A 57,596-nucleotide genomic window follows, 5' to 3' on the forward strand; every position below is an offset into this window, starting at 1 on the left:
GAGGTATAGGGATCTCCTATCTCCCTATTTATTTGTCTTAGCAATAAAGGCACTTAGCTTTTTTCTCAAAAAGGATGAGATAAGGTGGTTTCATCTTTGGTATTAAGGGGGGAGGGAAAGGTGGCAAAGGGTTGATGGAATCTCATCTTTTAATAACAACATTCCCATCTTCTATGATGTATGCCAACAACAACTAATATATTTACATTAGACTCTCATGTGGTTTGAGACGGTTTCTAGGTTGAAAACTAATATAAAGAAAAGTGTTTTAATTCTAGTAAGACGGTCTCTAATGTGGAGGAATTAGATTCTCTATTAGGTTGTAGGATGGGTGAGCTCCTCATCATCTACTTGGGTCTTTTGTTGGAACCTCCTTAAAATTTTCGATGATTTAGGATGTGGTATAAGAGAGATTCTACAAAAGCTTGCTTTGTGGAAGTGGCAATATCCATCAAATGGTGGAAGGCTTATATTGAGTAGCACTCTATCTATTGCCAATATATTTTATGTCCTTATTTGTCATTTAAAAAAATGTGAGCTTGAAACTTTAGAAGATCCAAAGGTACTTCCTTTATGGTATGGAGCCCTTGAGAAAAAAAAAACTTCATTTTACAAGATGGTTGATTGCTTGCATAGACAAGAAGAAAGGAGGGTTTAGCATTAGAGACTAGCAGTGCAACTTAGGTGGGTTCAACCCAACCCAATTTTGGACAAGCTTATGCAATGCTTTTTGCATTTTGGTTAAGCTTGGGCAAAAAAAAAAATTTAACCCAAATTTAATTTAGGTTAGGACATCGTGCAACATGAGCCCAACTTGAACCCAAACTAAGTATAATAATAATATTTATATATTTATAATTTATATTATTTTTATATAATAATATTCTATTCAAGTCCTTTCAAATGATAATTTAAATATATTAAATATTATTTTATTTTCTTATAAAGATAATAATTTTTTATTATCTTAAAATGATGTATTATTTGGTATTCAAAATTTTGGAATAAATGTATAAAATATAAAGTTAAAAAAGTTATTACAAATGGGTTCAACTCCATCCACCTCGAATTTGTCTCATAGAACCCAAACAATTGTCTAACCTAAGGCAAATCCCTATCAACCCAAGTCTAACCTAAACTTAACCTAAGCTTGGAAAAATAAGGATGGATTGTGCTTGGGTTAAAGGTCAGGTTGGGTTTGGGCTGCAAACTACCCAAGTCGCAACCCTATTAAAGATTTATTTGTCCTTGGCAAGGCTTTGCTTGGCATATGTTTTTAGGTTTGCCTTTCAAAGGGAACCTCTATGGACCCGAGTTATAGTGGAGTAGTTTAGGGAACAAGCAAGTGGTTGAGTATAGGGATGGATTGTGGAAATGAATAGGGAGATGATAGTATTTAAAAGTAAAGCCAATTTTGTTATGGTAAGAGTGAAGTTCTGAAATGGTATTTAACATGGGAATCTCCATTGAGTCTCTCTTTCCCTTTTTCTTTGCAATTTCCAACTCAACTAATGCTTAGGTCGAGAATGTTTGAGAACATTTAGGTGAGGGAGGGCATTAGAGACCTTTTTATCTAAATGTGTCCATGACCAAGGAAAGGATAGGGTTAAGGGTTTCTCATGAAGCTGATAGAGAAATTAGTAATGAGAAATGTAAAGGATAAATTGATCTAAAAGGAATTGAAGGATGGGAAAATCTTATTTTAAGTCAAAGTATGGTAAGGGATTTTCTATGGAAATGATTTCAAATTCATAGGTCTCAAAAAAGTTAGGCTTTTTTGCATGGAAAGTTGTCTTATAAAGGATTTTGACTATGGATCAGTTAAAAAAGGGATCGGAATTTGGCAAATCATTCCAATCCTTACAAAGATGAAGAAGAATCAATTGATCACAATCTTTTTATTGAACAAAAACACGGACCTCATGGTATTTCTTATTAATTTTTTTCTAGAGTGAAGAGAGTATTGCCTTCTTTGATAAGAGAGACTTTTTAAGCTGGCATGAGAGATTGTAGGAAATAAGCGTAAGAAGGTTTAAAGCGTAGCTCCTTTGTACCTATTTTGGAACATTATGAAAGAAAGGAATCACAAATTTGAAAATGTAGATTAGTCAAACCAGGCTCTCAAGATATAATTCCCAAGCACACTCTAGCCATAGGTTAGAAATCTAATAGATGAGGATTTCATGTCTTTACTAGATTCAATTGATTAGTTTGATTCAAGTTAAAGGGAGGGAAGTTTTTTATATCTCTTTCTCTTTTCTTACTATCGCCTGAACACCCTTTGCATACCCAATTATGTACTTCAGTGAGCCCCTTTTGCAAGGCGTTGTTAATAATTTTTGTTGTGCTAATTAGAAAAAATTTATGTATTGATTGAACATAGACCTAATCACAATATGTACTATGAATACAATAGAACAAAATTTTCATGTAGAATGATATGCATCACCATTATAGATCAAATCTTTGATGTACCTTAGAAGAGCATATATACAAAATACATTATGCATATCATACTAGCATATTTAACTATTTCTACTTTTTACTATTTTTAAAGAAAATCAAATTTGATTTTCCTTTTTTCTTGGAAAGGTTATTGTATATTTTTCTAAGAGGTACTCTAAGGTTCAAAATGAGTGACAAGTAAGGCTTACTACATTCTTATATTATGGAACTTTGTGAACAAATTGCAAGGAGTCATTCCCCCAAGTGATCAATGACTAGAGGCAAGTTCATTTAGGAAATCCAACAAGCCTAATAAGGTTGGTTTGGGTTCACTTATATCCAAGAACCTATGAAAGCCTCCACTTTCCTTTATATCCTAAAGCTTAATATGCTCAAGAGAAGTTACTCTATGGACAGTCAAATTAGAATGATCTACATTATATTCAATTGAAAGCAAGAAAGAATCAATTTGAGACGCAAATTCAGCCCCAGGGCACCTGCTCCATAAATCCTCAAGAGGGATGTTCATGAAACTAAATTGCAAGACCTAGTATCTTAAAAATAAAAAATAAAAATAAAATCTTGTTGCTAAAGAAATCCTCAAGCAACTTCTCTCATTAGAAATTCAACAATGTTAAAGACGACTCTAATACATCATAGATTATTCAACATCCTTTTAATAATAGCATTCAACTCCTCCCACAGGGCCATCCCCTTCGAACTAACCCACAGACACTCGAATGGGATGTTGCTTCCTTAGCTCCCTTCTAAGCTTGAAGGGGTGTTTGCAAAAAAGGGGTGGCCTAGTCAAAATTCAAAGATTAGGTTTTACTAGCTTCAGTGGAACACCTATTGCTAACAATTGCTAATTAAGATATAAAGTTTATTGTTAGGCTTTAGCCCAAACCAGCTTGATATATTTAGTTCACTCCTTTCTTAACAGCTTAAGCTTTTGGAATAAATCAATAACTTCAGATGGTATGAAAGCCTTGTTTTACAAGAGGTCATGAGTTCAAACCTCATTACTTAAGCCCATGTGTAAGCGTACAGAAGGTTGCCTATCAAGCTGGGTGTTTTACAAGAAGTTTTATCATAAATTGGCTTTATATACATAGTTAGTTCATTACCTAACAGCTTAAACTTTTGGGTTAAACTTAATAGCTGAACAGTTTTGTTTTAAAAAGCAGTGAATTTTTTTTACCAAATGAAAACACTTATGACTCGACTTCAAAGCATCAGCAGTTTTTGGTAGCTTAGACTTATTCCCAAATATATTCTTCCACCTAATAAAGGAACAATAATCTTGCACCTAGTACAATATTGGAGAATATTAGTTATGATTCAAGAAAGCAACCAAATTGCTGAAAATTGTTGGAGATAAGGTTATATACTTCAACAGAAAAATTAATAATATGGGAGACCAAGACATACCATAAATGACAAATTTGTTTGCTCAATTGCTATGGAAAATGAAACTCAATCATTAATCATTCATTTAAACATAGCTGAGGCATCCACAAATCATAATGTAAAAAAATTACGCAGCATACCTTGATAAAGTCATTCCATACAGAATCATTTGCAATGATCATCTTCCATTTTTCATCCCATCTGAATCCAGGATGAGAAAGGAGTTCCTTCAAAACCCCATAATGTTTCTTCCATGTTCTAAGCCGATTTCTAATATGGTCTTTTGTCAAGTCAGGCCCAAAATTTTCATTTAAAACTGTTGCAGCTGTGTTATATGCCTCTAGCTGTAAAATGTTATCTATTTTATACCCCATTTTCACCTGTTCTACAAGAACTTTACCAAGGCAACAGTCCATTTCTTCTGTCCACCTCAAGTTTTTTGCCTGCTTCTCATCACTCCGGATCTCAGACATGATGACAGAGTCCAAATCCTCCTTGTCAGCTGTCAAGTCTAAATAAATTCCATCATCATTCTCAGAACAGCTTCCTATTGCTTGATCATTGCCAAGGATGATACACAAGTCATCATAATTTTCAATGAGCTTTGCATGGAAAAGCCTAGCATCAGGCGTGCCCGTAGATAACATGGGCTTATAAATCAAATAGACATATCAACAGCAGAATTTTATACCAACCTAATCAAGTGCATAATCATAATGTATTACTGACTCCAGAATTAATCAGCATCAACAGAACACAAAAAAACAAAATTATTTTGGGAAACTCAGTCGAAAAAACAAAATTCAGCAAGAACTATGGAAATGATTCACAAAGAATCAATCGAGTTTGAACTATCTGTAAATAAGATTAGCTTCTACCTCATCTGATTAAGTACTCTAAAAGATGAAAGTTGCAATCAATTTGTGATCTCTTCAAGGTACCTTAAAGTAGTCATTCCACACAGAATCATCTGCAACAACCATCTTCTGCACCTCATCCCATTCAAATCCTTTCTGAGCAAGAAGCACCTTCAAAACCCCGTACTGCTTCTTCAATGTCTTTAGCCGACTCCTAATATGTTTTGTTAAGCTTTTTTACTCGCTCTACGAGTGTCTTGGTGAAGCAATGATCCACGACACTTGTCCATGTCACTTGTTCATGTCATGTATTTTACCTTCTCTTTGGCATTGAAACTCCAAGCCTGGTACACTTTACGATACATTCCTGACAATTGATTGAAGCAGCAAAATCACATTCCGATTAGTAGATGATAAGGGTACAACCCAGTGTAAATAAGGTCAATAGTTCTGATGGTACAGCTTAATAAATTTAAAGCAGCTTGGGAAACCAAAGCTTCAGTTCAAAGGTACAGTCAACTGGTTTTTAAAAGGGAACTAAGCAAGGGCCAGGGTTGAGTTAAATGCCATGCATTTCACCAAACCTTTTCTTCCCCCCGTTTTTTGGAGGTTGTTTTGTGTTTTACAGAACAAATTTTAGGTATTTGTATAGAAGACAGGCTCCACCAAAAGAAATTTCACCTTCACAAACAGATCCTCAGTTCTAATCAGTAAATTATATGCTAAACTAGTAACTCAGACATGAATTCTTACCCCTAAACACATGAGACAGATGCTCATAGTTAATAGGAGCAGTAACAACATATCTGATGGGTGAAAAAATCATGAAGACATCAATACAATGTTTTTGCAAAACAAACAGCAAAAAAGAAAGATGATTCCATATCAAAGAAACAACTATTCTGATATGTTCTTGCCCCTATTCCATCCATTCTTATAAAGAACCAAGTAGAGTGATCCAAACCCATGAGTTAATAGAACAAACAACCAAAACAAGATCTGCTTCATCATTTGGTAGGATTAGATTAAAATTGCAGTGGAAATTAATGAAAAAGCACAAAAATAAATAAATAAATAAATAAATAAGCTCTTGATGAATGACCAAAAATTCCCTGGGCAAATTAACAAAGACCAAAAGCAAAATGGATGAAGATCAAGCTGAGATATAAAGAGCAGGGAATCAGAATCCTTTACTTTTACAAGAATATTAACTACAGAAGTAAAAACAGAGAATTTACCAGCTGAAGAATTTGTTGATGAAAAATCCTGTAACGCTTTCTAAAACCCAGAAATGCAATGCATCAAAATGTAAACCATTATATATATATATATATATATATACATACACGTATGTATGTATGTATATTGATGCATTCCATTACAGGGGATGTATAAGGCTTACTCAAAAAATAATAATTACAATAATAAAAATAAAATAAATAAAAAGATATAAAAATAAAAAATAAAAAGCAAAGAAAAGAATAAGAAGAAGAAGACCCATTACAACTTAAGAACAACAGAACAATAATGAAATCTATAAAGAATAGTCTTACTTATTATTGCTCAAGTAAAGGGTTTCGTAAAAACGGTTTTCAGCTAAAATATTGACCTATTAAACTATCAAAGATTCTTCTATTTTGTTCTTTCAAAACACAGCAGAATAAGCATAACAGGGTTTTCATACTTTCTTTTTCCCCTTATGAACAAACCTTTTCTGCTAATTAATCAACACATCCTTAAATGACTCAAGAACCCGAGGAATTCAAAAATGCTGAAAACAATAAAGACCACAAAACTCTAAGCCATCCACAATGGAAATCTGAAATGATTGATAGATTCCTTCTCTTGCTTACACAAAGAACACCAATTGGATAACATCCTATCTTTTTGCCGAAGATGGTCCAGAGTAAGAATCTTATCTTAAATTGCTTCCCAAACAAGGAAACTAACTTGGATGGGCAAGTGATTCTTAAACTCTTCCATACAATCCAACTCAGTGTCTTACAGTAGGATTTCAAAGAGAATCTTCCATCTTTAGATAGCTCACACACCCTCTCATATAGGTTCTCTATTTACTGCAATGGAGAAAAGATCTGAAAAAACTATCTCTAAACCAAGATTCTTCACATCAACTATTGTACCAAAATTGAGTTTTGAGGGCCTATCACTATCGAAAATACAGATCAAATTATAAAAATCCTCCCAATCCTTTTTAATAACTTTCTGAGGACCTGAACCAATTGCCCTCTCCCCATTCAAGAACCCAACCAGCTCGTTTCTTACCAAACTTCCCCATCAAGGCATTCCTCCATAACTTTCTCTATCTGCAGCAAACCACTTTAGCCACTTTTCCAACAGATATTTTTCATGTTTGATTTAAATAGAGATCATTAATTTTTCTAGTTTGTCTTTTGATCATCTCATTGATCATATTTGAAGCATCTAGCCAATCTCTCCCTCCAATATGTGATACTTGCTTTTAGCATTTTGTTTATGAAATTATTTCCTAGCTTTATTTCAACCATGAACCCTGTTAAAATCTCAAGTACATCATGTTCACAAGCAGACCAAGCCAACCATGGTACTATTAAAGTTTGACTTCTTCAATGATCTTAGATATTAGCCTTGAGCTTATAACAACTAGCTTAGAGGTGAGGTCAAATAAGCTTTGATCAAACCAAATTTGAGAGCTCACAGGTCAACATCTACTCAGCTCATTTGTAGCCTTAGGCAACATAGAGTACTAGGAACAGTTACCCTTGCCGAATTTGTCAGCACCTATCTAGAAAGTGAAGTTTTATTGAAATGTGAACAACAAGAAAAAACAAAGTTTATAAAAACAACTGCATAAGCAGCCATGTTAAACATAAAAACAAATCCAAAGAATTTTCTGGAATCAAAATGCCACTAGTTTGTATTTCCATCACCAAAGCATGGATTGATCATGGCCCCAAACCCTACCTGGTCCACAAAAAGGAAAAAAACAGATGCCCATATTTCTAAGAAAAGGGTTTGAGACCAAGAATTAAACTTACTCAGATGCTACCAAAAGCACAATGCACACAGTGGAATCTTCAATTTCCAAACGACATCCAAACATAACCCAACAACAACTTTCTCCAAAAGCTACATAAGACACAACGATGTCATCTGAGTTACACATTCCAGAACCATGTTGATTCACTATTATTCAATGCACACAATCTCTAACATTTTTCCCCTTAGCCTCTCGTTGGTTCCTGGGAAACCAGAAAAAAAAAAAAAAAGGAAGAAGAAGAAGAAGGAGAAGGAGAAGAAGTCATAACTGAATTACCTGTTTCAGCGACGAATGACCGGGTGATGATCGGCCGGCAATGGCTACGTGGCTGCCGACGGTGGTGCTTTTGTGGCTCCTTTGCAATAATTCCCTACTTGTTCTCCGTTGTGAAATTTTGTAAAAATAAATATATTAAGAAAAAAATATTTAACCCAATATTATGTGTGTGTTTACTTAATATTTAGACTGAACCCAGCGAATTTTTTATACACAAATGTGGTTTTTTAAAAAAAAAAATCTCAAAAATCAGATATTTATAAATGTATTTCCAAAAATATAATATAAAAAATATTCAAAAATGATTTAAATAGAAATTTATAAATTATGCTTCTACTAAAATCTTATTTTAAAAAGATAATTTTACTTTATAATTATAAAATATGTCCATACTAAAATTTCATTTTTGTCGTAAAATAAAATAATATGAAGAAGAAAAGATGAGAAGATGAGAGAATAGTTTAATTGTTAGCTCTTTCTTCGTTAATTCATAAACATTTATTTATAGGCAAAGCAATAATACCAATATAGTAAAAGTACAAATATGGTAATAGTGTTGTCATCCACAAATTATGATAAATATTTATAACATTCCTTAGATGACAATCACTCTTAGAAAATGTTTCATTAAAACCTTATGGGAAAAACTCTAGTGAAAAAAAAAAGTATAATATTTTTTTGGACTATTACGATTGTCTCGATAAAAACCTCATTAGTAAAACCCAGTGGGACAAAACCTAGAAGAAAAGGAAAAAAAATATTGTAGTGATATTCTTATCAATTTGCTCTCCCTCGTGTTGACATGATTATATGTTCTCTAATAGGTTAGCATGGAGATCTTTGAGTTGATGTATTCTAATGAGCTTCTTGAGTATCGTAATTGAAAATGTCTTTGTGAATAGGTTTGATAGCAATTTCACCACTCTTTTAGAGCAAATGAATATCAAAGAACTTGGATGATATATGTTTAATTCTATCACCCTTATTGCATCCTTCTTTAATCTATTCAATGCATACAACATTATCTTAATATAATATTTCAAATTATTTTTAATGGAAAATAGTTTGCATGACTCTTGAATATATTAGATTATAGATCTCAACCACACATATTCTTAACTTGTTTCTTGCTTCATGAATTAAAGAAGTAACTGCCATTGTCTATTTCAATAGAATCATTAGGAAGATGACAAATTAGTATATGAGCTAGTAGCAAATACTTACTCCTTTCCATTGGACTCCAATGTCTTCGAGTTGATGCAAAACTATATCTTTTTAGTAAATTAGTAAAAAATGATTTATTTGATTTTATACAATTTACCAAATACATCAATCCCCCAATTACACTGAGATGGTGCTTTTAGACCAAATTGTTCTTTATTATCCTCTTTAAAATGAAACAAGTCCTTGTTCACTTCAAGTGAATAAGCAACCATTTGGGACTTTGTGAGTATGATTTATCTATATGAAAGTGTTTCGAGACTTTATTTATATATGTTGACTAATTAACATACATTTTATTTGGAAAATACTCAATTTGCAGGTTGAGACAAAAATTTGTTTTTCCAAAATCTTTCACTTCAAAATTACTTTTCAAATAATCAACTATTCTTATGAGCTCTTTAAGAGTTCCAACAAGATTCAAATATTCCACATATACTATAACAATTGAAAATTCAATTATTGATTTCTTAATTAATATGCGTAGGCAAATAAGATAATACACATATCCAAACCTTTTAACATTGCCATACAAACTAAATATCTAAATGTGGTTGTGTCCATCATAGGAGAATATGTTTCCTTGCAGTCAATAATAAGTCTTTATATAAAACCTTGAGTTATGAGTCATGATTTATATCTTGTGATTTCATTTTTCTTATTACACTTACTTATAAACACTCACTTATATTCAATAAGCTTGAGGCGTCAGGTTCAAATACTTCTCATTTTTCCAATGAATCTAATTCTGTCTTAATAAATTCTTTCTATTTTGGTCAGTCTTTTCCATGTTGGCATTCTTCTATAGTCTTTGGTTCATATCATTTCTTGTGATGTTGATGGTCACTTAGAAAAGAATACATTTTCTATAATAAAATAATTTCAATTCTTTTTTTTTTCCTAAATGAAAATAACTAATTGAGATCTCATCATTATTAGGTAGTTGTAGATTTTCAGGGGTTAATTGTATAATATGTCTCTTATGGGGTTACCTATTCAATATTGTTGAGAACCTTGGATTACTTCAGTTTCATACCTTGGATCTCATAGGGTGCATGCATTTATCCTTAAGGCTCTCTAAATCTAAAACAATAGAAAATAATGGCTTTAAAAACCATTATAAAATAAAGATCTAAAGAATAAATGTTCATACCTAAATCTGGATGTTCCCAAATTAATTTCTCGCGGTGAAGAACATGCCTAGAAAAACTAGAGAATCTCTCCTCATACTACTACCCACATGCGCATCACGTGCGATTCCAGTGCACATGGCCTATGCACATCATGTGCGATTCCCATGCATGTGGCTTATATGCATCTCGTGCAGCCTATGTGATTCCAATATGCTTCTCGTACACTTATGTGATTCCACACGATGACTCTTCTTTGTGTCTAGGCATTAAGATAGTGGAGATCTCAAAGGTTATAAAGCTTCTTCCATTCTCCAAGTGGTTTGAGTTGAAAGAAATTGAATAGAATGTCAATGTAGAAAATAGGGCCTTGGAAAATGGGATCTTTCTTGTAGAAAGTCTTTTATCTGTCTACTAAATTGGGTTGCTCTTTCAAGTGGATTTCTTGCTCAATTAATTGACTTGTCTTCCAACTCTTTAGCAAGAGACTTTTGTAGGAAGTTTGTCTCATCCAAAAGTTCTTTGTATTTACATGTGGTTTTTATGTATGAATAAAAATATTATTAAAATCAAATATAGTTACACATGTTTATGAAGTAGTCATTTGTTTTAAAAAATTATAAATGATGCACATAATTTTCAAAATGAAATATTTTTTTAATTTAAATGAAGTGTGAATCTAAAGATTATTTATATATTTACAATATCAAGATAATTGAAAAAAACACTTAATTTAAAATAAAAAAAACACTTCCAAACATGTTTTTTGTTTTACTTGTTCTAAAAACATTTTTATATTAACTCAATCAAATATGTATTTGTTGTTTTTTAGAACAAAAATTATCTTCTAGAATTCAATTTCCAAATGCAATTTTGTTTTTAAAAACACAAAAAACCATTTACAAAAATTATTTCACAGGACAATTTTCAAAAACACCAACCAAACTGGACTTAGGTGTCTTCTCAAGTTTTAAAGCACATTTTGTTGGTTTTTTTTTTTTTTTTTTTTGTCTTGGTTATTATTCTTTATTTATTTTTACCATAAATAATGAGTTCATGTGAGTGATTTGCATTTTTTTCTTTTTCTTTTTTTTCACATATAAGAGTTAAATTAATTCATAATGATCTTAAAGGTAATAAAATGTAATAATTTTTATAGGTTGTGTGAAACAAGCCTAATTAATTGGTAAAAACACTTAAGAGATGAGTGAATTAGGCTATTAAAAACTTTTTGATAAATGAATGATTTAAAAATAATAAAACAAGCAATTAATAGTGCAAGTAATTAAAAAGTAAAGAGAAAAGAAATGCAAATGATTTTATAGTAGTTTAGTAACTCACATACATCCACTCTTCTCAATCTTCTATCCAAGTGAGTGTTCCACTAACCAATGCTTCAACTTAAACTTTCAATATTTTACATTGGCATTTACGGCTTCAATGGGCACTACAATCTTGTTAAGTTCTCAACTATCTTAAAGTCTCAATTGCTCAAAATAGAATAAGAATATGAGGATTTAATGCTCTCAATTTGTGGCTCAATACAAAGAATTAAAATTATTTCAAAGGTTATACTAAAGGATTTACAAGTGAAGGATTTAATGCACTTGCATGAAGAGCTTTGTATGAAAGAAAATAGTTGAGGATAGAGATTGAAGAAATGGACGAAGATGTGGGTGTGTGATAGGTATAGGAAGAATGAAGGTTAGATAATGAGAGAAATGTTACGTAGGGGGCTATGAAAGGTGGAATACTGGTGAGATGAAGTGAGTTTGAGATGTTCGGTGGGTGAGAATATATGCATGAGGATATGAGATATGGGTATGAAAGTGATAGGAAGATGTGGGCATGAAACGGGTGTGGGCACGGAATGGGCATAATGTGGCCATGAATGGCCATGCAAAGGTGAGAAGAAATGGGTACATGGTGTGGTGTAGAGAGAGGAAATGTGGTGATGGGTATGTGAAAGTTTAGAGAGAAAAACGGGTTTGGGGATGTGGTTAAATGGGTATATATATATGGGAGGTATGAGATGTGAGTGTGAAGATGAGCATGATGGGCATGAGGGTGGCCATGTGCATGGGATGGGGTGAAGTGTAGCTACGGGCATGGAGGTTAATATGGCCATGCAAAGGTGAAAATAAATGGGTATATGGTGTGGTGTAGAGAAAGAAAAGGTGGTGATGGGTATGTGGAGGTTTAGAGAGAGAAACGAGTTTGGAGATGTGGTTAAATGGGTATATGCATGGGGGGTATGAGATGTGAGTGTGAAGATGGGCATGATGGGCATGAGGATGGCCATGTGCATGGGATGGGGTGAAGTGTAGCTACGGGTACGGAGGTTAACATGGCCATGCAAAGGTGAATGAATGAGTTTGAAGGGCATTTGAAGAAAAAATGGGTATGTGACGTGGAGTAGAGAGAGAAAAGGTGGTGAGAAAGAAAGTGAGTAAGTTGGGTATTGGAGGGTGATGATATGCATGGGGGGTATGAAATATGGGTATGATGTGGCCATGCATGGCCATGCAAAGGTGGGAAGAAATGGAGTACATGGAGTGTTGTAAAGAGAGAAAAAGTGGTGATGGGTATGTGAAGGTTTAAAAAGAGAAACGGGTTTGGGGATGTGGTTAAATGGGTATATGTATGAGAGGTATGCGATGTGAGTGTGAAGATGGGCATGATGGGCATGAGGGTGGCCATGTGCATGGGATGGGGTGAAGTGTAGCTACAGGTATGGAGGTTAACATGGCCATGCAAAGGTGAAGGGAATGAGTTTGAAGGGCATTTGAAGAAAAAATGGGTATGTGGTGTGGTGTAGAGAGAGAAAATGTGGTGAGAAAGAAAGTGAGTAAGTTGGGTATTGGAGGGTGATGATATGTATGGGGGGTATGAAATATGGGAGATATGAGATGTGAGTGTGAAGATGGGCATGATGGGCATGAGGGTGGCCATGTGCATGGGATGGAGTGAAGTGTAGCTACAGGTATGGAGGTTAACATGGCCATGCAAAGGTGAAGGGAATGAGTTTGAAGGACATTTGAAGAAAAAATGGGTATGTGGTGTGGTGTAGAGAGAGAAAATGTGGTGAGAAAGAAAGTGAGTAAGTTGGGTATTGGAGGGTGATGATATGCATGAGGGGTATGAAATATGGGTATGATGTGGCCATGCATGGCCATGCAAAGGTAGGAAGAAATGGAGTACATGGCGTGGTGTAAAGAGAGAAAAAGTGGTGAGAAAGAAAGTGAATAAGTTGGGTATTGGAGGATGATGATATACATGGGTATTATGGAGGATGTGGAGGCTCATGAGATGGATAACGGGATGAAGTAGAAAGTAGTGGATATGAGGGTATAAGAAATAGCTAGCCGTGGATACTATGGGCATGAAGATTGATAGAATGGGTATGAAGGTAAAGAGAAAGGAGATTGGAGATGGCCATGTGTATAAGACTTCAAGAACGTGGAAAGCAATAGAGATGAAATGAAAGTGGTTCAGATGGATGGTGGGGTAGGCACGTGAAGGGTACGTGATGTGGAAGGGTAAATGGGTGTGAAGGTTGAAAATAGAGTGAGATAGAAGTGGTCATGCGCATGGGGCTCCATCCATGTGAATGAGAAGTGAATAACGGGTTTGATGGGTGTGCATGAGGGGTATGGGATGTCATTGATGGAATGATATGGGTATGGTATAGGATAGGGAAGTGGTGGAATGAGGGTAGCCACACGCGTGAAGATTAGTGTTAGATGGAATCATCATGAATGGTGTGAAAAATGGGTATGAGAAAGTTGAAGGGTGGCCATGCACACGAAGCTTCTTGTGCATGGGAAAATTGAAATCAAATAAGTGGGGACTGAATGGTGGTGAGGGCAATGGCAGGCGGTGAATATGATGTAATAGAGGCGTTGGAGATAGTGAGCAAATGGGAAACAAACAAGGGTATGGATGGACGGTTTTGGCTGGCCATGCACGCATGAAAGGTGGACCCATCAACGTTGAGCAGAGAGCAGTAACAACCTCAATAGTTACTTATGTACACTGCCCATTTCATCCCATGGCCAGCTAATGCAGTGGAGGTGGGAGTGCCAAGTCCCATTGAATAATAGGGCACTAGATCAACAAGGACAAACAGAAACCAACAAGTGTAACATGCAGGATATCAACAGCGCAACACCTATACCTAATGGCAAGTTTCACTGGGGATTCTTTACCGAAGTCTCTAGCCCTAGCTGACATGAACTGGGTTGACCCAGTCCATCCGCAGGTTTAGTTAGTGAGCCATGAATCTCTTTTGTTTTCTCGACAACCAAACAGATGAAACTGAGGAGAAAAATACCATGCCGAACCCACTTACCCTCATATTCTTATTGCATTCTTAATGACTCCCACAACACCAATTTGACACATGTCTCGAATAACATAACGACCAAATAGGGAATGCTTAGAGAAAAACCTCCACCACCATGGGTTTGACGGGAATCATCTTAACAAACTCTGCATTACCACTCATTAAGGACTTTGGGAACTTTCTTTGTTCATCTTCAAATTCCATTCAGTCTATCCCCCCTGGAAGCAATCTCGTAATGAAACCGTCATCACCCCATGTCTTGCTCTTCCATTGGCATCCCCTGTGAGCATCCTCCGACACAGAACTTACCCATTTTTGCCCTCCCGAAATCTCAATCCATATGTAGCATTTGTGAAAAGTTACCAAGAAACTAAAAAAGATGAGTAAAAACAAATGGTGAAAGAAACACATAAAATGGAAGAAAATAAAAATGAAAAAAAAAAAAAAAAAAAACCCAATGAAGCCACATCTCGAGGTCACTTAATGGGCTCAAAACAGGTGGGATAAACAGGAAGTTTTCAATTTAACTATCAAACATTAAACCCAAAGAAGAATCCAGTCGTTCACAAGAGAAAAGATCAAGAATATGAGAGATAACAAAACAAAGCAAGTATATGCAGATCATCATGTTTAACCAAAACAACCCTGTGGCCCTTGACGTCCACAGCAAAGAATAAACGATACCCAAGGATCAACAGAGAATGAAGTAGAATATTAAGAAACGGAAATATATTAAGTTAGAAGCGGCCTCACCTAGTAATCCACATCTCAAACTTCCTCTGTTTCTCCTTCTTCAACTATCTCTCCAAACTACTCTCTCAAAAATCTTCGATTATCTCCCACAAAAAAAAAATATATCCTCTGTCTCTCCTTTGGCTTGCTTCACTTCCTTCTCTAACTCTTGAGAACACCCCCCAAAATCTCTCACCTTCCTTGCAAAAAAAAAAAAAAAACTGAATACACTTCCCTATTTTCTGTCTTCTCCTGCAAGCCACTACTCGCTTCACTATGCATCACTCAGGGAAAATGCCATCCTCAACCACCACCATGGCCATGGTCACATCCTTCACCACACGTCCCATGCTGCTCGTTTGTCTCCAAAAAGAGGTCCCCCCCCTCCCCCCTCCCCCCCCCCCCCCCCCCCCTCCTCCTCCTTCAAAAAAATGAAAAAAATCAACTCTCCCAAGTGGTCCCAAAACAAAAAGAAAAGCTATTCGTTTTTTAAGGGGTCCACACAAATGTTTTCAAATAACATTCTATTCTCACAACCACCACTATTTATTTAAATTCCATCATCATTATCATTAATGGATACTTTTCTTTGAATATTGTCATTTTCCCACACTTGTTATGAGATAAATATTGGATCGAAATGAGGGAGCATGCTACTGAATCCTAGGTATGATGGAAATACATGTCAATTTAAAATTTTACATTTCAAAGTGTTTCATAACATACTTTAAATTTGGATATTCTCAAATCATTTTCCAAGTTGATGAAGAGTATCTCAAAGACTAAAGTGTTGTTTGTTTTTTTTTTACTTAATTTTAAATAGAACTTTAATGCTTAATAGTGTTAAACATTAGGTTCTTTGTTTTTGTAGTATTTTATTTTTATTAAGTATTAAAAAGTAAGGAAAAAACCAACATGTTACTTTTTCCATTTAGAAAAAGTCAAATATTTTGGCTTTTTCTATTTAGCATAAAGTTTATAATAAGTCATGAAAAAGTAGAAAAACAAACAACCTAAAGTATGAAAACAAATTACTTTTAGCAAAAATCTAAAATAAAAAAAAAAATCTTCTAAGTTGATATTTGATTTTTAAATTCTTTTGCTAAAAGTAACTTGCTTTCATATTTCAGATAATTTGTTTTTTTTTATTAACTTATGCTTATTTTATAATTTTTTTTACTGAATAAAAAAAATTAAAATATTTAGTTTTTTCTAAATGCTAAAAGTGAACCTCTATAATTAAAATGAACCTGTTGGTTTGTTTTTTGTTACTTCTTAATACTTGATAAAAATAAAATATTTAAAAAAAAAATTACTTGACACTATTAAGCACTATTTAGTTTTAAGTTCTATTTAAAATTAAGTAAGAAAAACAAACATTACCTAAGTCTTTTCTACTTGATGACTCTACCTTTGGATCTTGGCTCAAATAGAAGTGTTAACTTCTCTTTCACCTTGAGATGATGGAAGCTAAGGTTTTCTAACCTTAAACCTTGAGAGGATTTATGTAGACCGCTAGTGGGCTTAAGTGACTAGAGTCCATCATATGGACTTAACTCATTTAATCTAGCCCACTGGGTTTCATTTAATTAATCAACCCATTAGATGAGCTTCAAAGAATTAAATTGTCCATGTAGAAACCATAAGCCACTTAATTATAAACACTAATACTTATGTATAAGCATCCTCATGTTTATGCTTAAGCACCCTTACGTACACATACTATTAATAAAAAAATTATCTCAAATCATAAACATCCTAACGCACACATACAATAAATAAAAATTTCCTCTCAAATCATGTGTCATCAAAGAATGTGCTCAAGTAGAGGTCAATGGGGCTCATAAGAAAATATCGACTCTCTTATAATCAAATTCTAGAATTGACCTAATGGTTCAGTATCCCTTGGAAATAAAATTAATTAATCACCAAGCAATTAATTTCTTAAGTCTATGATCTATCATATGCAAGTTCCCCATGAACTAATTTTCATTTGCCAATATGATTACCTTTCTAATTCTTGAGTTTTAGATTCACCTATATCATAATCAACTAACATGTTCTTATCTTTAAAGAACTAATGTTAAATTCTATTGAATGAATTACTATGACCATAGATTTTATTATCATAAATACTTTGAATCATCCAATGACACATATTGTCTTAACCCTTGAGATATTATGGTGTCTCTATTGAGAATATTTATTACTACATGTTTAAACTATTGATCATCCGATTTATAGGGGTATAATCACATTAAGATCTCACATGTAGGTTATAAAGTCACTAATGACCCAAGCTCTAGTAGAATACTCTCTCAAGGTTGAAAACTCATGTAACATGGTAATTGGGAGAAATTATAAAGATCATATAACTATTTAGTTATGACTTTTCATAGGTCCTCTTTAATGTGTAACCATTCTAGTATACTCAAATCAAAAATTTTATTAAAGTTTCGAGAGGGGGAAAAGGGTATCTTATTCATATCTAAAATTTATATATTTAAGTCAATCGTTAAAGCCATCACTTGTAAGAAAAGAAATATTCCTATTATGGAAAAATAAATTATAGATGAAAGACAATTTTCTTACTATATCCAAGTTTCTCCACAAGTTGTATTGATTGATAAAAGGAAAAAAATTAACCATGGAGAAGGGAATTCTTTAAATGAAATTCGAATATTTAGCTTAAAGTAGTCAAATTGAATATTGTCACATTAAGGACCCTAAAATAAATTAGAATTAAATATTTATCTTTATAGATATGAAAATATGGTCATCCATTTACAACTCAAATATTAAAATACAATCCATTTAGTTGATAGCACTCGCCAAATTAGGTTATGGATATCAATTCAAGAGGAACAACATACAATGATCTAATACATCATGGATTATAATTTATGTTTCATATGATTATCATAGATTGCTGAGTGTAATTAATCTTCTTTATTGGAACAAAGGTTAATTATAAAATTTTGGTGATTCTATGAGAGCCAATTATTCTATGGTTCTTATCCCCACATGAATTATCTCCGAATGGTAAAAATCTAATAAAATAATACTCTTTGGATGAAAAGAAATTATTATATGTTATTGATCTATTAATAAATAAATAATTTATTAATTTATTGATAAAATAGAGCATTATGTTTCTAAGTACTTGTACATGCATGACGTAAAAATTCAAAAACAATAGATGTTGTCAAAAGTTAATATCTTTAAAGATAAAAAAAAGTTTTAAATATGAAATATTTTTTAAAAAAAAATTATATTTTGCTTTAGAGCCTCAATAATTTATATTTTAAAAAATGTTATTTTAAATATAAAATAAGATTATTAATTCAACACACTAACCTGATTTGGGACCAGAAGAATTTTTTTTATTTAAATAAGGTTATTAATTTGTTAAATATTTATTTATCAAAGTTTTAATGTATTAAGTTTGAGACAATATTTTGAAAATCAAATTAGACTAACCAGTGACTATGTGGCCTTTCTTAGCCCCAGGATGAAAATTTCTTTTTTTTTTTTCGGAGAAATTTCGTGTTTTGGAGGTGGGCGAAACGAAAAAGGAGGGTGAAATGTCGACGAGAGAAATTTCTGTCAATTTCGACAATTTTCGGCGAAATTTTGGTAAGAGGAGTAATTTCGACGATTTTTTCAAAAAATCGCCATCGGCTAGAATATTTTAGAGGAAAATCGGTTTGTTTCGAATTATTTCACCGATTTTTCGCCAATTTTTTGAAAAAATCGGCGCCTTGCATCTGCTGCTGATCTGACGACTCCCAGCTTCCCCGCGTTGATCTGACGGTCCAGATTTGGTCCGAGCTCCAACTGTCATTTTATGTGCATCTGATGGTCCAAATTGAAGTTGGATGTGATCCAACGACTAGAATTGAACCCCAACAGCTATGTGATGATCCAATGGTTAGATTTCGCCCAGATTTCGATCCAACTACCAATTTTGTTTTCCAACGGTAAAATGAGATTCCAACAACTTTTTTGGCCCAAGTTTTTTCTATAAATAGTTCATTTTTCACCAATTTCATCCACATTCCATATTTGATCTCTCATTGTTCCCAAGGTTACTCATTTTGTTTTTAAGGTATGTTTGTTTTAAATTTTTATTCTTTTGTATTGAAGTGTAATTAATTAGTATATTATTTAAATCTTTATTTATTTTCTTTTCAATTGTCATGAATTAGTACATCAATGTTTTTTTTCTTTTCATTTGTAATTAATTAGTACATTTGAATTAATTAGTACATTTTTCAAATCTTGAATGAATTAGTAGATTTTCATATAATTAATTTAGTTTAGTTAATTTATTAACTTAATTAACAATATTAGTAGCTTCCCAATTTTTTTCAATTTTTTTTTATCTTTTCATTCGTAATTAATTAGTACATTTTTTAAATCTTAAATGAATTAGTAGATTTTCATATAATTAATTTAGTTTAGTTAATTTATTAACTTAATTAACAATATTAGTAGCTTCCCAATTTTTTCAATTTTTTATATATTTTCATTCGTAATTAATTAGCACATTTTTAAAATCTTGAATGAATTAGTAGATTTTTATAGAATTAATTTAGTTTAGTTAATTTATTAACTTAATTAACAATATTAGTAGCTTCCCAATTTTTTCAATTTTTTTTATATTTTCATTCGTAATTAATTAGTACATTTTTTAAATCTTGAATGAATTAGTAGATTTTCATATAATTAATTGTAATTAATTAGTACATTTGCAATAAGTTTGATTGACATGATTACTATATTTGCAATAAGTTTATTTTTATTTACTTGTTTAATTTAAATTTTTATTCAATTGTAATGAAATAGTATATGTTCAATAGAGTTGCAATGGCTAGTGGAAGTGGAAGTGGAGGTGGAGGTAGAGGTGGAGATGGAGGTGGTGGGAATGGCACATTCGGCCGAGATTTAGTTTGGAAGTATTGTTCACCATTAGAGGGAAACCGAAATGGGACAATTTGTAATTTTTGTGGGCTAGTAATGAAGAGTGGAGGCATTAGTCGATTCAAGTATCATTTAGCGCATAGAGACCCGAATAACAATACCAAAAAGTGTCTTTCAGTGCCACTCGAAGTGAAATAAGAGATACAAGAAATGTTACATGAAAAAGTAAAGCAAAAGCAAAGAAAACTGTAGATATTAAAGAGATCAGAGATCAATTACGTGGCACTATAGGGGCTAGGCATACAGATGTCATGGACGAGGATAATGATGATGATGAAGATGAAGATGAAGAAGTGTACATGTATCCAGCAAATATGGACCTGGATGAGCGGGATGCTTATTGAGAAACGGTTCGTGCATCGAAGGCAACAAAATGGGAGCAACAACAACATGAAAATCTTGTAGGAAGCAAGTGTAAAACAAGGGAGTCGTCATGAACTAGTGGTGCACCGATAATGCGGAAAATCTCAAAGTATGTGACATTCAGACCCATCACCGCCTATTGCACCATCACTCTACAAGTCTTCTAAGGTAAAGTAAAAAAATATTAAAGATATGTTAAAGGGTGGTTCAATTAAAGAAATGATGGGACGCTTAATAAGCAAATTCTTCATTTATGATAGCGTCGCACCCAATAAAGCAAACTCTCACCACTTCAAGAATATGATTATTATGCACAACAAGCAGGTAATTTTTAAGTTCTCAAATTTTATATTGTTTCATACCTTCAGTAGGTGTTGTCTTTTGTGTCATGTTTTAAATATTTCTTACATATGATTTGTAGGAATGGGAATCGAACCTCTATCTCCATATGAAATAAAGAATAAGTACTTGGAAATGGAGCACAAAGATATGGAAGATTATGTGAACTAGCAAAGAGAAAAATGGAAGATATATAGTTGCACCATAATGTCAGATGGATGGACAGGGCCCACGAGATTAAGCATAATTAATTTCATGGCTTATTCAAAAGGGAGTACGATGTTCCTCAAGTCAGTCGATGCATCCAACAATATTAAAGACCACAAATACATATACAAGCTATTGAAGAATGTTATCAAAGAAGTCAAGGTAGATACTGTGGTCCAAATTGTCACAGATAACGGGCCAACGTTCGTGAAAGCAGGGAAGCTGTTGATGAAAAAGTTTAACTTATATTGGACCCCATGTGCGGCACACTGCATCGACTTAATGCTTGAAGACATTGGGAAAAGACATAGTACTGCAGAGGTAATATGCAATGTCCGCAAGATAACTAACTTCATTTACAATCATTGTTGGTTACTTGTAGAAATGAGAAAGTACTATGGTGGAGACATTGTTCGACCAGGAGCTACAAGGTTTGCTACAAACTATATTGCCCTTGAAAGTCTTCTTTTAAAAAGGGTTGATTTGAAGAAATTGTTTATGAGTGATGAATGGGCACTACACAAGCTTAGTCGGACAAACATTGGACGAGATATAGAGAAACTAATGTTTGATCATCCGTATTAGGATAGAATGAAACATGTTGTTTCATACTTTGAACCACTATACGTGGTGCTTCGAATCATTGATTCAGAAGTTGTTCCAACAATGCCGTTTGTGTATGAGCTTATGCAAGTGATGAAAGAAAATCTCAATCGTCAACAAGTTGGTGATTGGATCTTCAAAATACTCAAAGATCGTTGGGAGAAAACACTAAAACATCCACTTCATGCAACAGGTACTTAATTTTCATCAATTGTTACTTTGATTTTATTTCATTTTCTCTTACACAATACTAAATCTACATAATTTTATTGTAGCATACTTCTTGAATCCAAGGTTTCAATATAGGCGTGAAGTTGGTAGTGATCCATATTTAATTCAATCAGTCCATGAAGTATTTGCTAAATTAGACCCAAATGTTGAATCGGTTAGTCAATTTGGAAATGAGGTAAATAAGAAACTCTTATTTTACTAAAATCTCTTATTTCATTCATCATTTTATTTGAACATTTACTAACAAATATGATATTAACAATTTAAATTATGAATGCATAGCTTGTGTTTTTTCGAGATGCAAAGAGAGGATTCAGTGATCGAGCGGCGGTTGCATCAAGGTCAACCATGGTTCCCAGTAAGTACTATTTCTTAATAGAGAAAAAAAATTGATTATCATTTTTGTAAATTCATCACGTAAGTATTTATATAATTATGAATTCCCTTGCAGCTGAATGGTGGTTCATGTATGAGAACCAAACACCTACATTGAGAAATTTGGCCATTAAAGTTCTCTCACAAACTGCGTCATCTTCTGTTTGTGAGAGAAATTGGAGCACATTTGCTTTAATCCACACAAAGCAACGCAATCGTTTGGCTTACTCCATACTACAACAATTAGTTTTCTATTACTATAATATGAAGCTAAAGTTATGCGATATGGAGGCAGAAAATGATCGAGTTGTTGAGAAAGATTACCTTGATCTTCTTGACATTTCAGCCGAGATGGGTGAAGAAGAAGAGAATCAGTTATTCCAATGGGTCAAGCCTATACACTTAGATGATGAAGTTGGTAATCCTGATCCACAAATTGCTACTCATGCTCGAGAATTTGGAGTTGATGTTGAACGTGTGTTATCTGAAGAAGTTCACAGTGAAAGTTTTAGAAAAGATACTGAGGATTCATTTCAAGTGGCATTGAATTCCCACCAAGAGTTGACTCCACAAGTATTGGCCAAAGTAGTAGACCTAGTGTTGCTGGTACTTCTGCTTCTAGTTACGATGGTTCAAGAGGTAGAACTGATGATGGAAGTGATCACATAGGAGGAGATATTGGGGAACGCCAACAAAGATATATGCATGACATGTTAGAATTTTTAACCAATATTATTGAGGCTCAATGAGTTGGTACCAATATTGTCTCCAACAGCAAAACGTTGTTCCTTCATCTACCAATTCCATTGAACCACATCGATCCTCATTTTGGTACTAAAGGGTCATTACAATGTAATATGTACAAATTATTGATATTTAATGAAATCAAGTCTTTCATGAAGCTTCATAATGAGTGTACAATTACAAAATTCACATTTCTTATCGACTGACATGAAATAATTACATTTAATATTGCAAATTATATCATACATATATCAAATTCTTCAACAAAACAACTTTAAATAGACAATTTTCTATTATATTTCTAATTACATTTCTATGAGGTTTTTCTTACATTTCCATGAGTTTTGATCAAATTTTGACATACCGAAATTTTTCTCCAAAATATACGCCGATATTTCTCCGATATATCCGTAAAATCAAGTTACCGATATATTCGTGATTACCGATATTTTCATCATTGTCCTAACCATTGTGAAATTAGAGTTGTAGAGAACTGGTGACCAAAGCAATTAGACCGACTAATTGTCTAGAGGCATCCATTCTAATGCATTATCTAATTAACTTGGCAATAATTAATTATTAATTATATCTAAAAATGAAAGAATTTAAGATAAATTTATCGAGATTCATTTGTAATATGATAAATATAAAAATAAATATTAGTAAAACCACCTAATAATTTTTAAAATAGTAGAATGATAGAATCTATGGCTAATTGCATTAAAAAAATTCACTATTTGATAAGTATTATACTTACTAATTAATAAAATTAGAAATATTAATACATTTAAATTGCACATTTATCAATATTTAATCTATTGATTTTTAATAAATAAACGATGAAACATGTTTAAAAGATTTCATTATTTTCATATAAATATTTTTACTTTTTATAATTATTTTTTATATTTTAATAATATATCAAATATAGATTTATGATATCATAAATGAAGCATAGTTGAACTTTTTATTCGACTTGAATCGTCAACCGAAAACTTTTTGGAAGAAATAGGTTGAAAGGAGGACCATTTGAGAAATAGGGTAGGATTTTACTATTTAGGTAAGAGAGGGGATGGAATGAAATGGGATTTAGGGCTTGAAGGTTGGTGTATTGGATTGAGAGTTAGGATAGGTCATGTTAGGTTTTAGGTTTTGTTGGATGGATTGAGATCATTTACTTGGACTCTACATAGGAATTATTTTTAAAAATAGTTTTTTTTTCTTTAAAACAAAATCACAAATAATATAATATTTTCAGATAATATCTTTTAATTATTTTTACTTGTTTTATACTGTTGTTTTAAAAAATAATTATACAAATATGTAGAATTATTAAATATAAAACGTTAAATATAAAATTTATTTTTAAAAGATATTTAAAAATATTAAAAATAGATTAAAAACATTTTAGATTTTCAAACATACCTTTGTTTTACAAAAATCGGAGAACAAGTTTCAAAAACTATTTTTAAAAATTATTTTAAAAAATAATTGCATAACAGGTTTTTCTTGTTTTATATTTTTTCTATTTATAATTTTCTTCTTATTATTTATATTCAATTTTAAAAAACAAAATAAAATCAAACATAACCATAATAAGACAAGAAGAAACTATTGTTGGACTATTTAGAGTAGTAGGTAAGGGGGATATTTTGGCCCTTCTAGACATACTATACCTCAAACATCAAATGGTTTTTTTTTTCCCAAAATATTATAAATTGAAGTGAGCTTTAATTAGAGTAGATGATCCATGCTAAATTTTCATTTTTCTTGAAGGCAAGAGTCAAGAGAAGTCCATGATCGATAAGGTCCAAATCTTAGTCTTGGGTGCATTTAATTAATAGGAGTAACATGTTGGAGACCAAAACATAACAAATATGTAGAGGGGGGAGGAGGGGCGATGGCTGGCACACACACTCAACTACTCAAGAGTCAGAAGGGCAAGAAGAGTCATAGGACAAGGAGTAGCTGGCAGGTCACATGGTCTCACCTGGTCTTTTCTGTCTAATGTGGATGTAACAACAAATCTCTCTTATTTGATTCTTCCATTAATAATCATACCCATCCAATTCAATTCTCAAAAATGTCTCTCCTCCTCATTCCTATAAGATAAGATTCATTACATCTTGACTACAATACCCTCCTCTCTCTCTCTCTCTCTCTCTCTCTCTCTCTCCTTTCAACCCCCATAAAAAAATATTTACAAATTAACATATTACATTTGAAAGTTATTAAATCTTAGATGTAGTTGCTGAAAATTAAGTAAATAAACAATAAAATTAGTATTAATAATTTTTATTATGAAAAATGCCGATAAAAATAAAGGAGACAAAATCTTTTCAGTCACTTAGTCTGGTTGATTCCAATGAAGGATATAGGGGGACAAGATTATATTTATAAACCAATAAACTTTAAGGTTACATCTGATTCCTGAAAAATATTAAGGAAAATAGTGTTCTAATGTTTGGTTTTAATTAAAATTAGTTAAAAATTTATATATTTTGAAATTATTTAATATTTATATGACTAAGGAAAATAAGTGAAATAAAATTTAAAAAATTAAAAAAATAATTTATTAACTTTAAATATATTTTTTATTTTCCTACATTTTTTATTTTCTTTAACTTTTCTTCTCTATTTTATTTTCTTTACATTTTCTCTCAAATTTTTTAGAATCAAACCTAAAAAAAAAAAAAAGAAGAAAAAAAAAAAACTCTACAGACATAAAGAATAAGAAACTAATGGCAATATTGGACAAAAATGGCTTTATTTCCTCCTTTCTCATTTTGGAAAATTAAAATAAAAGATATTCATTAAAATACTATATTCCTAAAAGTGTTTACCATTTACTTTTAACACCTTTGGTTAAAAAGTAATAACCCTAATTAATTTAACATTAATAATAATAATACCAATAATAATAATAATTTATTATATTTACTACCTTGTATCACCATTATTTTTATTTTTATAATATTTTTATATGGGTATTTAAATTGAATTAGTTTTAAAATAATAAATATTTTATTATTAATTGATTAACTCTCAATTAATATTTTTGCAATATATATAATGTAGAATTAATATAAATTAAAAAAAATTAAATAGTATATTTCGTCGTATCTTATCTTGAACCAAATATGGGATAAGGTGTATTATTTCATTTGCAATGTTACCTTTGATTTGATAGATAAGACATACATATCCTAATATATCATTTCCAACATATTCTAAAATATCATTTTTAATGAAATACGAACATCCTTTACAATAAATTTGTATTTCATATAAATCATATCTAAAACCAAAATTAAATAGTAGTATATTTTGTCGCCCATGGTATCTCATCGTGAACCAAATATGAGATAAGGTGTATTATTTCATTTTCTATTTTATATTTTAACTAAATATAATCTTAGGTTACATTTGATTTGATAGATAAGATGCACATGTTCTAATATATCATTTCCAACATATTCTAAAATATCATTTTTAGCGAGATATGCACATCCTACTATTTTATGTCTAATGATGTGTGACCATATAAAAATGAATAATATTGAAAATATATTTTCTTTCTATTTGTTAAAATTTTAAAAAATGTGATGTTTCATATTTCTTATTTTTACATTTAAAAATAGAAAACATTAATTTTAATATATTTATTTGAAAGAAAAAATGTTAAAACAGAAATAGGCAAGTTGTTGTCATATAAAAATGAATAATGTTGAGAATATATCTTTTATTTTTATTTATTAAAATTAAAAAATATGATGTTTCATAGACTATGTATCATCATATAAAATGAATAATGTCGGAAATTTTTAAATGTGGCGCTTTGATATTTCTTATTTTTACTTTTACAAATAAAAAATATCATATAAAAATATAGAAATTTTATTTAAAAAGTAGGTAGATAATTTATAAATTTCCATTTTAGATGGTATTTTGTATCTAATGATGTGTGACCATATAAAAATGAATAATATTGAAAATACATTTTCTTTCTATTTGTTAAAATTTTACAAAATGTGATGTTTCATATTTCTTATTTTTGTTTTTTAAAAATGGAAAATATTAGCGTTAATATATTTATTAAAAAAAGAAAAAAATTAAAGAGGAAATAAACAATGTATCGTCATATAAAAATGAAAATGTCTGATAATATCTTTTCTTTAATTAAAAATGAAAAAAAATGTGATGTTTCATATTTCTTATTTTTACATTTAAAAATAGAAAACATTAATTTTAATATATTTATTAAAAAGAAAAAATGTTAAAATGGAAATAGGCGAGTTGTTGTCATATAAAATTGAATAATGTTGAGAATATATCTTTTATTTTTATTTATTAAAATTAAAAAATATGATGTTTTGTAGATGATGTGTTGTTTTATAGACAATGTAACGTTTGATATTTCTTATTTTTGCTTTTACAAATAAAAAATATCATATAAAAATATAGAAATTTTATTTAAAAAGTAGGTAGATAATTTATAAATTTCCATTTTAGATGGTATTTTGTATTTTTATTTTCTAGAAAATTAGGCAGGAAAAAAGGAAAGTATGAAAATATCAATTTGGTATTAAATACAACCCAAAATTTTCTTATTGGGAGATATTTCTTATTTGGTACACCATTAACTTTTTATTTCTTTTTTTTTTTAGGTGGAAATTTTCGGTATTTAGTAACACCTTTCTTTAATTTTTCCAAAAAAAAAAAGAAAAAAAGAAAGAAAAGAACAAAGGGCAGTGATGTAATTCACAGTAAGGGTATTTTGGTCTCAAAATTGGTAGATTTTTTAAAAACCAAACAGCGGTTGTAACATCCATATCACACACCATCTTCACCGTCCAAACCGTACCATCCGACGGCATCTAACGGCGTCAATAAAAAATGAGAGGGAAGCAACAGTGACCGTCAGATCTCATCCCCTCCTTATATATACCGTTTCCACTGCTCTCACTTCACTCTCAACCGGAACCGTCGGCACTCTCTGTGAATTCCCTTGCCGTCTGTTGGTTTTCGGAGAACTTCTTCTCTCATTTTCCTGGTCTTTCCGTTTGTTTCCAGTAAAAACTAGAGAAAATGAGGGAAATCCTCCACGTGCAGGGCGGACAATGCGGGAACCAGATCGGATCCAAGTTCTGGGAGGTGGTCTGCGACGAGCACGGTATAGATCCGACTGGAAGGTACACTGGAAACTCAGATCTGCAACTGGAGCGGGTGAATGTGTACTACAATGAGGCTTCGTGTGGGAGATTTGTTCCTAGGGCTGTGCTCATGGATCTGGAGCCTGGGACTATGGACAGTGTGAGGACTGGTCCTTATGGCCAGATCTTCAGGCCTGATAATTTCGTTTTTGGGCAATCCGGTGCCGGAAATAACTGGGCGAAGGGGCATTACACTGAGGGTGCGGAGCTGATCGATTCGGTTCTCGATGTTGTGCGGAAGGAGGCTGAGAATTGTGACTGTCTTCAAGGTATTACCGTTTTCTCATAGAAGCTCAGTTGGTGGTGAAAGTAGTTGGATGTTGTCTTTCCATGTGAATTTTTACTGATTTTGATTGCAAGAGTAGGACTTTAGAACTCAATTTCAGGCTGCATAATGGGTGGAGTGTTTTAATTCAATGCTTTATGTTTGTTTGGCTGATGGGATGGATTTGAGGCTTTGGAATTAAGTCTGGAATTTGGATGAATTGAAGACAACTTAATCCGAAGCCAATCCGTTAATTTGAGAAATTCAAATCCTACTCAAATTTGCGTTGGGTCCTAGGCAACTCAACTTGAATTCAGACGTTTAATTGAAAGGCTCCCGTTCGCTGGGTTGGGATTAGTTTGATCCGATGGAATGAGGACATAAGTTCCAAATCTATGGTTGGATTACTTTATGCTTCGCTTGGATCTCAAAAAGTATGAGGGGAGGGAAATGGAAATGATATCCATATTCGTTCTTTTTTTCTCAACCTGTTTTCAGACTTTTTAAGATTCAATTGGAGCTTTAAAGTCCAGTAGATTTGCAAGTTAATTTGAATATATAGTGTTTCAACCCACAAAAGCATTCCATCATTCCTTATCAAGTGCAAGATTTTGGAATTTTATAGATCTGAATTTCCAATTTAAATTCAACCATTTGCAATCAATTTCACAGGATCTTTTCTTAAAATAATGTTACCTTCTTTCTGTTTTCTAGAAAATTTGGTGAATTATTTTGTTTGTATCTAATTCATGCTGAGTGGGTTTTACAAGATGTGAATGTACAGTTCTTTGATTCTTTGTCTTTTCTCTTAGTAACTGTATTTGTAATTTGTTCATTTGTAGGTTTCCAAGTGTGCCACTCACTTGGTGGAGGCACTGGTTCTGGAATGGGAACTTTGCTGATTTCAAAGATCAGGGAAGAATACCCTGATAGAATGATGCTTACTTTCTCTGTGTTCCCATCACCCAAGGTTTCAGATACAGTGGTGGAGCCATATAATGCCACCCTCTCTGTTCATCAGCTTGTTGAAAATGCAGATGAGTGTATGGTTCTTGACAACGAGGCTTTGTATGACATCTGCTTCAGAACCCTCAAGCTAACCACTCCTAGCTGTAAGTTTATCATTCCTTTCTACTTCCGGCTATGATGGTCAATTAAACTAGACATTCAAATCGTTTAGATGAGTAGTTATGCAGACCCAGGTGATTTTGAGATGAAAACTTGTGGATATCATTTTTTATTGTATGTCTATTTATTGCTTGTCTTTATGCATTGTAATATTGGGATTATTTTGTGACTGATCCTTCCAACCAATAAAGTTGTTTTGTGACTTATGACATCGCTTTGATTCTCAAGTATGGTGTTCAATAAATGTTTTTTATCAAGAGGAACAAAAATTGTTAATGATATAATGAAATTTAGATAGCAATATTGATTGACTTCTAAGAGTGGCATGAGACCATCACATGCTCCTATCAGTGCACATTCGGTCAGAGATTTGATACTTGGAGGTAATGTGGTTGAAGCACTCACCCTTCTTTGTGTCTAAGACTGAATGACTGTCTAGGGTTTCAGACTCAAGTGGATTAATCCATTACTCCAATAGCATGACTACTCTCACACTGCAATAAGGTGAACAGAACTTGCAATAATCCACTAAGCTATTGTACTCGTCAATTACGTAACTGTACTCATCAGTTGTATTACTTTAGAGTAGAGCCAGCACAAAGAATATTCTAGACAGACAATTGTTAATTTTTTAATTTTTATTATTTCTGTCATCTTTTAGTGTAACAGGAAGATGCTTCTTCTCATGATGCTTTTAATGCAGAGATATGATGTTAATCAGTCTTTTCTTTTACAACTACTTCTCTGCCATGTTCTATAAAGATATATGCTGACTAACTTTTATGTTACATTTATTATTATTACAGTTGGTGATCTGAACCATTTGATCTCTGCAACCATGAGTGGGGTTACTTGCTGCCTCAGGTTCCCAGGTCAGCTCAATTCTGACCTCCGGAAACTTGCAGTGAACCTCATTCCCTTCCCCCGTCTACACTTCTTCATGGTTGGGTTTGCTCCTCTCACCTCTCGTGGGTCTCAGCAGTATCGTGCACTAACAGTCCCCGAGCTCACCCAGCAGATGTGGGATGCCAAGAACATGATGTGTGCTGCAGACCCACGTCATGGCCGCTACCTCACTGCCTCAGCTATGTTCAGGGGCAAGATGAGCACCAAAGAAGTGGATGAACAAATGATCAATGTCCAGAACAAGAACTCTTCATACTTTGTTGAATGGATACCCAACAATGTTAAATCAAGTGTTTGTGACATTCCACCTAGGGGTCTTTCCATGGCATCAACCTTCATTGGTAACTCTACCTCAATTCAAGAGATGTTCAGGCGGGTGAGCGAGCAGTTCACAGCTATGTTCAGGAGGAAGGCTTTCTTGCATTGGTACACTGGGGAAGGCATGGACGAAATGGAGTTCACCGAAGCTGAGAGCAACATGAATGACCTTGTGTCTGAATATCAGCAGTACCAGGATGCAACAGCTGATGAGGAAATTGACTATGAAGATGAGGAGGAACCTGAACAAGATATGTAAGTCGATCATAATATATTGCTGAGTGCTGCTCTGCCATTCCGTTATGGTAAAATGTGCCTAAATATTTTTCTACTACTTGAGGTTGAGCCATGGGAATTGTTTGATGTCTTTTCTGTGTGACGATTAGCGGGCAAATAGTAGTAGTTGAGTCCCCAAAAATACCCGTTTTAGTTTGATACCAGTTGTTGCGAGATGTGGAAAGTTCAAAATGTATCCTTTTCATTCCTGCTTGAATTTCAGCATATTGCCTTTTTCTACACATTCCGTGATGGTCTGCTTGTTTTGGTTGATCTGGAATTAATTGAATTATTGACACTACCGTGGGTTTGATTTTATGGTTCCATTGACGGGTAGCCTTTTTGGTTTTTTTTTTTTTTTTTTTTCAGAAATGTTGTGTTAATATCCAGCTAGAATAGTTGTGAACACTGAGAACAGAGTAATGATAAATTATTCAGAAAGGGTCGTTTTTGTTTCTTCCGAAAGTAAATAAATTGATTCCAGTTGGATGAATATTGTATCTCGAAAATAAATTTGTGATCACCATGTCAATGATCATTTCATGAAGCACACCGCATCCCAAGTCTATTTTTCATCTGGGATCCACTTGCAATCATAATCATTATTTTGATTTTTGAAATTTTATATATAAATAAACTTTGAATAGTATTATGGACCCCGCATTTCGTGCTCATGCGTTCCCCACTCGAATGGCGAGCTCGATTTTTATTTCGAAAAATTGATTTTTATTTGATTAAGAAAAATGACTTGGAGTCGCCACTTATTTTTGTTTTATTTTAAAAGGGTAAACAAAATAAGAAAGAAAAACCTTAAGTGTGACTCCTTACTTTGGAAAAAGTGGTCTGTGAAAAACCGGATCGGGTTCGAGGGTCAGGTTACTTATCGGGAAGGTACGGTAACGACCGTAGCACCCCTCTAAGTCCCTAAATTCGGGTCTCTATTAATAAAATGAAGTTAACATGGCAATCAATGAGAAAATCAATGAATACTCGAAGCAATCATGCACATATGGGAATCAAAACATGTATAAAGAATGAACAAAATATGAGTGGATACGTACCTGGTCCTCCAATCACGAATGCGCTATCGTGAAACAGGATTAGTGAATCACAAATAGATAAAATTATGCGCATGTCAAGGAACAGAATAAATTAAACAAAATAAATAAATCAATCAATCAGTTATAAAATCACATATGTGGGGCCCCCACCAAAGCCCGATTTATATTGCATGAATTAATCCCATAAATTCCATTATTCGGAATTACGAAAAATTCGTTCATGCTTATTAAAATTAAGAGAACCATGAGATTATTTTAAAACCAGAATGGAATTAAAACTGTTCGAGTGAAGACTGGATTTTTGAAATTTGTTTGAAAATTGGAGTATTAGGAATTAAATTTAAGAATTGGAATTTTGGAAGTTAAGTTCACAAATTGGATTTATTTAAAAATTGGAATTTATTTAAAGATGGAATTTTCAAAAATAAATAATTAAGACGAATAAAATAATAACAATAGCAAAAATAATAATGATTAGATAAAGAAATGTGAAAAATGGAATTTTGAAGGATTATTTAAAATGGAATTCTTTTAAAAATGCATGAATCAACAAATAAATGGATATAATAATAATGAAAGTAACAATGATTAATTAAATAATGTGGAAATTGGAATTCTGAAAAATTGGATTTTTGAAAATTAGATTTTGAGAATTAAAGTTTCGGAAATTAAATGTGAAAATTGGAGTTTTGAAACTTATTTGAAAATAATTTGGAATTTTTGTAAAATTAGTTGAGAATTGAGATTTTGAAAATTAGATTTAAAAACCTAAGTTTTAAAAATTTTATTTGAAAACGTGAAGTGGAAATTAAAAAAGAGATGAGAGCATTTAATAAAAAAAAGAAAATGGGTCCATTGTCTGCAGGCCTCAATATTTTATAATGGGTTGTGTGCTACTTTGTTGACTTTTGTTTTTTTTTTTTATTTGTTTATTTGTTTTTGCTTCAGCCTTTGCCAGAGACCTTCACAGTAGAGAAGCCCATTTTCTGATTTTTTCGAAACAGCGCTGAAATTTCTGGGCATGACTGGTTATGGATGGAGAGAGTCATTTTCAGGCGACATCCGTGGCCAAGGTGGGTGGAATTAACAGAAGTGAAAAGCATGATTTCGGGCATCAAACTCAAATAAAACAGAGACAAAAATAATTCCAACAACACCAAAATGAAGAAAACGAAATGAACTATAGCTCAGTCAATGCAACTCACGGATCAGTTAAATATGCTCTCTGATTCGCACCTGGAAAATCCCGAAAATCCCTTTTGCTGAAAATCCTTTTTCAACCCCCTCTTTCCCAGCTCCTCTCTCTCTCTCTTCCCGTTCCTCTGTTCTGCTCGGGTTTTCCTTCAGCCTGCTTCTCTCTCAATCTCATTCTCTGATTTTCTCTCTTTTCTCTCAGTTGCCCTTCAAATCCTCCAGATCACCCTCCAGGCGCTTCCTCTGAAAAATCCCCTACGCCCCCCTCTTCCTCTCTAAAAATCCAGCTCCAACTGTCCCCCCCCCTAGCCAGCCTTTTCTTTATTTCTTTTCCTCTCTTTTTCTCTCCAGTCGGTTCCTACCTTCTCCAGCAAACCATCACCTGCTTCCCTGTTTCAGCCGTCAGCAGCATGGCTTCCTTCATCAGCAGCATGGCGTCTCTTGCAGCTGGTCCCACGCATGGAGAGGGGTCCCCCCACACTTCTCGAGTGCTGCCAGCTCCTCTAATATATATAAAAAAACTAAATACCCCTTGGCTCTTCAAAGGGGGTCTACAAGTATATAAAAAAAAGTCTTAGAAAAGTATGAATCTCCATTTCCGTGCAAGGAAAGCACAACAATAAAACAAATCCATTCTGAAAAGCCCAAATTATTATCATGCATCTACCTTCAATAAATAAATAAATAAATCTTAACTTCAACGTAAGCAACCAGGTGAACTCTTGATCAAAAGTACAAACAATTGGAATTTTATGCCTTGAAATCTACTCTTTTTAATATTTTTTTTAAATTTTATCTTATATGAATTTCATTGCATATATGTATATATTAGATATGTTGTAAGGGACTTACTAATTTTCTTAACAAGGTGAGCTCAAATCATTTGAGCCCATAAGTCATCCTATAAATACCCATTTAGAGGTTCGGGTTTCATCTTCTTACATTCACTCTCAGATATTTACCATCTAATTGTTAATATTCAAGTGTCATCAAGCAAAAGACTCGGGGGATATAAGATCCTCTACTGTTTTTTGTTCTACTCTTCATCAATAGGAATCAATTTAGGAATATCCAGATCTAAGGTAATCATCAATTTTCTAGATCTAAAATGTTTTTTGATATCAAATGTTTTTGCTATGAATAGATCTAGGAGCTTAGGAAGTTTTTGCATACACCTAATTGATCTAGGGCTAGGAAACAAAGTAATTCATAATTCCTTATAAATAAAGGTATTATGACATCTCATGTATTTGAGAGAGTATATCCTATTAAGTGATCCTAAGCATTTATGATAGTGAAATCTATTACCATAGTAATTCATTTAGTGAAATTTGATTGAAATTTGACTTCTATGGTTTGTGGATAATAGTATGTCTATTGATCATGATATAGGTAAATTTAAGATTTAAAATATTAGAGAGGTATTAGAGATTGATAGCTACTATCTTATTAAGTTACGAATATCAATTCATGAGAAATTTGCATGAATTTGCAGCAATGAATCTAAGTCACATACTTGAGAAATTAATTGATTGATAATTAATTAATTTTATCTTCATTTAATTTTCATGAGATAATGGAGTGTGTTGACTTCCTTTATTAAAATGTTGAGTAAATTTTAGAATTTGATTATAAGAGGGCTACTATTTTTTTTTTTTTTTATGGATTTCAATGATCTCCACTTGAACTTATATTCTTTGGTGGCATATGATTTGAGGGAATTATTTAATTAGTTGTATATTTACATAAAGTTGCTTAAGAATAAACACAAGATTGTATAAGTACTTATAATTAAACAACTTATAGTTTCTACTTAGGCTATTTAATGAATTGAAGTCTTTTTAGTGGGTCAATTAATTAAATAGAATCCAATGAACTGGATTAAATAATTTAAGTCCATGTGATAAGCTTTAGTCACTTAAGCTTACTAGTGGTTTATAGTGATTTACATAAACCCGCTTAGAGTTTAGGGTTAGACAACTTTTCATCTTCCATTCTCTAAATAGAAAAACGTAGTCGATATTGCCTCAAGGTGAAAGAGAAACTCATGCTTCTCTTTGTACCACGATCCAAAGGGAGAGTTATAAGGTGAAAGACATTTAGGGCCCGTTTGACCATGTTTTCTAAAACTTATTTTTAAAAACTATTTTTTATTATTTAACTTAAAAACAATTTTTAAAAACAAGTTTCAAAAAACATAGTCAAACTGACTCATTTTTTTCCTTTTGTTTTTAAAACTAGTGAAAACAACTCATGTTTATTCTTTAAAAATTGTTCTTTATTTCACTTTATTTTTAAAAATTGTTTCCAAAGAACAACAACCAAATAGTGTTATAAATTTTTAAAAATAGTTTTATGTTTTTATACCACATGGCTAAAAAGGCTTAACTCTTCATCAACCTGGAAAAGTATTTAGGAATGTCTAAATCCAAGTTATGTCCTAAAATATCCTAGAAAGTAAAAATTAAAAATTCACATATGTTTTAAAAATTAAAAATTGACATATGTTTTTATTGTGCCCAGGATGTAGTAGTATGCTCTAATGTATTCAAGAATCTTGTGGATTATCTTTTATTAAAGATAACACAACAATATTATATGAAAATGATGTTGCATATATTGGGATTTTTGATAATTATACGGCGAATTTAAAATCAATTTTTTAAAATATAGTACATTGAAAAATATTTCCAAATCTACGACACTTTTTACCACTTTGAAAGGTGTCTCTTGAAAAGACACCTTCCATCATTTTTATATCAATGGTACACATTCAAAAAAATTGAATTTACATTGAAGGTGTCTTTTTAAGAGACACCTTTCACAATTTTTATATCACTAACACATGTTAAAAAAATTTGAATTTACATTAAAAGTGTTTCTTCAAGAGACACCTTTTACAATTCTACAAAATCGAATTTATATTAAAAGTATCTTTTAAAGAAACACTTTTCACGATTTTCATATTAGTTGCATAGTGAAAAAAAATGAATTTATACTAAGATATCTCCTTGAGAGACACTTTCTATAATTTCATAAAATTAAATTTATAATAAAGGTGTCTCTTGACGAGATACTTTCAACGATTCTTGTATCAATCATCCATTGAAATAATTGAATTTATACTAAAAGTGTCTTTTCAAAAGACACCTTCCATAATTTCATAAAATTAAATTTATATTAAAATAATTTCCTTCAAGAGACACTTTTAGTATTAATTTAATTTTTTCAATAAGTGACTAATATAAAAATTATGGAAAATGTTTCTTCAAAAGCAAATTTAATATAAATTTAATTTTGTGGAATTGTAGAAACGCCTTCAATGTAAATTCAATTTTTTTTTTGTTTTTTTTGTTTTTTTTTTTTTTTGGGAAAGTTTGGTTTTGGGCTGTTAATATTATAATTTTATGAAATTGGGAACTCAAGTTTGCCAAATCCAAGTTTACAATGTTAAACCCAAAAATATTTTGGGTTTTATGCACTTTGAGCTGAGTTGTCTTTTAATGCCCAACATACCCTCCTCATTTTGCAAGTCAGCTTCCACATATGAAAAAAAGAAAACCAAAATAAATAAATAAAAACTTAAATAGCAGGTTTCATTCACTTTTCATCGTTGTCTAAACCCTCTGTGCCTCTCTTGCTAAACCCTAATTAAAAAAACCCTAATCCCGAAACCCATATATTTTTCTTCCTTTCGAACCCTAAATCCTGGAAAACTCTAAACTCTCTAATTCCTAACCTCTCCTCATCTCCCTCTACCTTTATTTTTGTCTCTCCCACTCCCACTCCCTCTCATACCTACCCCCTACAACACCCTTTCCTCACTATCGTCATTGCCGCCTTTGCCATTGCCACTTCCAGCTTCAACAACACCACTTACTACCTTTGTTGACATAAGACCAAATGGCATATGAGATGATGAATTCAAATCCCCTTCTTTTAATTCCATATTCAAGGTACACGGTAGCAGGTAAGTTTTCTTTCTAGCATCCTTAGTCTCTGTTCATAGAAACTAATGATGCTAAGAGAACAATCTGAAAAGAAAGAAAACAAATTTTGAGTCTTGAAAATAATATTCATAGAAATAGTTGCAAGGTAAAGTAGTTGAGTGAAGTTTTTTTTTTCCTTCTCTAGGTTCTAAAATGGCAGAAAATCTTAAGTCCTTATTCTCTTATATTTCATAAGTAACCAAATGGAATAAATTTAAAAGAAAATTCTAAAATTGGCAAATGTTGCATATGAAGACTTAGACATACCCCAAGTCCTATCCTAAACCAGTGGTCGTGATGGAAATTTTTGTGAACTGATGATTACCTTTTCAGAACAATCTGTGCTTCGTCAGGTGCATGAATTCTTTGAACCTGAGCCCAAACTTGATTCACCATCAGTGCATGCATGCGTCGTAGGGTCGTATTGGCTTATTTTCCCATTAGATGACCTACCCCTAACCAATGCTTATAACTTCACTAGTCCCCTTAAAGCACACAATGCCAATCTTCTTTTGCCTTTTTTTTTTTCAGGTATTTTGGAAAATAAGTTGTGTAACTTCAATCTTGAAAGACAAGGCATGATTTTAAGATGGAAAAAACCACTACATTGCAAATCATTGAAGTGAATTGGACTAAATTAGTGTGTGTGGGCTTAATGAAAAGGTCATGTATAATTGAATTTTTTGTCTCAAGATCAAAATTTACATTGTTTTAATGATTTGAAATAAATCTTTTTTTGCTTATTGTGCAGCTATCTATAATAGAGAAAGCAAACTATTTTTTGTGTTAGACAATATAGGACTTGTACCAAAGCCACAAGATCGTAAGATTATAGAAATTTATCTTTAATAGAATGTGTATTTGCTATGATAATTGAAATTCATTTATTGATTTGCCATCATGAGTAGTGGGAAAAAAAATAGATAAATAACATGGGGATTATCAATACTGTATATTGGACCAAATTTGACTTCTATATTATATGTATGTTTTAAGATGGAGGAAGATTTTCTTGTCCACTAAGGGACTAAACTAGACATTCATTGTTGCTCTCTCAGTATAAATTATCTTATATTTTGATGTTTACTTGTCATTCCATTAAGTCTTTGGAAAAACTATTTTAGCATATCCATTCATTGTTGCTCTCCCGGTATTTGCATTTAGACATCGCTCATTTAACCTCTTCCATTGCAATCATAAACTAAAACTATGTATAAACTATATTCCATTAATAATGTTTATCAAGTTCTCACAATTTTTCATTTTTGTCTTGCTAATTTGACCACCAATTTCCATTGTACATGCAGATGTCTCCTACTTGATAGGAACGTTCTATTCCCTCGATGAATAGGTGATTGGCTGCAGTTATTAGTTGCGGGTTTCTACTAAATTTATGGTCCATTTTTTGCCTTTGACCTTGGTTTTAGGTACATCTGCCCATTCACAATATTTGTTTTGCTTTTATGTAGTCATACAAATTTCTTTTGAAGATGTGAAAAGGCCAAAACATTGATAAAGATGATGCTTCTTGGTTTTAGGTACATCTATCCACATGTTGTTATGTTCTTGACTTCTCACAAAGATGATGCTTTTGTTTTCTTTTTGTGCAAGTTGATCAGCTTCATGCATTAGACTAGTGTATTCTATCACCAATTCAATTTCATTTTTTTAGTTTCTTTCAAGAATTTTTATTGTTTTTTTTTTCCAAGAGGTGGATTTTCTCTACAGTTATGGCTTGGCCTTTTCTCTAAATTTTGCTTTGCTTGCTTCTTCAATCCTCTATTTCAAATAGACACAACCATTTTTTATATTTTTTTATCATGATTAACCTAACTTTACTTGTATACAGTTCAAGCCACACCTTTTGAATTGTTTTACTGCAAAATAAATGCAGTTTCATGTCTGAAACTCTAATGAGATTATTGCATTTACTCCTTTTAATTGCATAATTGCACACACAACTTCAAATATGGTGCTTTTTCAGGAATTAAATGGTACTCCTTTAGATCTTTGAGACTATCATATCACATCATAAGTAATATAAGTTCATTGTTCACATAGCTACATTAATTTTGAGGTCAATTTATGTTAAGGCTATGATGATTTATTTTGGTTTCGGTTTAATCTTAAGAAGATTGGAGTAGGCAATAAAACCATTTGGTTGGTTCTTAAATAAAGGTTTTTAAAGGAGAAAGAAAGGTACTGACCTAACATTTTCCCTATCCCCCGCATGGACATAGATATAAAATTTATCCATTTATTGTGACAACTTGAGATTAAAATTCATTTCTTGATGTAGAAACATGGAAGGCACTCACTGAATCCATGAGTTTTGGTGTCTTTTGCCAAAGGATGGGCTATTGGATTCCACATTTTCAAATCTAGAACTTTAGGGCTTTGCTCTTTGAAATAATTATTATTTGACTTTCAAAATCAAGAAGGTTAGGTCAAAATGGTGCATATCCTTGCTTCAAGGTAGTTTTTCATATATGAACACATTTGTTTTGAATTTTATTTTTATGTCACAAAAATGGAAGCAGAGATCATCTCATTCAGAAAAGACAACTCTTGTGGACTTGATACATGTTTCTACTTTTGAAACTATTAAAAAAGAAAATGTAAGTGTCTACTTTTGATAGTTTGAAACATAAATTTATACTTTTGTTACCATTGAATCTACCTCAGTGGAGCTTCCATTAGGTCTTAGCATTGGTGATTGATTTCCATATTCATTTTCTTTCCAAATGACAAAGTTTTGTTTCTATAATTTTTAATGCCTAGCTTCCTTATTTCTTTAATTTCTATTTTTTATTCAACACTGTGTAGATCGCTTGTTCAACTACTTCATTGGCTATATGAGTTGGAGATAAATTCTATTTTCCTTGCACAAAAACATAAGCATATACCTTTCTTCCTTCATTTTTTAGGCCTGTCTCAATTCTTGAAATCCTCACGTTCTTCATTTTCATGTACATTCTTCTTTATTTCCTTGAGATTTTTTTATGGTTTTCTGGAATGGGTTATTTATTTTTTTATTTTTTTATTTTTGCATTTTGGTTTCTGGGTTTTGCTGATAAAGATTTGGTGTGATTTTTTGCATAGGTTTTGGAGGTAGTTTCAAGCATCTTGGTGTTGGGATTACTAATAAGTGTGAGAGTAGCAGAAATTGAAAGGGTAAGAAGTGTGGAGTATCAAACTATAAATTGCCAGAAACACAATGCAGTGCTAACAAACTTTGGAGGAAATGGTGATGGAGAAAAGATGAACACTAAGGCCTTTAACTCTATAATTGATCATCTCAATAAGTTTGCTTCAAATGGAGGAGCAGAGCTCATTGTGCCTCCTAGGAAATGGTTGACTTAGTGCTTTGATCTCACAAGCCATTTCACTCTAATATCCTAATCTACTATTGCATTGTATTCACATTTATGAGTCTATTATAATGCACTTGTAACTCATAATGTGTTCCTCCATTTCTTAAATTAGTTTTCTCATCCTTTTGATGATTACTTATTGACAGAAACTTAAAAAAGTTTATGTAATTAAATGATTGATCATGATAGAAATCATTCCTCTATGACGATCTCAATTATTATTATTGATTGATCATGATATATATAATCCACCAAAATTAATTTTGCCCGAACGGATGAGATTAGAGGAAGGAAAACTCATTAGCAAACTTTATTTCTCTACCCAAGAATGCCAATATGGGATTAAATTAATTGATACCGAATTTCATTTCCCTCTCAAGAAAAATTGAAGCAAAGATCAAATCACTTGGTTAGGACTTGGTAGAAGGTTCCTCGACTAATTTTGGATGGTCCATTTACATATGATGTGTTAATTGTCCTACAGCACATGAATGACCTACATTTCAATTGAATTTCTCTATACTCATCGCAAAATTAAGAGCTCTTTCAATGCAACTTCTTCATTTTTAGTGGTGTTGCAATCAATTATGAGTTTATTTATCATTGGATTGACAATCAAACCATTTGCATCAATTCAAAGTTCCAACTTCCAATTGATTTCAACTCTTTCTTGGAAGAAAAATGAAAATTTAACTAAAGTAGTACCTAAGGTCCCTTAAGGTAGTACATAAGGTAGATTAAGATGGTATGTAAGGGCTATTAAGGTAGCACCTAAGGTACAGTCCTCAAAAAGCCAAAGGTGAACCACTTGCCTACACAAGAGAATCACATAATGGCATGGTTTAAGGGTCACAAAGGAAGGCCTAAGGCTTGGGATAGGTAGAATCCAACTGAGGTAGTACCTAAGGTCCATTAAGGTAGTACCCAAGGTAGATTAAGGTAGTACCTGAAGGCTATTAAGGTAGTACCTAAGGTATAGTCCGCAAAAAAACAAAGGTGAACCACTTGCCCACACAAGAGAATCACATAATGGCATGATCTAAAGGTCACAAAGGAAGGTTAGAGGATTGGGAAAGGTAGACCCCAACTTTAATTAAGGTAGTACCTAAGGTCCTTTTAAGATGGTACCTAAGGGCTATTAAGGTAGTACCTAAGGTACATGCCTAAAAAAAACAAAGGTTAACCCCTTTCCCACACAAGAGAATCACATAATGGCATGGTCTAAGGGTCACAAAGTAAGGTCCGAGGCTTGGGAAAGGTAGAACCCAACTTTAACTAAGGTAGTACCTAAGGTCCCTTAAGGTAGTACCTAAGGTATATTAAAGTGGTACCTAAGGGCTATTAAGGTAGTACCTAAGGTATAGGCCTCAAAAAAACAAAGGTGAACCCCTTCCCCACTCAAGAGAATCACATAATGGCATGGTCTAAGGGTCACAAAGGAAGGTCCGAGGCTTGGAAAAGGTAGAACCAAACTTTAACTAAGGTAGTACCTAAGGTCCCTTAAGGTAGTACCTAAGGTATATTAAGGTGGTACCTAAGGGCTATTAAGGTAGTACCTAAGGTACATGCCTCAAAAAAACAAAGGTGAACCCTTTTCCCACACAAGAGAATCGCATAATGGTATGGTCTAAAGGTCACAAAGTAAGGTCCGAGGTTTGGGAAATGTAGAACCCAACTTTAACTAAGGTAGTACCTAAGGCATATTAAGGTGGTACCTAAGGGCTATTAAGGTAGTACCTAAGGTATAGGCCTAAAAAAAACAAAGGTGAACCCCTTCCCCACATAAGAGAATCACATAATGACATGGTCTAAGGGTCACAAAAGAAGGTCCAAGGCTTGGAAAAGGTAGAACCAAACTTTAACTAAGGTAGTACCTAAGGTCCCTTAAGGTAGTACCTAAGGTACATTAAGGTAGTACCTAAGGGCTATTAAGGTAGTACCTAAGGTACAGTCTCAAAAAACCAAAGGTAAACCACTTGATCACACAAAAGAATCACATAATGGCATGGTCTAAGGGTCACAAAGGAAGGTCCGAGGCTTGGGAAAGGTAGAACCCAACTTTAACTAAGGTAGTACCTAAGGTTCCTTAAGGTAGTACCTAAGGTCCCTTAAGGTGGTACCTAAGGTACATTAAGATAGTATCTAAGAGCTATTAAGGTAATACCTAAGGTACAGTCCCAAAAAACCAAAGATGAAGTACTTGACCACACAAGAGAATCACATAATGGTATGGTTTAAGGGTCACAAAGGAAGGTCCGAGGCTTGGGAAAGGTAGAACCCAACTTTAACTAAGGTAGTACCTAAGGTACACTCCCAAAAAACCAAAGGTGAACCACTTGACCACACAAGAGAATCACATAATGGCATGGTCTAAGGGTCACAAAGGAAGGTCCGAGGCTTGGGAAAGGTAGAACCCAACTTTAACTAAGGTAGTACCTAAGGTTCCTTAAGGTAGTACCTAAGGTATATTAAGGTGGTACCTAAGGGCTATTAGGATAGTACCTAAGGTATATGACTCAAAAAAGCAAAGGTGAACCCCTTTCTCATACAAGAGAATCACATAATGACATGGTCTAAGGGTCACAAAGGAAGGTCCGAGGATTGGAAAAGGTAGACCCCAACTTTAACTTAGATAGTACCTAAGGTACATTAAGGTAGTACCTAAGGTACAGTCCCAAAATACCAAAGGTAAACTACTTGACCACACAAGAGAATCACATAATAGCATAGTCTAAGGGTCACAAAGGAAGGTCTAAGACTTGGGAAAGGTAGAACCCAACTTTAAGTAAAGTAGTACCTAAGGTATATTAAGGTGGTACCTAAGGGCTATTAAGGTAGTACCTAAGGTATAGGCCTCAAAAAATCAAAGGTGAACCTCTTTCCCAAGAAATAAGGTAATTATCAACATGTAGAGAAGAATAAGGAAAATTTGATTTACTTTAAGAAGAATTTAAGACCTAACTCTCCAACATTCTTCTTCATTGAATTCTAGGACTTCACCACCAGAGCTTCTTGCTCCTCTGTGAATCTTATTATATTGCAGAGAAGTTTGTCCGTAGAAGAAAAATAGACATTTTGAAAACGAAAAAGAAAAAAAAATAAAACAATCTAAAAAAAATCTCATTTTTCTAAGAATTATCAATATATGAAGGTTGACATCTTTGAAAATGTAAAAAAATAATATTTGTTTCATGTTTTATTACCTCTACTTCATTCTTGCCAAAATCTACACCATAGTTGAGCATTGATGAGTTAATAAAATTAGAGTCATCTTCTTGTCAGTTTATCTTATTGGTTTCCAAACATAGAAACAAAGTAAAAATGCCAATGGTTTTGCAAAAAAATAAAAATAAAAATAATTAACTTTGGGAACCATTTCAATCATGAATAAAGTGTTAAAAAAAAAAATAAATAAATAAAACCTCTATGAAAATACTAGAGAAGTCATGAAAATTTTGAAGTTCACTTCCATTGAAAATTAAAATTAGTTTTCATTCAAAAATATGTTATACAATTGGATTGAAATCTCTTTGTTTACCAATGAGCTTTGGCTCATTGATTTTCAGGATGTTTGAAACTGACATGTTAGATGTTTAAATTTCATCAAAATATATCAAGACCTTCTTAGTTCCAAAAATTCTAAGTAGCCATGTGCAATTCATGAAAAAATTAACCACTATCAATTGGAAAACAACAAAATTCTAACAATCAATTAAGAATAAAACTCAACTACTTGAAAATTATATGAATAAATTGGATGGATCCAAAATGTCATCCTCATGCAAAAATCATACAAGTATAATAATAAGCAATTAAAAAATCTCTCGAAGGAATATAATTGACAGTCTGCTATGTTGTCCATTGAAATTGTCGATGTTGAACCCTAAAATAGTAGAAGACCACCAACCAACCCTAAACCCCCCAAAACAACTGTTAAACTCAATGTAGATCATACTATTTTTTCCAAACTACACAATATTACAAAACTTGATCAAACAAAATCCTTTAATAGAAAAATATCTCAACCTTAGTAATGGAAAAAAAAACCACAAAATAGGAAAAACAAAATCCTTTAATTTAAGAAAATTTTGACTATTATTTTCTAAAGAAATAGATAACCCAAGAGAAAGAGAAAGAGCGTTTACCTTAGGTTTTGGGTTTTCAAAGGGTGAGGAAGGAGTCGTTGCCAACACTGAATTTTCATTTTTTTTGAATGAGAGCAATAAGTTAAGGCTTTTTGGGTTTTCAAAATTAGAGGAAAATGAGGCAGAGAGGTTTTGTAATGAGAGGAAAAGGTTAGGGTGTTTTGGTTTTCCAAAATGAGAGGAAAACAAGGAAGATTAGGGTTCAGTTTCAAGATTCGGTGTCCATGGGAGATGAAGCAAATAGATATTTTTTGTTTTGTTTGTTTTTCTGTTCTGGTATCATGTTGGGTAGGAGATAGTTTTTTTTTTTTCTTTTCTTAACTTTTCAAATGTGGAAACTGACTTGGAGGATAGGGAAGGGCATATTGGGTATAAAAAGCCCATTCAACACAAAGTGCATAAAGATCTAATAATTTTTCACATTAACATATGTTTCTTGAAATTGGAAAAATTGGAGTTTAAAATCTCTATTATTTTGGGATCAATCACTCAAAACATAAGTTTTCCTTTTTTTTTTTTTAACATGAAAGGTGTCTCTTCAAGAAACATTTTTCAAAATGGCAAAAAGTATGGTAGATTTATCAATAGTTTTGTAACTACCATATTTTAAGAATTTTTTTCCAAAGTACCATTTTTTAAGAATTATTTTTTAAAATAGTTGTACAAGTTAAAAAAGTCCCATGTATTGCACAAATTGTAAGAGGTTATATTAAATGTGATAGAACTAAGCACATCTTATCAAAGATATTTATTTAATACATATGAATTCTAAAAGAGTAATGAAACTTATGTTCACTAACTGCGTTCAAGTGATAATCTAATTGTAAACCCCAAAATTAGTCCCAACTTTTATTTTATTTTATTTTATTTATTTATTTTTACTTTTATTTATTTTAGGACTTTTAGTTAATGTTTATTAGATTTATTCTTTTTAACTTTTAACCCAAGTTTTATTGGAGAATTAATCTCGACCCTTCCTTTTTTTTCCATCAAATCCCCATCACCCATTTCAAACAAAACCCTAATCTTTTCATTTCTCTCTCCATCTCAACCCAAGACAGCTGCCCCCTCACCCACAGTTTCCTCCATCTTCTCTTCTTTTTTTCCATCTTCCCCTCACGCAAGTTAATAAATCTGAAATAAAACTTTATTTTTTTTAATGATACATTTGCAAACTTTTTTTTTATAATAAATTTATTTATTTCATATAAAATAAAATAAAGTGATCGAAATGATTTGCTTTTTTACAAAATTGAAATATTTGTTCTTTTTTTTTTTAATAAACTGGAAAACTTTTCTGTAATGAAACTTAAAAAAAGGAAAAAAGACTTTTTATTTGAAATAAAATTCAAAGGTTTTAAATCCTTTACTTAACTTTATTTCATTTTTTTATTTATTTTATTTGATATTCTATTTACCTTTTTTTTAAATAAAGAATTGAGTGAAACATTTTTTTTTTACCTTAAATAAAATCACTTCATTTCTAAAACCAAGCTTGTTTTTTTTTTAATTATTATTATTAAAGTAATTTTCTTATAAAATTTTAAATAATCTTTTATATATATATATATATACATAATAAAAGTCAAGCAAAAATCATCTTTAAATAAAAATCAAGATACTTGTAAATAATCTTGCAAAGGTTCTTTTCCCAAAGAATTTATAATGGTATTCCTTAAATAAAATTATGATTGGAATAATAATCTTTTTTATGAAAAAAAAATCATTTTTTAATAAAGTTTATGGAAAATTCCTCTAGATAAGTCTATAAAGAAATATTTTTAATCAAATTTCTTCTTTACATAAACTTGTGCAAAATCCATTTTTAAAGAAAAATTCCTTTAGTTAAATTCATTTTTTTTAGTTTATTTATTTATTATTAATTTTAAAATAAAGTAAGCAAAATCATCTTGTAGTTAACACAAAATTCTTTTTTTTTTTTAAAAAAAGTAAAAAACAAATCTTTTATTATTATTATTATTATTATTATTATTATTATTATTATTATTCTTCATGAATCTTTTTTATACAAGTAAAATAAAATTTTACTTTTAGATAAAATTGTCAAAATGTAGATATTCTTTTTTTGAAGCAAATAATTCAGAAAAATGAATTCATTTATAGTAAAAGCAAGTAAAAATAATTTTTGTTGCCAAATTGAAATTTTGTAATAAATTTTTTTGAAACAATAAGTGTAAATAACTTTTTTTTTTAAAATTGAATCAAATTACTTGAAGAAAATAAATTAACTTTTTTTTTGTGAATAAATAAATTGAAATCATTAATTTGAAATTGTTTTTAATAAACTCCTTTGAAATTTCTTGAAAAAAATATATTTTTAATCAGTTCAACGAATCAATTTGCAAAATCCTATTGCATTTATTTTGTGTATTCTTGTAGTTAGATTTCATCATTATTTTTGTATATATTGATTTTCACTATGACTTGTGCATACTCATTTGTGTGATTATTTTTCTTGGTATCCATAATTAATTAATTAATTGTCACAATTCCCTTGATTCGTTTAGTAGAGACCGTATGTATACGGGTTTAGAGAGGTGCTACGGCTCACCACCGAACCTTCCCAATAGGTTACCTGACCCCTGAAACCAGACTCGATTTTTGCAGACATGTCTTTTCCAAATAAGAAGTCACACATGGTTTTCTTTATTATTTTGTTTTCTCTTTAAAAATAAACCAAAAATAAGTGGTGACTACAAGTATTTTTCTAATAATCAAATTTTCATAAATAAATGAAAAACGAGTCTCATTGTTGAGTGGGGACACACGTGAAAAATGCGGGTCCACAAAATGGCGACTCCGCTAGGGATCACTAAAGGGTCAAGCTTGAACTTAGGTTGAGGCAAATGTGGAATTTGATTGGTCGGTCAATGGGTACCTATTTCTTTTTGTGCTTTTGTTTGCTTGATTATTGATTACACATTGAGAACTCTTGATATCATTATCCTTGATGCATGCTTGGTTATTGTATTCATTTGAGGCATTGGCATGTTAATTATATTGATTGATCATTTCGCCTATCCTCACATGTTGGCTTTTTTTGCTGTATGATTACTCTGCTCACCTTGACTTGTATATTCTCAGTGTTGCTTATCTTTTTCATCTTGATATCTGGATTCTTTCTACTATATACTATATTGATCACCTTTGAGCATGCTATTTATTATTCTTAGATATTCATCATGATTATCATATTTCTTACTTAGTTTGTGTGTAGATTTGGATGATATACATGTGCTTTACATAACTGTCTGTTGCATGACTTCTCTCATTTTGTGTGATTGCATGAGTTGCTTGTCTATGTGGGACACACACCTATCCTCTTATCCCTAACTCTCTAGTCTTGGTCAACTTTGTTTCCCTTGATCTCATATTTGATATGAAACTCGTTGCTTTGTTTCCTCTCCAACCGAGCTAGTGAATAGGAGTAGGGTCTAGCGATGGGCTATATCTATGTTTGGGAGCATTTTGGAAGAGGTCGACACATTGATGTTGATTGGAGTCCGACATTTGAAGACTTGTATAGCCCAAAGTTAGATTTTAGGATATTTGTGTGGCCAGTGTGTTTTCTACTTTAACTTCATAGGATTTTCGGATACACCCACACCACTCATTATGCACTTTAGTTTACTACTGAGTGTTGAGAGTTACGAGAGTTTTCACCATAACCTCTTGGGATGTCAATGTAGTGCATGTATGGGGGTGATGACTACCTTACATGGAAGCACCCCGTCTTTTCGGAGGCGTGTAGGAGATTGCGTACCATCAGATGGTACGATTGCTTTTGCTATGGATCTTTTAAAGTCCACCATTCCTTTTTAGAGCTGCCTTAACCTTGTAGGTTGAGCCTTAGATCCTTTTATTAGGATTTCCCCTCCTACACGTGGGTGCATTTGAGAGCCTTCAGGACCTCCTTAGTCATAGTCTGGATCCAATACCCCCCATTTTGGTATCCAGTAGAGAGTGCTTAGAGATTAGTGCGAATTTGAGTATCAATTGGACCACCCCTTGTTGTATGGTGTTGGCTTCTTCTTGTTGCTCGTTGAGTCTAGCACGTTTTCCCCTAAGGCTTTAGACATGTTTTATTTCTTGAGTTAGTACATTCTTTCAGTTTATTGTCATTTTGTTTGACACTTTAGGGTATGTCATCAATCATGTTCACCCTTCTACACTTATCATGGGCTTGATATTTCATCCTTTAATTGATTCATTTGATTCCATTTTCAACCCCATGGTTATCATTTTCATTATGAAAATGTGAAAAACTCGTTTTCACATTCATACATTCTTTAAAGATCTGCCTTGATCACCTTATCATTTTTCTTAATGGAGCTCGGGTTGAAAGTGAATTAAGGATATTTTGTTATAAATTAAGTATTGATCTCATGATAGTGTTGTTCTTCACACCTCATTCATTTTTTTTATCATTGATAGAAATTCTTTAGTCATATTTATAGCCATCTCACACTGGAAACTCCTGTGACTCTAGAGTTTCTATCATATATCTAAATTTTAATTGTCACCATAGGATCGTGTATCACACCTTGTCATATATTGAGTTATGTTGTATCATGCATATGTCATTGTTCATTGCATCTTGTGTCATTGCATGAGTCGTGTTTGAGTCGTTTTGTTTTGTTCTTTTGTAGGAGTCTATTTGTAGTCCCAATCTTGGTTCAATGCCCTGGGTTGAGTATGATGCATGGATGAGAGATTTCATTTTGATGTTCTTACACAAGGGCATTGATAGATTTTTTTGGGACATAGTCATCCTTTTGGGGGGAGTATAGTCTTCTCATTGGTATTGACGGATTTTTTAGGTGATTGAATCGTGGTGTAAACACTTGTGAGAGCTATATTGGTTCTTAAGCATTTTAGATATTGCTTATACTAAGGCATACCCTACTCATCGATGATTGATTTTGGAGGTATTTGTTATATTTGAGGCTTGCCTATTTTGAGAAGATGTATTCATACTGGAGCATAACCGTCTTATCGATTTTAACATTGAGACTTGACCTTCAGTTTATGATTGCTATTTTCGATGGATTGTAGAGATTATGATATTTTTGGGATCAATCTTCTTAGCTCACCTGGTTTTATTTGGCTACCCACTTATCTTTGTTGGACATCCAAACATCATACCTTTGATACCATTATACATGCATTTATCTTGTCAGAGCCTTGCATATCTTATTTTGAGCCCACCTATTTCATCATCTTGCATGACTTTATCCCTTTATTTTGATTAGAAGAGGGATATAAATCAGCCTTGAGTTTTTTTTGTAGAGTTTTCACATGCCTTTGGACATTAGGTTCAACATCTTCCATGATGGTAGAGCCTGTTAGTTTGTTGATGTATTTGTGATGATGTTTTCACATTGATAGCTGACATGTCATGTCTTGACTTATGTGCATTTTAGACTTGGAGTCTTGGTTAGAATTTGTTTGGCCTATTATTTTAGTTTATGTGATGCATGGTCTTGTTTGAACATTTGTTGATTGAGACTATATGTTTTCATTGCATTGTCATTGAGCATATCCTAAGTGTTTTGTATGGTGACATTTTATGTCTTATGTTGGTCACTATCTTACACAGGGGCATACCATCATCTTTGAGTTCATCAGATCTTTTATAGATCTCGTCACTACTTGATATATTTCCTAATTCTTGCAAGTTGTCACACTGAGGCATACCCCCTTTAGCGTTCTTCTATTAGAGCATACCCCATCTCTGGGTTTATCATATCTCCTATTGATTTCATGGTCATTTGCCCATTTTGCCAACCTTTTCCAAGTCGTTACACTGGGGCATACCCCTTTTTTCGTTGAGTTCATTATCTTAGTCACTTTTTTGGTTGCAGACCACATTCCTTGTTTCCTGTTTTTGTTTTAGGTGTTTTCGATTGTAGATCGCATACTCCCATTTTTTTCCCAAAGTTTATTTAAGGCATTCCCCTTCCTTCAGTTTTTTTTTTTTTTTTTTTTAAGGCATCCATCTTTTATCAATTTGTTTAGGACATCCTCCTACCATCAGTTTGTTTAAGGCATCTCTATTTCTTTAGTTTGTTTAGGGCATCCCCATTCCTTCAATTGTTTAGGGCATTCCCTTACTATCACTTTATGTAGGGCATTCCCCTACCGTTAGTTTGTTTAGGACATCCCCTTTCAATTTTTTTAAGGCATCCCCCTACCATCACTTTGTTTAAGACATCCCTCTACCGTTAGTTTGTTTAGAACACCCATTTTCTTATGTTTGTTTAGGGCATCCCCCTTCCTTCAGCTTGTTTAGGGCATCTTTCTACCATCAGTTTGTTAAATGCATCCTCCTACTGTCAGTTTGTTTAGGGCATCCCTTTTCTTTCAGTTATCTCACCACCATAGATTTACATCAATGGGCATTTGTTTCAATTCTCTCACCACCATAGATTTGACATCTATGAGCATTTCAGTTGTTCACCATCATAGATCATACATCTATGGGCATTTTAGTTATCACCACCATAGATCAAACATCTATGGGCATTAGATCTAGATTCTTACCACCATGGATTAGACATCTATGGACATTTCAATTTTCACCACCATGGATCTAATATCCATGGGCACTTCAGTTATCTTACCACTATGGATCAAACATCCATGGGCACTTCAATTATCTCACCACTATGGATCAAACATCCATAGACACTTTAGTTATCTCACCACCATGAATTGGATATTCATGAGCGCTTTAGTTATCTTACCACCATGGATTATACATCCATGGATACTTCAACTATCTCAATACTATAGATCAGACATCCATGAACACTTTAGTTATCTCACTACCATGGATTGGACATTCATGGGCGCTTCAGTTATCTTACCACCATGGATTATACATCCATGGATATTTCAATTATCTCACTACTATGGATCAGACATCCATGAACACTTTAGTTATCTCACCACTATGGATCATACATCCATGAACACTTTAGTTATCTCACCACCATGGATTAAACATTCACGGGTGCTTCTATTATCTTACCACCATGGATTAGACATCCATGACCACTTTAGTTATCTTACCACTATGGATTGGACATCCATGGGCACTTCAATTATCTCACCACCATGGATTATATATTCATGAGCATTTCAATTTTCACCACTATAGATCAGACATCTATGGGAATTTCATATTCACCACCATAGATTTTGATCTATAGGCCTTGATTAGTTTTCACCACCATAGATCAAACATCTATGGGCATTTCAGTTTTCACCACCATAGATCAGACATCTATGGGCATTTTAGAATTACCATCATAGATTTTCATCATGGGCCTTAATATATTTTTACCACCATAAATTGGATATTTATGGGCCTTTGAGTTTATCACCATCATAGATTGTTAATCTATGGGCATTTGTTACAGTTATCTCACCATCATAGATTTTCATCTATGAGTGTTTGTTCCAGTTGTATCACCACCATAGGTGTTCACCTATGGGCCTTCCAGTTTAGTGTTTAAAGTTATTTTTTCGGTTTGGCTTTTAAAGCCATTCTTTTTTTCAGTTTAGCACTAAGAGTTGGTCTTATCATTCATAGCCATAGCTCTCGACATTCATGATCATTAGCATTGCACACTTTGTCCTCACAGTTTCACATTTGATCTTACATCTCACTTCATTGCATAAGTGTTTCTCACTTCTTCATCATATTGTTGTGGAGTTTCCCCTCTTCCACTGCGTATGGTATAGCCCTTTGAGTTTATAACACACATTCCTATCTGATAAAACAAAGGCTATGAATAATTAAGGAAAATACCCAAAAGGGGGAGTGAATTGAGTTTTTCAAAATCTTTTTCCACACAATAATATATGCACAAAATAAATAAAGGAAATAGATAAAGTTAGAGAATTCAAACTTGGGTTTATAATGGTTCGGCACTCCCTTGCCTACGTCCACTCTCCTCAATCTCCTAACCGAGTGAGGGTTCCACTAACTTGAAGCTTCAATCAAGCTTTCAATCTTCTTACACTTGGATTCAGGCTCCAATGGGCTCTTACACAATCTCTTCAAGATTTGAACCACTTGAATGCTTTCACACTCAGTTTACACAAAGATGAAACTCTCAACCTAGCTTAAGGACGGCTCAAGTACAAGAGAAAGCTAGGATGATTTACAAGAATGCACTAAGAGTATGCAAGTGATGGTTTGATGCACTAAAAAAGAAATGAGAGCTTTTTTATCAAGAACAGGTAGGTAGGCTTTGAATGCAATTGTTCTCTTTTTAATAAATAAAGAAGAGCTCTCAATTTATAAGTTTCTAAGCTCGAGAGCCAAAACCAGCAAAAGGCAACCTCGTCCGGTCGAGCTAGGGGTCGACCGGTTCACTAGCCGTTTGAGCATTTAATGCATGACAGGTTACCGTTGCCTCAACCGGACCTCGACCGGACCTCAACCGGTAAAGGAATCACCTCGACCGGGAAGAGAAGGCTACTGGGAGAGAGATAAGGTTTTTAACCTTCCTCGACCGGACGACCTCAGCCGGTCGATCGGTTTCTCAACCGGTTGACCGGTTGGCCTTAGCCTCGACCAGTTGAGCCTTTTGGCCCCGAAAACCTATCCTTTTTTATTTCTTTCTTTTCCAATACTTAGGCAAGGTCTCTAGGTGAGTTAATATGCCACTTTTGAATCAATTTGCCTAAGGTATATTTGATAAAACTCGGGTTTTAAAGAAAATCAAGTTTTAAAGAATAAACCGAGTTTTCTAAGATGTATGAAAAGGTATGAACATCCTAAGTGCACTCATGCTATCATCTTACATTCATTTCCTATGATCTCAAGTCTTCCAAGCGTCTCAATCTTGTATCCATTTGGTCCTTTGATGAATTTTCGAGTTTATACCTGAGATTCTTAAACATTAAACCAATTAGTTACTTAACCATGGTTTTTTATCATCAAAACCCAATTAGGAGAACCCTTGGGATAACACTATTGTATTGTTGGATCCTTATGCCTTATGTTCCCACATAGTACACATAAGGTTTTTCCTTTTGCACACCTTCATTCATGTGTTCTTGGTGGCTTCTCAACTTTGACATCTATTTTTTAGTCTTTTTATTTTTTTAGACTTTTCGGAGGGAGTCTAGATTCATAGTGTAACTTTAGAGGAACTTTAGGAGTTTCTGTTCTTACTCTTTTTATAGGTTTTTAGAGTCCTTTTGTTCTTATTTTAGTTTAAGAGAGTTCATGTCATATTGAGACAAATTTGATGGTCTTTATTATTATTCGGCAAAGCCCACTTCATTTCGCTTGTGTGTATACTTACTTTACTCATGGACTCTACCAAAAATGGGCATATTTGTAGACCCCAAAATTTGTCCCAACTTTTTATTTATTTATTTTACTTTTGTTTATTTTATTTATTTTAGGACTTTGGGTTAATATTTATTAGACTTATGTTTTTTAACTTTTAACCCAAGTTTTATTGAAGAATTAATCTTGTTCCTTCCTTATTTTCCATCAAATCCCTATCACCCATTTCAAACAAAACCCTAATCTTCTCATTTTTCTCTCCATCTCAACCCAAGGCAATCGTCCCCCTCACCCATGTTTTCCTCCATCTTCTCTTCTTATCATATTTTTCTTTTGCTCCACATTTTATTTTTTTCTTTATTTTCTTTTCTTTCTTCTTCATCTCATTTTTTTTCTCTCTAACCCATGGTCGTCTCTCTCTCTCACCATCAACGACGCTACTATTAATGACCCACTACTGACGGCACCACTGCCAGCGGAGCTATTATCGGCCAACAGTCCTTTCCAAAGCTGACAGTCCTCTCCGTCACATCCTTTCTATTTTTTTTTCTCTCTCTCTGTTCTTTCCTACCCATTATCATCCACCATAGTTAACTGTTATCATTTCAACATTAGTAGCACCGACATCGTCTCTCCACCACAACACCCATTCCTTCCACTTTCATTTCAAAAGCTTTAAAAATGGTAAATTTCCATTTCTTTCTTCATTTAGATCTTCACAATGCATTGTTTGGAGACTTGGGTTACGTTTATTGGGCTTTGGTTTTTTATTTATGGGCTTTGAAGGTGTTGGGCTTGCATGGTTTTGATTTGGGCTACTAATTTGTTTGATTTGGGCTTACATATTTATTAGATATTAATTTGGGCTTGAATTATTGGATGTTATTGTTGGGCCTACTTGAATTTCTTTGATTTTTGTTGATTAGGTTTTTCTTAGTGTTTGGACGGATGTTTTGGCACTGTGCTGAGAGTGGAAAAAAATGGGAGCAGTTGGAGTAGTTGAAGCAAGGCATGGCAATGGCAAGTTGGAAAGGACGGCTCCCTGAAGAGTTAGAGATTTTTTTTTTTTGTATATATTGGGATATCTTCTATAAAAATGGGTAGTGGGGATAGGCATAGGAAATCCTGGTTCTCTCTTCTCTTTCTTGGTTTTGTTTTGTATATATTTACTGTGAGGAGAGATTTATTTTGGGATGTTGTTGGAGTTGCTAAGATATTGCAATTTTTGTTAGGGCATTATTGTGTAGGTATACTCGATCATTCCCCTCATTTTGATATATTTTTCACCTTTCATTTTATTCGGTTTAGTTATCTATTTATCTTTATCAATTTAATGTAAATATTGTTTTTTGATATTTAGATTTTATTAATCGAAAAAATGCATGAATAGTGTAATTGTATGAGATATTATCATTTGCTTTGAATCATATATGTTATCTCATTTTTTTTAAAAAAAAATGTTATTGTAATCATCATTATTTTACTTTAACTTTCATGTGTTTTTTTTTTTTTTCATTTTCTGTTCGTTAATAAATCTGAAATAAAACTTTTTTTTTAAATGATAAAGTTTGAAAACCTTTTTTTTATAATAAATTTGTTTTTTTATATAAAATAAAATAAATTAACAAAATGATTTGGTTTTTACAAAATTGAAATATTCTTTCCTTTTTTTAATAAATTGGAAAACTTTTCTGTAATGAAGCTTATAAAAAGGGAAAAGGACTTTTTATTTGAAATAAAATTCAAAAGTTTTAAATCTTTTACTTAACTTTATTTTATTTTCTGTTTACCTATGTTTTTAATAAAGAATTGAGTGAAACACTTTTTTTTTTAACCTTAAATAAAATCACTTCATTTCTAAAACCAAGCTCGTTTTTTTTTTATTAAAGTAATTTTCTTGTAAAATTTTAAAGAATCTTTTATATATATATATACATAATAAAAGTCAAGCAAAAATTATCTTTAAATAAAAATCAAGATACTTGTAAATATTTTTGCAAAGGTTCTTTTCCCAAATAATTTATAAAGGTCTTCCTTAAATAAAATTATGATTGGAATAATATTCTTTTTTATGAAAAAAAAAAAAGCATTCTTTTAATAAAATTTATGGAAAATTCCTCTAGATAAGTCTATAAAGAAATCTTTTTTATCAAATTTCTTCTTTACGTAAACTTGTGCAAAATCTATTTTTAAGGAAAAATTCCTTTGGTTAAATTCATTTTTAAAAAAATTAAATTAAATTTATTTTTCTAGTTTATTTATTTATTATTATTTTTAAAATAAAGTAAGCAAAATCGTCTTTAGTTGAGACAAAATTCTTTTTTTTTAAATAAAGTAAAAAACAAATCTTTTATTATTATTATTATTATTATTATTATTATTATTATTATTATTATTATTATTATTATTATTATTATCATCATTCTTCATGAATCTGTTTTATACAAGTAAAATAAAATTTTCTTTTTAGATAAAATTGTCAAAATGTAGATTTCTTTTTTTTTTGTTCAAGCAAATACATTCTTGGAAAAGATCTCCAAAATCAAATTGGAGAACAAAATTGGAATGCTTATGTGAATATAATATCGAAAATCATTTTTATTTATTTATTATTTTTAATAAAATTGGATAAACCTTTTTTTACACAAATTCCAAATCTTTAAGGGTAAGTAATAAATTTGAAATATCATGGATACTTATTTGATAAAATATTTTCTAATAAATCTTTTTAAAATCAAACAGTAAGAGGGATTCAAACATTTTTGTAATTAGTTTTGTAAAAATTCATTTTTCAACTAATAATTTTTTTTTGTTTTTGGTATTAATAAAATTGGATTGAATTTTGATATTTTTGTAAATAAAATTTTAAAAGTCATGTTTTCTATAAAAATAAAAATAAAAATAACTTGCTTGCAAATAGAATTAAATTGAAACATTAGATAAAATTATATATATATATATATATATATATATATATATATATATATATATATATATATATATTCTAAATAATTCGAAAAAATGAATTCATTTATAGTAAAAGCAAGTAAAAATAATTTTTGTTACCAAATTGAAATTTTGTAATAATTTTTTTTAAA

The 57,596-nt window shown here is 32.2% G+C and overlaps 1 protein-coding gene and 1 long non-coding RNA gene across 2 annotated transcripts; both read left to right on the top strand.

Annotated features, from left to right (window-relative positions):
- Positions 1-28,163: 28,163 nt before the first annotated feature.
- Positions 28,164-31,722, top strand: LOC100265052 (tubulin beta-4 chain). Its single transcript, XM_002270033.4, has 3 exons — positions 28,164-28,780; positions 29,619-29,888; positions 30,711-31,722. Exons 1-3 carry the CDS (start codon positions 28,387-28,389, stop codon positions 31,385-31,387), a joined length of 1,341 nt encoding a protein of 446 aa, XP_002270069.1. The 5' UTR covers positions 28,164-28,386; the 3' UTR covers positions 31,388-31,722.
- Positions 31,723-37,311: 5,589 nt separating this feature from the next.
- On the top strand, positions 37,312-41,225 carry LOC109122816 (uncharacterized). Its single transcript, XR_002030322.2, has 3 exons — positions 37,312-37,629; positions 38,956-39,075; positions 40,751-41,225. It is a non-coding gene; the product is annotated as an uncharacterized LOC109122816 (long non-coding RNA).
- The last annotated feature ends 16,371 nt before the right edge of the window (positions 41,226-57,596 follow it).

Source organism: Vitis vinifera, chromosome 6 (assembly GCF_030704535.1).
Source record: "Vitis vinifera cultivar Pinot Noir 40024 chromosome 6, ASM3070453v1".
In the NCBI taxonomy this organism is placed as follows: domain Eukaryota; kingdom Viridiplantae; phylum Streptophyta; class Magnoliopsida; order Vitales; family Vitaceae; genus Vitis; species Vitis vinifera.

Coding starts and splice junctions, on each gene's coding strand:
- LOC100265052 (XM_002270033.4), top strand. CDS start 28,387: ATGAGGGAAATCCTCCACGTGCAGGGCGGACAATGCGGGAACCAGATC. Junction 28,781..29,618: donor GAATTGTGACTGTCTTCAAG/GTATTACCGTTT, acceptor GTTCATTTGTAG/GTTTCCAAGTGTGCCACTCA. Junction 29,889..30,710: donor CAAGCTAACCACTCCTAGCT/GTAAGTTTATCA, acceptor TTATTATTACAG/TTGGTGATCTGAACCATTTG.